Here is a 71,699-nt window from a genome sequence, read left to right as displayed (position 1 = left end):
GCGTACCCCGGGCGTGCGATCTGTGTTAGCGTGCGCACGTCCTCGGCATAGTTACGAAAGTCCTCGCCGGGTTGGTGGCAGCGTGCCTCTAAGGCTGCCTTTGCCTCCTTCTCATCACGCGCACCGAAGCGCAGGTCAAGTCGACGCATCAACTCTTCTAATTGGGTTTGCGTGCTTGTGGGTAGGGCCTCCACAAAGTCAGCTGCCTGCCCATCCAGATTCATAGTAAGTTGGCGTAACGCCTGCGCGTCCGTCCAGACAATAATATCTTTAGCCCCTATGATGTTGTGGGCAAACGCTTTCCATGAAAGGGTCCCCTGGCCGGTGAACACATACCTTATTTTCGCATGGAGTACCACGCATCTCTCCCGTGGGGATGTGGGGGTTCATACCACCTCTGACACCAATTTGTAGGGGCTAATGCCCCCTCCCCACTCTCCGCCAGCGGGTGGGGTGCGATGTCTGCCCCCTCCACCCCCGTCCCCGACCGGGTGACCGGCCCCCCGCACCAGCGCCCTCTCTGACATAGCGGCTGGCAGACACCGCCAATGGGTTAATTACGCGCGCGCCCTCCCCCCCACTCGTGTGTCCTAACCGCGCGGATTACGTAATATTGCTTGACTCGCTGCTCGCGGCTGTTTAGAGTTAATTAATTATTTTTCACTAAGCCGTTGTGTCAACAAGCCGACGGTGCTCGGAATCAATAAATTAATCTCCGCACGCTAAGCTCAAGGTGCGGCCAAGCGTCCCTCTATTTAATTATTTATTTGTATGTGCGCGCGCGTCGTGCATATACTAATTAAAGTCACCCACACACCGTTGTGTGCCAATCGCTGTCCCAACGCTCTTCACACACACATCCACCACGCGTTAAACATCAGTCTGTGCTAAAGTTTTATTCCCGGAGCGAATAGTGAACCCCTGTTTATGGCCCCCTCCAGCCAGCACCCTTTGGACAGCGCCTAACCTCCTATCACCTAGCCGTCGCAGAGTGCGTCTATCCTCCAAGCTCGAGCTGACTGTGAGCTGGGCTGAATTGGCCCCCTCCCCCCGTACTGACCCACCTTTCCAGCTGCACGATGGGGGTTGGGGAAGATGCCCGCCTCGGAGACTTTGCCTGGGCAATCGTTTTCAGCTGCACCCTGCAGGCATCCCACGCACGCTGAGGCCGGCTGGTGTTCTCCATCACTCCAGAAGAACTCTGATCCAATTTGCCCTCCTTACCCCCGTATGTTCCCAAAGTCCATTAATCCCCGGGTCACATAATGTCATCCTGTGCATCCAAGACACCTGTCACATTTAAGGCTGCCCTTTCAAAAGCCTCAAACTGGTCTCGCTGTCCCATCACAAAATCTCGACAGAGATGTCAATGTCACTTTTCTGTAGGTACATGCTTGTAGCATGGAACCGGTCAAGTGTGATGTCCCAGAAATATACCATGAACACCATCTCTAAGGTGTTCAATTTATCACATAGTCCAGTGGCCTCAATTCGAGTATCTCTTTTCTCATTATCATCATTGCACATACCACCGAAGGCTTCTCTAATGTGGGTGTAATTTCTCCACAGTGCCTTGGTTGACTCTACCCGAGCACTCCACCGAGTACTTTACAGCGATTTTAATGCCAGTCTGACATCTGTCTTCGGAAATACTTTCCCCCATCTGTGTGTGAATGAAGAGCAAAATGTGTACACGTTAAAAAAACTCGTCAGCCTCTGGGCTACTGCCGTCTAAGGTATTAACACCAACTAAGTTAAGTGAATGTGCTGCGCAAGGCACATTGTTGCAGGTATGCCTGTAGCCCATTGTATTTTCCTGACATGTTGCTTGCATTGTCATATGACTGACCTCAACAGTTTGATAGGTCCAACCCAAGGCCCTCCACCATCAAAGTCACACAGTCTGCTTAACTTTTACCAGTGTGGCTCTCAATTGGCTCAAAGCCCAGGAATCGCTCCACCACATCCCCGTTGCTGTTAACAAACCAGGATATGAACGTCAATTGGTCCACATGTGACAGGTCTGGGGTGGAGTCAACAATTATTGAAAAATATTTGGCATCCCGAATCTCATCTGCTATTGAGTTCTTCACATCTTGTCGATGACAAATAGGACACTCTTCCTCTTCCTTTTCTGACAAACTTTTTAATATGTTCAGCTAAGAATGGGTCAAATTGTGATATCAATTCTAGGATGCCAAGGAAATTACCATAATGGGTTGACCCAAACCGTTCATCATCACCCATAAACGCAAGTCCTCTTTCACCCAAGAACTTGATCATTGCTACAACTCTTTTCAAAATATCCCTCCAGTACTCTTTAGTTATATTCGGTAAAGTCACGTAGGTAAAAATAAAACAACAAAAAATCACGACGTTTCGGCCACAACACAAGCGCCCTTCATCAGGTGAAGGGATCAGGCTGTCTCGAGGACAGAGCTGGAGTGGAACATAGCCACGCTCAGACCACGACCTTTAAGCTGTGTGCGAGGAAACAAGGTGCCTTGACAAAGGAATTAGCATAAAAAATTAGCATTTGATTGCCCGACTTAGCATAGAAGTGGTGTACATGCAAGTGCACATGCCGGTTGGCGCGGGGGGGGGGGGGGGGGGAGTTTCCCTATTGATGGTGTGAAAAGGGAATTTAAGAGCTGCGAAAGTTTGGGATACCACTACTTGAAAAATATACTGTACCATTGAAAATTAGTTTAATGTTTGGTTCGATTTAGAACATCTTTCCAATGGTTGCTTAATTTGAAACCATCTTCTCGGTTGAAATTGTGTCTGTGCTTGTAGATCTGAATTGCCTCCTGAACAAATCTCTGATAAAAACCCGTGGGTTTGCAAAAAACCTTGGTATCGGAGAAAATCATATCGTGATCACCCACAGCGTTGTAACAATGATCAGCTACGGCAGAAGAATTCGTTTTACCGTGTTTCAAATCTGATTTGTGCTCGTGAATTTGGTCAGAGACATGTCGCTTTGTCTCTCCGATATAGCAATCACCGCAGGTACAACTCAATTTGTAAACCCCGGGGTACTGTAAGTCAGGAATGACATCCTTCACGGATGGGATCAGATCACAAATTTTGTGTACTGTATTGAACCGGACCTGGATCTTGTGTTTGTTTGGAATTTTGGAAATCCTTTTAGTAGCGCCTGCTATATATGGTAGTGTGATGGTTTTGACCGGAGTATCAAGTGGTTGTTTCTGTATGGAGAGAGAAACAGCTTGGCGGATGGTACGGTCAGAGTATCCATTCTTTTTGAGGGCCAGGTGTACATGTTTTAATTCATTGGTCAGGTGGTGTTGGTCCGAAATGCAATGAGCCCTATGGTATAAAGTTTTGATGAGAGAATTCTTCTGGGCTGGGTGGTGGTGGGAATCAGGCTTCAAGTAGGAATCCGTGTGGGTGGGTTTCCTGTAGACAAAATCCCCCAATGAGCCATCAGATCTCATCTCAAACAGAACATCCAAGAATGGTAGCTTGCCATCTTTCTCCACCTCTATGGTGAATTTGATGGCGGGATGTCTGGAATTGATGTGGTGTAGGAAAAGGTTCTGAGCTGGGAGGCCATGTGGCCAAATGACGAAAGTGTCATCCACATATTTCTTCCACAGGGAAGGTCTGACGGTGGAAGTCTGGATAGCGTCTGATTCAAATTTATCCATGAAAATATTGGCTATCACTGGTGACAAGGGGGGTCCCATGGGGGTACCCTCATTTTGTTTGTCGAAGGAGCCATTCCAAGTAAAGTAGGTATTGTTGAGGCAGTGCCTAACCAGTGCAGGTGTATCAGGGTCTAGTCCATGTTGGACCAAATTTTCAATTATTTCAATGGTATCAGGCACTGGGACCTTGGTGAACAAAGAGACCACATCGAAGCTGACAAGGATATCGTCAGGGGACAGTACAACGTATTTGACCATAGAGACCAATTGGGCGGAGTTAAGTACTGCTGAGGCGGTCTTGCCAGTGAAAGGCAGCAAAGTATCTGACAGAAAACGGGCCAGTCTATAGGTAGGGGAGTTGATCGTGGATACGATGGGTCGTAGTGGGGTGCCTTCTTTATGAATCTTGGGAAGACCATAGAATCTAGCGGGTCTTGCAGCAGAAGGTTTTAGGGAGGGACGTTTAGTTGGGTCGATTAGGGAGGTCGAACTGGTGATGATCTTGTTGGTTTTTATCGCTAGGATATTGGTAGGGTCATTTTAAATTTTTGAGTAACTTCCATCGTTGAGCAGATTCTGGATTTGTTGTTGTATGAATCTTTATCCATAATTACAGTAGCGTTGCCTTTATCGGCTGAGAGGATGACTATATCACTTCTGTTTTTTAAATTCGCGAGTTCAGAGCGTTCATTTTTGCTGATGTTACTAATGGGTTTCTTAGCATTCTTAAGAATAGTGGCTATTTCAGCTATCGCAACGTCTGCTTGGATGTGTCCCACGCCTTTGAGGGCTACATCGACCTGAGAGATGATATAATCTACTGGTATGTGTTTTGGGGTGACAGCAAAATTCAGTTCCCTAGCCAGTACTGTTTTCAGATTGTCCGAAATCGGGGTGCTACTCTGATTAATGACGATTTTGTTAACGTCTAGTTTTGTTATATGTGGAACTGGGTTCTTCTTTAATAGGTGGTTGAATTTAGAAATCAGGTTAGCTTTACATTTGACTGACAGTGAATCAGCAGAAGAAGCAGTCATGTTGTCTACGTGATTCCAATCAGAAGGTGACATTTTTTGTGTTAACATTAAATGAGCTTGTAGGAGAGTCCTGTCTAAAGTATCGAGTTCAAATCGGAGTAGCCTTATCCTCTCTGAGATTAAATATAGGCTGGCCTTAAACAGAATCTGTTTAGTGTTTACGTTCCCCATCAAGTTGCTGTATGAGATCTGCATCTATAGCATTGCCTTTTTTCCGCTGGTGCAAGGCAAGCATACATGATTTGTGTTCTGCACTCTTTTCGTATTCCCCAATTCTTTCAGAGTGCTTACAGTCACGAAACCCCTGACGAAAGCCACCGAGCTTGCTGGAGAACAGTTTGCATGCAAAACAGTACACACAACCTGTTGAGGGTGAGTACAGTAGCCACTGTCTAGACCACATCGAAGCTTATTCAAGAATATATTGAGTACATTTATTATATTGATGTAATTTAGAATTAGGTTTTTCACATCGGTTTACTGTATGACAGTTGAGTTGTTGCAGCCCCCTTTGGCGTCCATGTACGAGGTGCCTCTGTGGATGTGTAGGCTTTGACTTTAACATCTATTTCTGTGACCAGTCACAAACTAATCCCTTAGCTATTTCAATGCTAAATTACTAGTTTGCCTCTGTGGATGTGTAGGTTTTGACTTTAACATAGCCATTTCCATGATCAGTCACAAGCTAATCCCTCAGCTATTTGATATGCAAACCCCCTTTTGTCAAGGGCCTCACTTCTCCCAACCAGCTTAAAGTCGCTACGAATCTTAACAGCGTTCATTGCAGCTCTGTGGATGTGTAGGCCTTTACTTTAACATCTATTTCTGTGACCAGTCACAAGCTAATACCTTAGCTATTTCAATGCTAAATTACTAGTTGCCTCTGTGGATGTGTAGGTTTTGACTTTAACATAGCCATTTCCGTGACCAGTCACAAGCTAATCCCTCAGCTATTTGATATGTAAACCCCCTTTGTCAAGGTGCCTCACTTGTGGATGTGTAGGACTTTACTTTAACATCTATTTCTGTGACCAGTCACAAGCTAATTCCTCAGCTATTTCAATGCTAAATTACTAGTTGCCTCTGTAGATGTGTAGGTTTTGACTTTAACATAGCCATTTCTGTGACCAGTCACAAGCTAATCCTCAGCTATTTGATATGTAAACCCCTTTGTCAAGGTGCCTCACTTTAAAAGTCGCTACGAATCTTAACATCGATCATTGAAGCTCTATCATCCAGACAGGTCTGTACCTTTCACCTGAAGACGGCCGCTTGCGTTGTGGCCGAAACGTGGTGAGAATTTTATTGTGTTATTTTATTATTTTATTCTCATTCTACGTGACTTTACCGAAAGAACCAAAGAAGAAGATATAGTAATAGGTTTTTACCCTTTTATCTGGTACAAAAACTGACACCTTTATACAAGGGATCATGTTTGCTATAACCACAACAGAAGTAGTCAAAATTCAAACAAAAAAGACAACTCTGAGAATATGCACTGTCCTTGAATTTGATAGGTCCACACCCGAGACGGCTTTTCTTAGAGCCCAGTCTCCAATGGTGTTGGACCAGAAGACGCCAAAAGGCGTACAACTCAAAAACAGCGCACCATCACAGTATTGAGAGCTCGGGGTAAGCACTTACATGATGAGACCTCCTTTGCCAGTAACAAGATATGGTAATAGGTTTTTACCCTATTATCTGGCACAAAAACTTACACCTTTATACAAGGGATGTTTGCAATAACCACAACACAAGTAGTCAAAATGTAAGTGCTTACCCCGAGCTCTCAATACTCTGATGGTGCACTGTTTTTGAGTTGTACGCCTTTTGGCGTCTTCTGCTCCAATACCAGTGGAGACTGGGCTCTAAGAAAAGCCATCTCGGGTGTGGACCAATCAAATTCAAGGACAGTGCATATTATCAGAGTTGTCTTTTTTGTTTGCATTGAGGGGTCTGGGGGGACATAGTGATTAGCTCACGCTATAAAGCACCCAGGGGCCTAATGGTCAGCTTGCTCTGCGCACACTGAGGGCCCTGGTGTTCAACTTCCTTCGGAAGTCTTGGGCCACGCACCACGCGCGGCCTGAGGCTTGGAATCCCCTGGCAGTCTGAGGACCCGGGGCACTGTCCCCAATGGCCCGGTCCATAATCCAGCTTTGCTGACAGCCATGGGCAAAATAAGCATATATATTTGATACTATACTCTACTGTCACAAGCTTCTTTTGATTTGAGAGACTAAACATTATTTCTAGTAAAAAATGATTGATGAGTTAATTGATGTTTCTAATTAAAACAAAACAGTTGTATTCATGTGTGAGTTTAACACGTAGGTTTTGGTGACCAATATCATCCATAATAGAGGTTTTTGGGTTAGATCGCGTAAATATATAAATGTGTCGTTACAACCCACCACCACCCGACACAGCCAACTAGTAAGGGTTGTCACGTGAACATAACATGCTAATTCCTCACTTGTACAGTGCACCGCTGTGTTGGAGAGACAAACCACAACATTTACAAACTGAGTACGACGTTTCGCCAGTAATGATTCCTGTGTGACCTGACTTTTTTAAGGGATAATGCTGAACGGAATTTCCCCAGGCATCTTCAGCCATTCGAGACTCGCAGCTCAACCTATAAAGCCGCCATTGGATGGCAAGCGGCTGTGAAAAAAGATTACGCGTTAACATGCACACAGTCGTCTGTGATAATACTGTAAACATTATTAAAGCATAAATAAACAATGCAGATGTTGAAGTGGGTGAGGGAAGAACGATGATAGACTTGGCCAGATATTGATCTCAGGTGGCCCGATTGGCAGTGCAATACCACTGGGCCACCACTCCATCCGCAGGACACAAATGTGCATCCAATAAACGGGAATAGCAGTTGTGTAATCTTATTTTTTAATGTAAATACATCACCATGAAGGTTTTCAACTAATGTTGCAATGATGTTTAAGTTAACACCTAACATAACATCAAGTTGTTCACTTTGCTAGAGATATATGTACTCGATCGGAGTGAAAAATTATGTTGTGTTCAACTAAATGTGTTGAATATGTACACATGCCAAAGCTTTGTCTATAGTAAGTCAATACTCCAAGAACAAGTTATCGTCAAAGACGGTTTTCTGGGTAGCACATTTACAAAATGTAATAATTCATGCTGTAATCAAATCAAACACATTTTGATTAACACACTGCAGTCTTGTAATTTCAGGAGGTTAAGCTATCTTCACTCAAGGTTGTTTTGTCATGCACAGCCAAATGAAAACCCCTCCTACCAGTTCTGCTTTAAATTCCTATGCTGTGCATGGAAACAAATCTCAACCTAGAGAAATGGCTCTTAATCTGGGCTGCACGCACCCCCTGGGGTGCGAAATGCCCTTTCTGGGGGTGTGAGACATGCCAGATTGTTTTAGAAAGTAAATACTGTAATCGAAAAACAGGCACGTTAGTACAACTACTTTGTTTCATCAAACCTCAGTATTTATTAACATTACAATGTTTTTAACGATTGAGAAACAAAGGGGTGCAATTCTGCAGTAAATGTTAAGAACCACTGACCTACAGGGTGTAGTTCACGTGAGCGGCTGGCAGTGTTGAAGAAAACGCGAGAATGTTTGCTCTGTCGACTGCTGAGGAGTAGCGATGCTCAGGGGTGGAGTTCAGACTCCCGAGTCTCCACGGGAATGAAGTGACGGCGTCTCAGACCAACTCGAGATGTCTCAGAGACCGGGGCAGGATGGGACCTCAGCTGCCCTTCTTTTTTGATATCAGAATCATAATCTTTGTTTATCCTGGATAAATCCGATGAGCTAAAAAGCTTTCTTTCACAGATGTCGAGTAGGGGCCGGTCAGGAAGTTACAACAGCGAACAAAAGTATGGTAAAGGTCAGTAAGTGACTTATAAAATATCTAAGTTCTAATTACATAAGTACATCAATTCCCAAGTTTGGGCAAGACAGCAACACAGCAAAAATACTCCCTGACTTTACCAACACAACACGCAGTCCCTAAATAAAATTGCAAATTAAAATTATCGTTTGCGTTATGCTGTTGAGTGCTGATGGAATTTACAATATGCCACTTTTATAAACCTGTAACATGCTTTTTGTAAAAACAGATATCAACAGCACTCCATTCTACGTTCCCACATAGACACAAACATGTTTTAGTCTGGCTAAAGAAGCAAACTCTTGACTCGTTTTGTGCACTGCATAAGCTGATGTATTGAATACTTGTCTCATGCAAGGTTTATTCTCATCTTGGATAGACTTTGTAGCGCCTAAGTCCAAGGTGCCTTACAATAATTATATAATTTTACGTAAGATAGTGCTTAAATAAAGCATGGGGTTATTAAAAGTGGTGGTGTAGTGATGATGACAGTGAGGATGACAGGTGGGAGTGGTTAAGGAGTGGTAGGGGTAGAGGTATTGATAGGGGTAATGATAGGGGAAGGGGTAATTATAGGGGTTGGGGTAGCGATAGGGATAGTAATAGGTGTAGTGATAGTAGTGATAGGGGTCGTGATAGAGGTATGGGGTAATGATATGGGTAATGATTGCGGTAATGATAGGGGTAGTGATTTGGGTGGGGGTAGTGACAGGGTTATGATAGTGGTTGGGGTAGTGATAGAATAAGAGATGGTTGTTGTTTACGGGAGCAACAGAAGCTGCGAATTGTCATGATGAAGATGACTGTTTTATGTGCACTGGGAGTTAGTTCCTTTGAAGGAGAACAAGATGGGAGCAGGAGCGAGGGCGCAGGGTGAGGGAGGCACAGAGAGGGGGGTAGAGACTGGGAGCGTAGAGATGACACAGTAGTGTGAGATTAGAGAAGCAAGGTAAGGTGGGGAAAGACCATGGAGGGGTTTGTAGACTAGAGTGAGACATTTAAACAGACGGAGTAGATAATGAGCCAGACGAGGCAGAAAAGTAGAGCAGAAGTGTGGGAATTGTGGGGGATGTAAAAAATATGGGCTGAGGTATTTTGTATGTTGGAGACGAGTGAAGGCCAAGGCAGGAAGGTTGAGAAGGTTCTGTGTAGATCCTGCAAGGAAAATGCCTTTTCTGGGACTTGCTCGGAACTGCAGCCCAGAAACACTGCCTCACCCACAATATGTACACTGGGAAGCGCTATCCACATGTACCTGTGTGAATGGACTGCTGGATGAGGGCCACCCCATGTCACGCATTGCGTAGGGGTCATTTGACCATACTTCACCGGTGTGGTAAGTGCGCTTTGGTGACTGCAATATGCGTACAGTGTGTATGTTGGAGCAGAGAACAGGTCAACAATGGACTTTGCTGCACTGCCCTCAGCTGACATCGTAGAGCCCCGCAGCAGCCTCCAGCACGCGACTCATGCGGGGAGGTCGCCCATCCAAGCACCACCCAGGCTCAACCCTGCTAAGCCTCAGAGACCTGGGTGCGTTCCGGGTGATTTGCTTTGCCTGTGTATAGTCAGTTTATATATACTGTACTAGCTGTACTACCCGGCTTCGCCCGGGACTTGGATCCACCACGCGCGGTCGCCTTTGTCCCCCCCAGTGGCGATGTTCACACACCACAGCAGTTACTCGTTTGAGGCTGAGTCGACCTAGGGGAGGCCCAGGAGCGGTTTTAAATAATCGTCACTGGTAGTGGCCGCCGGGTTCGTAGTGCAGCGCGCTAACCACTACACTACAATGCGTTACGCTTCCACATGCGCGGGTCACGTGGCAGATTTGACGTCACAGCTCACTTGCCGTGCAAAAAAAATCTGCATCATTGAGCTCCCCCCCCCCAAAAAAAAACAAAGTGTATTTTTTTTATTTTTTGCATGGTGTACAGTCTGGAAAGTACCCACATGGCAAATTTCATGTTTTTTGTATGTCGGGAAGTACGCTAAACATTTTGAACAGGCACTTATATTCACAACTTTGCCTTATGTATATGGAGAGGAGATGTAGTTTTATCATTTGCAGACACTGTTAGGAGGCAACAACTTTTATTCACACAATTCTACACCATTACACAAGGGACTATATCACCTAACTCACTTCGGATGGGCTACATCCACCTATCCTCTCCGCACAGGGTAACTATATATCTGGTCAGAGTAGCCCTCATGCTGTTGACTTACGATGTCGAAGAGCGCGCACCCAGGTGACGAGCAGGATTCTTCCACCCACGGAACAGCCTCGAGGCTCCCTCGAGGCTTGCCTTAATATCCTGTCCCACTCTGCCCCCGCTCCCCATTCGGTCGCCCCTCCCCTCGGGGCCTTCCGGCCAATTCCAGTCCCCTCACACCTGTTCCCCCATCCTGTCACGTGCTTGACCCGAGCCGGGGTGACTTGTCCTCATGTGCCCCGATGCCTCACCCCGGCCCGTCACGTGCATGGTACTGTCCCCCGCTAGCTATCTCCATGACACACAGCGCCAAGCGCCGGAGTGATCCATATAACGTCACTACATATATATGTAAACCTATATAGATGATACATTTCAAAGTACTTCACACAGTCGACCTTATTTATTTATTAAAGGAGCGCCGGGGTGGTGTGATGTTATCTTCATCGTTTGGTATGCTGGAGGTCGGGGGTTCGATCCTGACTCTGATGCCTGTATATTTGGAGTTTGCATGTTCTCCCCTTTGATTTTTTCTCCGGGTCCTTAAGTTTTCCCTCCGAATTTAGAAACGTGTAGTGTAATAGTGCCGGCTGCTGGGCAGCAGCGGCAACTGTGGTGGACAGACAGTGCACACGCCAGTGAGTGTGTGCTCGGGTGTAATAGCATGGCGGAGGAACTGCGGCAAGGGTCACGGAGGACCTATCTGGAAGCCCGTGGAACCTGCTAGTGGGATCGAGAAGGGAGGCGTGGCCAGAGCGGAGTTAGGCCACGCTGGAGAGGATAAAAGGAACCGAGAGCGGGAGCTCGAGGTTGCTGGTTCTGGGATTGGATTTGTCTCGTCGTCGCTGCCGTTTTCGCTCGATATTGGGCTGCTAGAAGTAGTTGGCTGTCTCATTCAGCGCCGTCAGTGTTAGACGGCTAGTGTTGTGTATAGGCTAGGCTAAGCGACTTTAGGGAGCATGTGGACGGGACCATGATTGTTCTGAATATAATAAGTCCTCTCCTACAAACCTCATCTGCAAATCGCTGACACTACACATGCATTGAGATTATATAGATTTTGGTGCTATAAACATCCAAATGATGGGCCACTTTGTTGAGCTATCATTTGTGGCCTTATGAAAAATAAGTTAATACCTCAGTGGGTTTTACCTTGTAGGAAGGGGATGGTGTAGTTTATTTGTTTTCCTTTCTTGTACTTTGCACTCCTATCATGTTTTGTATTGTTCCTTGTTGTAACTTTCTTACCAGCCCCTACTGGACATCTTTGTAAACTACTTTTTACAGCTCATCAGATTCCTCCAGGATAAATATTCTGATTCTGATATATTTATGATTTCAACCACCATGATTTCCAGCCACAGCAGCTACAGCCTCAGCATCAGAAGCCCCTGCTCTATCCTTGTAGAGCCCCAAAGAGTTCCAGTACCCTCGGCTAATTAACAATCATCCATATTCTTAGTTATGTTCTTATGCATGAAGTGCCATTGATATTGTGATTATTTTTTTAAGGAGCGTGATGCAATTTGCATTGTGTACAGCTGTTCGTGTTGGAAAAAAACCCCACTCTACATGTGCCTGTAGATTCCTTTCCACTACGGCAGGGGTGGGGAACCTTTTTTCTGCCAAGGGCCATTTGGATATTTATAACATCATTCGCGGGCCATACAAAATTATCAACTTAAAAGCTATCCTGTTATATTTGGTCAAACATTTAATGAACTCACCCCTAATGTGATGGCTGGAACTGCTTCTCTTTGGTGAGGCGAGTGATGTTAGCTGGTATTTATGATGTTGCTACTCGCAACTGCTTTTCCAGGTTTGCTCCTAGATTTATTGAATTTCGAGTCCCGTCTGCGGTTGCCTTGGAAGGGCCAGACCAAATGATTTCGCGGGCCTTATACGGCCCGCGGGCCGGATGTTGCCCACTCCTGCACTACGGAATAACGGCCTCCACGGGAAGCATGTTCAGTGCTTGCATTCCACTGCCAATGCGATGCTTACGGAGTTTATTTTACTTTTTATGAACTTAATACCTCTAATCTTGATTTGAAGCTTTCGTGACTGCAGGAATCCATACTCTTTTGTTTTCGGTAAAGTCATGTTGGTATGAAATAAATTAATACCTTTAACCTTTGACTATTATTATAAATGTTCAATTGAAGATACCGACAGCCAGCTTCAGGCTGAAAATATGATGAGAAGTGGTTCACTTGACACAGACATGAAGCTCAGAGCCGACCATGGTAGAGCGTAGAGCACCTTATCACAATCTTTTGAACACATACAGTGCAACTGTTTTAAAATATATCAGACAAATCACGAGATATGCTTCCGGCCGTTCGAGGACAGCGAAAAATGTAGATATATGGCGTCAAAATTAATAAACTTTTTACATATTAAGACATTATCCATTCAGATGGCCTGACATTCCACGAAGTCTTTCTGAACTTTTGAGATGATCTTGAATCTGCACTCTTTTCTTAGTGAACTGAATTGTGCTTCTTTGCTGTGTTTTTTTGTCCTTGCTGTCTGATTGCATTCTAGAGATATTTAGTTATATTTATTAATGGTTCCATAAAATTCAAATAATTTCTGGGTTGGGCTGCATATTGAGCAATTTTCCTCTCAGTGTTTGCAAGGTGCTGCCGCAGGCCTCTTCAGGCGTGCGCCACTCAGCGCTCAACCCATAAAGCCGCCCTTCAAAAACAAGCGGCATTAACATGCAAACATTCGTCTGTGATAATGCTATAAAAATAACAAAAGCATAAAATATCACTGTTGGTTGGTGAAGTTGAGTCAGAGATGAATGACGATGTCAATCCGCTGCTGAATGATGGCCTCCTACCATGCCGCGTGGGTCGTGGAGGTAATTTGACCATATTTCACCACGATGGTGGTGAAGGCGGCATGCATCGACATCGGAACATATTACAGTACAACAGCAGCTGGTTCTGCACTGGTCTCTGCTGCCTACGACGTAGCCCAGCTTAGCGACAGCAGAGCCACTCATGCAGACCGGAGGCATTGCAGACGGCTTCACGAACACGTTCCATGCACTGCCATTGATCTGGCCCTCGCAAGCCTCGAGCGTTTTTGGAAAGTAAAAAAATGTTTAAAACAAGCTATTCAATGCACACACTTTTATTTGCACACAAAAGTGGAAAATACATTATTTTAACCCCGGAAGTAATCAAATTTGATGTGTTCAATAAAAGTGGGTGGATTGCATAGAGACAATAAAATATATGAAAAGGAATTCACATAGATGTAATGTTACCGTCTTAGTGACGATAAAATGTAGTGAAAAGGAATTCACATAGATGTAATGTTACCGTCTTAGTGACGATAAAATGTAGTGTCAAACTACATTGTTAAACTATAACTAACGGAGAACTACCTAAATAGTCCCAGTTGATTCAATAACCTAGTTTGCTTACGTCATAATGTGTTTATCATCTGCTCTATACCTGCTGTTTGTTTTTGTGTAAACTTAGCTCTACAATTAATGTGGCTCTCGAAATACGTTGGTCAAAAAACAAATATTTTTAAAGTTGCCGACCCCTGAACTAAAGAGTTAAAGTACAACTAAGAGAATTATGATTCCGCAGATAGGCTATCTCGGCCTCGCTCTGCGTTGCGTTGCAGAGCTAGCTGAGTAGATAACCTCGCGTTTCCAATAAACCCTCAGAGCCAGGGTGAACATCTGCCTCCGAACGTCATTTATTGAAATTGAATGGTAGGAGAGGTAAAACTGGTAAGAAAACAGCACAGATACAGCATCTGTTAATACCCAGAAAAACCAACACAATGAATAAACACCACAGCATCATAACGTTGTCCTATGAATGAGACATTTTGTTATTTCAAGTTTGAATCTACTTTCTCGATTACGGGTAAATCACAACAAGGCAAGCTGCAGGCTTTATTGTCCACTAGGCCCCATATACATCGTAACAATTTAACAGCATTATAAAGGTTCTAGCGTTATAACAGCATTATAAAGGTCCTTCTAATATTATAGCAACATTGCCAGTATCATAAGAACACAAACGAACTTACAGACAATGCTTCCCAAAGTCCCACAACGGTGGCTGCAGCTGTCTTCACGGAGCTGCGATGTGTGCCGCCATCTTGAATTATGTTTTTAATGGCCGACGCCTGCGTGGTTCAGCGGAAATCTAAAATCGCAACTTCCTGGTCACGTGACCACCCCCTATTTCAAAAACTAGAAATTCCTGTGTACACACGCCCCACATCTGCCGTGAGGCAAGACACTTGCCGTGAGGCAGAACACTCCCCGTCTGGTATCTAGGAGATACCACCATTTATTTCCTATCTCATAAACAAGTGTATAACAACTTCAACGGGTCAACTTATTTGTCCATATCTTTGCGAGAGAGAAGTAATACTGTCTCGACTATGGGCCTGAAGAAAGTTCTTGCGACACCTTGCTTCGCAATCATAACCTCGACTTTTCGAACTTTTCCATCGGCACTTGGAATCGACTTGAGGATGCGGCCCATTGGCCACTCATTCCGTTTGGCTTGGTTGTCCTTCAGTAGGACGAGGTCGCCTTCTTGGATGTCTGGTCTGTTAGACTGCCACTTGTTGCGCACTTGGAGTGTCGCAAGGTACTCGTTTTTCCAGCGACGCCAGAACGTGTTCGCGAAGCTCTGCACTTGTCTCCATTGACGTCTGTAGAGGTCTGCAGTGCTGGCCTCCTCGGTAGGTGCTGTGAGCACGTCTGTCTTCTGGGTAAGAAGTGTAGCAGGAGTCAAGATGAATGGTGACTCCGGGTCAGTTGAGACGGGGATCAGGGGTCTTGAATTAATTATGGCTGAGACCTCGGCCATGAGAGTGGTCAAGACCTCGTGAGAGAGCCGTGTGGACCCGACATCACACAGCATGGAGTCGAGAATGCGTCGAGCAACCCCGATCATGCGTTCCCAGGCTCCACCCATATGCGAAGAGTGAGGAAGATTGAAGATCCATATGCAGCCTTGGTCACTAAGGTATTTCCTGACAGAATCATCTTCGACATTCTCTGTACTGATCTTAAGCTCTTTACATGCTCCAGTGAAATTGGTTCCACAATCAGAACGGAGTTGCTTGGCTGGCCCTCTGATGGCGAAGAATCTCCGGAGTGCATTTATAAAGCTCGAAGAGTCCATGGACTCGATGACTTCGATATGCACTGCTCGTGTACTCATGCAGGTGAACAGCACTGCCCAACGTTTGCTGTTCGCGAGCCCTCCTCTGGTGCGGCGGGAGATGACTGTCCATGGTCCGAACACGTCGATCCCTACAGAGGTGAAGGGAGGTTCTACACTGAGTCGATCGACTGGGAGGTCTGCCATTTTCTGTTCTTCCTGTTTTCCACGTAGCTTGCGACACCTGATACACTTGTGGATTATGCTGGCGACGCACCTCTTTGCTCCAACGATCCACAGCCCTGCAGATCGGATTGCTCCTTCTGTGAAGTGCCGACCTTGGTGCTTGACCTTCTCGTGATAGTGGCGCACAAGTAAAATTGCAATGTGGCTCTGACTTGGGATTATGAGGGGGTTCCGTTCGTTCTCATCTAATTTTGCATTCCCTAGCCGACCACCGATCCTGAGCAAGCCGTATTCGTCCATCCTAGGGTTTAGCTTCCTGAGGGTGCTGACCCTAGGAAGGTCTTCTCCCTTGTTGATGGATCTGACCTCACTTGCATAAGCTGCCTGTTGCACACAGCGAAAGATTGATTTCCTTGCTCTGGAAAGCTCATCTTCAGTGCGTGGCACTGTGCAGTGATGCCATCCATTGCAGCTACCACTGGTTCCTCTCATCGGGTGATGGAAGCAGTCTGCGATATGCGTTAGACGTACTATCGCTCGCACGAGAGTCGTCCATTTCGAGAAATGTTCAAAATGGTGTGGACTCAGTGGACTTCTCGGTCGCACATCTGTTACGAAAGTTGTCACTTGAGGACGAATCTCCTTGTCGGACTCGGGCTCTATGAGTCCAAAGGTCTCTTTCGTAGTACATGGGCCACCATCACGTCGTAAGGGGAACGCTGGACCCGTCAGCCAGATGGTTTGCTTCAGCAGAGATGCAGGGACGGACCTAGTTGCGAGATCTGCTGGATTCTGGTCAGTTGGAACATAATTCCATTGCTCCGGCTGCGTCGATCTCCTGATGCGTTCCACTCTATTGCTGATGTAGGTGTAGAACCTTCTGGTTTGGTTGTTTATGTAGCCTAGTACGACCTTACTGTCCGTGTAGAACTTGACTGCGTCCAGTTTGACGTCCAATTCGTCTAAGATCAGTTCCGCCACTTCCGTAGCTAGAACGGCTCCACACAGCTCGAGCCTTGGGATGGTATGTTCCGGTTGTGGGGCCAATTTGGCTTTGCCCAATATGAACCCAACATGCTGGAACCCTTATGCGCTTGTGGTCTTTAGGTAAGCTACGGCTGCTACGGCCATCATAGAAGCATCTGCAAACACATGTAACTCCTTCCGTTGGGTTACGAAAAGGGATGTGGGCGTGTAGGAACGTGGAATCTGCAGCTGCTCAAGTGCCTGTAAGGAATTTCTCCAAGTTTCCCATTCTTGTCGCCGTTCCTCCGGCAACGGGCTATCCCAGTCTTGCGTATCAGCACAAAGGTCTCTGAGTGTCCAACGGCCTTGAATGGTGACCGGCGCTACAAATCCTAGTGGATCGTACAGGCTGTTTACCATCGACAAGATGCCACGTGGCGTGTAAGGTTTCTCGCCAAATGATACTCGGAATGTGAACCTATCTACTTTCAGGTCCCAACTCAGTCCGAGGCTGCGTTGGATTGGTGGTGTGTCAACGTTAAGGTCCAAGTCTTTCAAGTCTTTTGAACGATCGTCTGAAGGGAACGCTTTTATTACTTCTGCGCTGCTGGATGCTATCTTGTGAAGTCTCAGGTTAGCAGTTGCTAACATTCATTGCGTCCTTTGGAGCAGGTCGATGGCTTCTGAGGCCGTGGGCATTGATTTAAGTGCGTCGTCAACGTAGAAATCTCGCTCTACAAATCGCTTGGCGTCTTCCCCAAACTCCCCTTCTCCTGCCTGCGCGGTCCTCCTAAGTCCATAGGTGGCTACCGCTGGGGATGGGCTGTTGCCGAAGACATGCACCTTCATTCTGTATTCAACAATTCAATCATCGACATTGTTATTGCGGTACCACAGAAACCTGAGGTAATTTCTGTCATCTTCTCAGACAATGAAGCAGTGGAACATTTGTTGAATGTCGGCTGTTACAGCGATTGACTCCTTTCTGAAACGGGTGAGTAACCCTAGGAGAGTGTTGGTCAAGTCTGGTCCGGTGAGCATTACGTTGTTCAAGGAAATGCCCTTAAATTGAGCACTGGAATCGAACACCACTCTGATCTGATCCGGCTTCTTTGGCTGATACACGCCAAAGATTGGTAAGTACCAGCATTCCTGTCCTTCTTCTAGAGGAGGGGCCGCTTCAGCGAGACCACTGTCAAATATGTTTTTCATGAAGGACACAAAATTATTCTTCATCTCTGGTCTCTTGTCCAAGGTCCGGCGCAATGAGTTGAGCCGTGAGAGGGCTTGCTCTCTATTGTTGGGTAGCTGGCATCTGGGATTACGAAATGGCAGAGGGGCAACCCAACTGTTTGACTCATCTTGGAAGAACTCTCTGTCCATTATTTTCAAGAATTCTTTATCCTCTAGCGATGGAGCAGGTTTGTCGTCGTCCTTCATTGTCACGAACACCGTATGTCCAACATCATCTTTCAGCATAGAGGTTTCTTCGTCGGCCTGCATGGTACAGCCTTGACTTCTATGGGCCGAATTTCTCTTTCAGCGTGAAGTGGTTGGGGCACGGTTTGAAGAGCGACGTGCGTCCATTCGTGAGCACACTCGTTCTGAATGTGCTTATGTGGTCTGGTTTGTGTGTTCCATCGAGACAGACATCACCTACAATGACCCATGCTAGGTCGAGTCTCTTGGCGTAGGGAGCGTCGTGAGGTCCGTTGCGTTGATCACGAACCTTGTGGACTCTCAGCATGTCCCTGCCAAGCAGAAGTAAAATCTGTGCCGCGTGATCCAATGGCGGGATGAACTCTGCTATGGGTTTCAGGTGTGCATGGTGACGTGCGACTTCGGGCGTGGGAATCTCACTCCTGTCGTCCGGTATCTCATTGCACTCTGTCACCGTAGGAAGGGCTAGCTTCATGGTGCTATCCATGGTTTCCACCATGAGGCCGCTCGCTCTTCTTCACGCTGTCTCCATCAGTCCTGAGCATGTTCTGAGCGTGTATGGAAAGGAAGTCCCACCTACGCTTAGCTGATCAAAGAACTCTGACCTTGACAAAGACTTGTTGCTCTGGTCGTCCATTATGGCGTACATCCTTACTGCCCTTTCAGGATGTCCTTTGAGATACACTCGGACGAGGCATATCTTTGAGCAAGATTTTCCTTTGAAGCCTTCTCCACAGACTTCTGTGCATTTGGTTGTGATTGACGAAGTGAGTGCGGCGGTCTCGCCTTGCTCCCCGCCGTGCTCTGCTTCGGGATCGGAAGCCTTAGTGCCACTGGGTTTGTAGTAAAATGTGTGCAGAACAGTTGCGTGTTTGTCACTGCCACATTCCTCGCACTTGATATCTGCCTTTCAATTCCTTGCAAGGTGGTTTGTAGAAGCACAGCATTTGAAGCACACTCCAAATTCTTTCAGAATGTTCTTCTGCTCTTCCAATGGCTTCCTCCTGAACTCACGGCATTTCTGGAGGGAGTGAGGTTCATCATGCAATGGGCATTGCTTCTCTGGATCCTCTATCTTTTTCTTTGTGGTGATTGTCTAGACGGAGTTTGCGAATGTCGTAGGAGAGACCTCAGTCTTGTGTACAGAAATTGCCACTCTCGCTGATCCTCGTTTCGCCATTGCTATTTCCATTTTTGGGAGATCTGGACTGGAAATCCCCGTGGTGCCAAACATGAAACTCGGGTCATATCTGGTCTTAGCCAGGTTGCGGATAAACTTTGAGAAAAAAGAGAATGGAGGGAATGCAACCTGATGCTCTGACTTGTATCTTGAACCTGCTGTTCTCCATTTTTCCTGCACGTCGAATGGCAATTTCTCTACTATGGGGTTCACGCCATGGTAGGTATTCAAGAAAATGAGACCTGGTAAATAGGGGTCAGCCTGGGCTGATTCAAGCTCCATCAAAAGATCTCCAAGCTCTCGTAACCTTTTATTGTCCCTACCAGAGATTTTTGGAAAGTTCTGCAACTTCTTGAAGAGAGCCTTCTCAATAGTTTCTGGGCTACCGTAGCACTCCTCGAGCCTCTCACACACTGCATGCAGGCTTGAGGCGGGGTCGTCAATGTTTGCTGCCCGGATCTTCTTTGCGTACTCTGTAGATTCGTTTCCTAACCATTTCACCAACAGGTCGAGTTCTTCACTTGCAGAGATGTCTGCATTTCGGATTGCATTCCTGAAGGTAGATCTCCAGGCTCGATAGTTCTCAGAGTGGTCATCAAACTTAACGAGTCCTGTGTTGATTAGTTCGCGGTGAGCCAGGTACCTAGCAAAGTCCCCTAATCCTGCTGATCCAGGGTGTGTCCATACTGGCGCTTGTGAGGTGCCATTATTGGCTGCATTGCCTTGCATGCCGTTATTCGCGATGGTGTTGGATTGTGGGCCCAAAAGGTTTCGATCACGTTGGTTTGATCCCCTTATGTGACTGTCTTGAATGTGGGTCTGACGTGATGCATCCATTTCTGATCCCACATGTGCGATGCTGAGTCAACGACTAGCTGCCAGGGCAGGATATGCATTTCCACCATTCCCGTAGACAGCATTCATGTTCATTCGGTGTGGAGATGGCGATGCCTGAACGTCCACCATTTGTTCAGTATCGTTTGGTGGAGGAGCATTGATGCATTGTTCAGACCAGTCCAAAATATTTTTTTCTGGTGAGTTGATCACGGTCCTTGACAGGTATCTGAGCGCCAAACTCACTCCAATTCTCTTCCTTATCCAGATTGTCTGCTGCTTGGAGCATCTCTGCTTGGGCCCTTGCAGCAGCTGCTTCTTTTTTGAGCTGTAGGGTACTTAACTTAGCATCCAGCTCAATTTTCTTCCGTGTGGCAGTAGCCACTAATATACTCTCTTGCTCTCGTGCGGCAGCAGTTGCTAATATACTTTCTTGCTCTGTGTGCTCTGCTTTCCTCCGTGCGGCAGCAGTTGCTATGCTTGCTTCTTCTTGTATGCGGGCCTTTTCAATTAGCATGGCTTCCTCTTCAGCCATGTAGGCAATACGGGCATTTGCTGCTTCTGCTGCTGCGCGTGCCTGAGCTGCTGCCATACTAGTAGATGATGTCTTTGAGTGTGCTAAGCCTTTAGATCTTGTGGTGGACCTGGATGAGACAGAGTGCTGAGATCGGGTCTCTCTTAAGCCCTCCACACGGTCTATTGCATCTTGTATCACTGCCTGTACATTATCATCGAGCAGTTCGAGGAAGTTCTCTTGCGTGCGCACTCCCTCAAGGCCCTCATCTGTTTTCATCTTCATCAGGAGGGAGATGTATTTATTTGCCAGGAGCTTGTAGCTTGAGCTGCTCACCTTCACTCGCTGGATGGCCCGCTGAATTGAGGCCACTGTGTTTGAGGCATTTGCAGCTTCAGATATATCAGCTTCAACCCAGTCCCATGCCCTTTGTATCCTGGCATCAAGGTCTTGCTTCTCAGCATCATAGCTTTCCAAGGCCCGTTGTCAGCCTGACCTCTCTTTGGGGCCTTGAACTTCCTTGGTCCTCTTATAGCTGGATGGGAGGTCCTGGATTGCCTAAATCACCTTCTTCAGCATCTCTCCCTGCTGAACTGTGGCTTTCCATGCTGAGATGCTTGCAACACAATTTTTAATGTAGACTCGTTGCAGAGCTCCGTGCTTGCTGCAGGCTGACTGCTTGAGAGCTCTTTTGCTTGCTGCAGGATGACTGCTTGAGAGCTCCTTTCTTGCTGCAGGCTGACTGCTTGAGAGCTCTTTTGCTTGCTGCAGGATGACTGCTTCAAGAAGAATGTATTTTTACTATCTCGGCCTCGCTCTGCGTTGCGTAGCAGAGCTAGCTGAGTAGATAACCTCGCGTTTCCAATAAACCCTCAGAGCCAGGGTGAACATCTGCCTCCGAACGTCATTTATTGAAATTGAACGGTAGAGAGAGGTAAAACTGGTAAGAAAACTGCACAGATACAGCATCTGTTAATACCCAGAAAAACCAACACAATGAATAAACACCACAGCATCATAACGTTGTCCTATGAATGAGACATTTTGTTATTTCAAGTTTGAATCTACTTTCTCGATTACGGGTAAATCACAACAAGGCAAGCTGCAGGCTTTATTATCCACTAGTCCCCACATACATCGTAACAATTTAACAGCATTCTAAAGGTTCTAGCGTTATAACAGCATTATAAAGGTTCTAGCGTTATAACAGCATTATAAAGGTCCTTCTCATATTATAGCAACATTGCCAGTATCATAAGAACACAAACGAACTTACAGACAATGCTTCCCAAAGTCCCACAACGGTGGCTGCAGCTGTCTTCACGGAGCTGCGATGTGTGCCGCCATCTTGAATTATGTTTTTAATGGCCGACGCCCGCGTGGTTCAGCGGAAATCTAAAATCGCAACTTCCTGGTCACGTGACCACCCCCTATTTCAAAAACAGGAAATTCCTGTGTACACACGCCCCACATCTGCCGTGAGGCAAGACACTTGCCGTGAGGCAGAACATAGGCTCAACGTGTTCCATGATATAGCGCCTTGTGGGCGATATCAACAATTTTGTAACATCTAAAGTGCAACCTGTTCACACCCCAGCGTCAGTGCATGGCACACAACACGTAATAAACTGCCTGAATGTATAATTTCAACTGCCTGGAAACTTAGTAGACATTCAGATTGCCTAACATTTAAAGAATCATGTCTGGTTTTATTGAGACGGGTCCTTGTAATCCCAACCAACAACAGCTCTCTGTTTTTAATGAAAGTGATAATGAACAATAATGAATGACACCCCTCTGGCAATGCACTGGCAGGTGAAACCTTTGCCACCGAGCGACAGTCGTGGGGCTTTTTTGACCACACTTCAAAGGAGGGCCCAGGACCAATTCAGATGTCACTGGCCACCGATGTTAGCCAGAGCCATGAATCGAACTCAGGTGACTAGATTGAGAATGCAGTGCAGTTGTACATACATTTAAATACACGAAATTGAACATTGGGATTATCTTATTAAATCGCCATGAAAATTCTCAAATATTGAGATTTGTTTAAATGATTGGTCATAAAACAGAGGTATTTTTTTCTTTGCTAAACATGTGATCTAAAATTAACGTGATGTAATAATCAAATCTGAGTAAATACGCATCTGTGTTGTATATCTATGCTCCACCGCTTACTGTGCTGGCTGCCTTGACATCTAAGTACTGTACGCCATTAAGTGTTTAGACCGACACACATTTACAGCCATCCCTCACCAACTGTGGAGGTTAAGTTCCTGGAAAATGCCGTGGTAGGCAAATCCGCAGTTGGTAAAGTACAGGGCCTATGGGAAATAGGTGGTGAGAGGAACCACGGCCTCGATCAGACTCGTCATCATAGCTTAACTAAGTTGCCTGCTTATTACCTAAATGCCAAATACAATGCAATACAGTACATTACACAATAACATCGTAAAACATAAATAAGCATTGCATTAACTTTATATAACTGTTATATTAACAATGATGATGATGACGATGAGGTGATAGGGAAAGGGCTGGTTAAGAGGAGGGCCTCAGACCACCCTCCCCTTCTTCCTCTGAGCCACAGATGCAACGCTCTAACCTTCACCACTCACTTTACGCTTCGGGTTCATGATTAAAGGCAAAATTAATGTGGCTGTAATTCTAAGTGGCCTATGCTCTGTGAGAATTGCAGAACAGTACAACTAAACATAAAAAACAGCTGATAAGCGACTCAGGGCCACAGATGTCGCTGTGGCCCTGAGGAGACCCATGTGTTTAATTATTCAGAAAACGACAGTAGACAATGACGTCGCGCAATACAATGGTGTCATGTTGTGATGCAATAATAATACCCACATCATGTGACTTCGTTAACACCGTGTTCACCCGTGGATGCTCAAATTTCCAGGTGGCGGTTGGAAAATTGGTATACAACTAACATTGAAGCACTGTGGTCAGAGTGCACTCTGATTGTTTCAGAGTGCTTCATTGATGTACTTTTTGCTTTTATCTTGTTGGTGACCCAGGTCACTCCTGTCAATGAGACTCCTCTCTCCTAGTCTCTTGAGTTCTCGCCTCTTCAAACAAATTTAACTGCAAGTCAAACTCACGCAGACTTCGCTGCCTGCTTGAGTGTGGGGTGGATTCAATTGGTGACGCTGCTCTTCCTGGAATGGGGCGCGTCACCCTATTCTCGTTCGTGACTGCGCTGTGAGGTTTCACGTTTTTCTTCCTGCATGAATTGTACAACATTGTGCTCTTCACACACTGTCTGAGACACTTTCTGATACACTCACTGAGACACTCGCTGAAACAAACACTGAGAGACGAGGAGAGCCATGACCACCGCAGCTGTTGCTGCTTCTGCTGCGTCCGAGGAGCTCATCTGCTCCATCTGCCTGGGCGCGTTCCACTGCCCGTCCACGCTGAGCTGCGGCCACTCGTTCTGCCTGCGGTGCCTGGAGGACGCGTGGCAGGTGGCCGGGCGCTGCTTCTGTCCCCAGTGCCGAGCCGAGTTCGAGCAGAAGCCGCAGCTGAGCAGGAACGTGGCGCTCGCCAACCTTGTCGAGGAGCTCAGCGTGGGGGAGAAAGCGGCTCCACAGGTTTCCTGTGACAGCTGTCTGGTCGGTGAAGTCCCCGCTGTGAGGAGCTGCGTGACGTGCGAGATGTTCTTCTGTGAGTCCCATTGTCAGCGTCACCTGCAGAACGCGAGGTTCAAGGACCATGAGCTGGTGGAGCTGGGTGTCAGCGTGGACGCTCGCAAGTGCAAGAAGCACAAGGAAAGTCTCAAGTTCTACTGCACGCTGGACGAGAGCCTGGTCTGCACGAGCTGTGCCATCGTGGGGGAGCACACAGGACACAAGTTCAGCAGCGTGGAGGACGCGCACGAGGCACGGAAGGTGAGTGGAGACGCTCAGAAACCGGAGCACAGAGATGGGGTCGCATCATCACTGGCCTCTGCAACACACAGACACATTTACATATCATTTACAATATATATTAAATACATAATAGCCATAGTTATTAAGTGTAAAAAATAAAAGTGAGCCTCACCTTCCAATGTCAGTGCTTTGTACATAACGAGTATCAACTTTAGCTGTCCCGTTTATTCCCTGTGATCTGTTTCACCCGCCTTAACTCCAGAAGTAAAATTCGTGGGAAACACAACCTTTTATACAGGTGTAGTGCCGTGAATTCACTCGGACGACAACCGTCTTCTTCCACCGTCACTTTTATTCCATCGTTCCGTACACACAGTAATTCTCTTTGCGCTCCTCCAACTCCGACACTCCAATTCACCTCAGCACCGTCCGCGCATCCTCTTCCACACACAGTGGTTCTTCCTCCATCTCCTCACACACAGTGTCTCCGCTATCTCTTCACACACAGTGACTTCCTCTATCTCCGCACACACAGTGATCTATCTGTCTATTCACACACAGTGACTCTATCTATCTCTGCACACACAGTGACTTGCCTGTCTATTCATGCACAGTGACTCTATCTATCTCCGCACACACAGTGACTCTATCTGTAACTCTCCCTGTACCTATCTCCTCCGTAACTACCTCTCCGCTAACGCTAACTCTCCCTATCGCTATTTACTGTCCTTTGGGTTCGGCTCTCAATCTATTCTTCCCTAACATTGCCAGCTGTCCTCTTCGTATCTCTCCACCTCTCGCCAACAACAACTCCAACTTCCCGTTCAAATCACCTAGCGTTTTATCCCCTTTCCAATTAGCCTTGATTAATTGCCACGTGGCTCGCTGGCATTTTCCCGCCAGCTCGTACCTGTCCAATGGTCAGACTTCGAGACGCCGCCACTTAACGCTAACAGCCTCTCGACCAATCACAGCCCTCGTGCCACGACTCCTTTAATTACTTCGGGTTGTTTACGCCACCCGTGACTCGACCACCTGTTCGACCTCATGTGACCCACTCTCCTTGTATGTCTGTATGTACTGTATGTGGCCAATTCCTATGCGTATCGTTTACTCCACTACATATGGTATGATATTTTGACATCTAACCACTCTTGGTGGTGTGCAAACCACCCTTTTGTTCAAGATGAGTTCGAGCAGCCGTCTAAAAGAATTGTGCGGAATCTGGCAGCTGGCAGCATCGGTGGGAACTGCCATGAAGCCATAAGGTTATAATATCACACCTCGACTGTGTTTAGGACGCGATTATTCAGTGAGAGGGTTGAATCTAGAGTAACACCCGCAATGTCCTGGTGGTTAGACAGATTGATAAGAGCGCAAGTGATGAGAAGAGTAATAATGTGTTAGGCCGTGGTGAGATGCTACCAGTTACGCAGGTAGAGTTATTCTAATTTGGTGGCATTTAACAGAACCAGGTCTGCAAATATGAGGTGCAATTTAAGAGATTCCAAGATAAATAGTTGATATTGTTCAGGATAGCTGATAAAGCAAATATCTCTCTTGCAGAAATGTTAAAACCACGGTAAGCCATGTTTTACAATATATATATTTAATTAAACTGTACAAGTATACGTAAGTTTAATTTAACATCATTGACACATTTCCAGCCAGGTGTGTTTTAATAATACAATTTTCAACATTTAATTTTGCAATATATTCTTATATCAAATGTAACAAAGCCAGTCATATACTGCAGCTCTTGAAGCAACGTTGCATAATTTAAACCTTTGATTAAAACCACATTCTTTATCATTGCATTTTTAAGAATCAACACACATTTAAATGTAAAACATTGTTGAAATTTCAATCTTCATAGACTTGACTTTAAACTTGTTTCATTTCACTGGGAAAATAATTGTAGGGAAAAAAATGAATAACACTCTGGACCAGGCTTGATATCTGTGGAAAATAAATTTAACATATTCTTGGTTCTTTTTGTAAAGTCACGTAAATAGAAAATAAAAAAATAAAAATAAAATATAAGTAATAAGATACAATTAAAATAATTAAATAATACAATACATTTTAAATAACAAAAGCAAAAACCCCACGACGTTTCACATACATATGAAGAGTAAAAGCGCTGGCTGCTGACAAAAAGTGGTACCTGGAGTGTATGGCAGTACACACGTCAGCAGGCGACAGTATATATGGGGGGAAAGACAACTAAGAGAGAGTTTATGAATGGGTCCATCTGGAAGCCCCGGGGACCTGCTAGTTAATTCCAGAAGGAGGGTGTGGCCAGGGCAGAGCAAGGCCACGCCAGGAGCATAAGAGCTAGCCCTGAGTGAGAGCTCGGGGCTGTTGCTGGAAGTGGATCCCCTGCCCGTGCTGCTGTTTGCGACTGTAGTGACCGTGATTGTCACTGTGTGGTGCCGGGCTTACGAAGCCATGGCGGATAATGTGTTGGCATTATGTGTAGCCCACTTACTGGGCGTAGTACCAGCCCTAGCGGGACTTGGGTGAGCGCTGATCAGCGCGGAGTCACCGCGTACAGTGTGCGGCACGGGCTTCGGGTGAGGGAGCGAGAGGGAGTGTCAGCCAGCCAGGGTTACGTTGGGGCATGATATGCTGGTTGACCTGCTGACAAGTGACCGGATGATATTGGAGGGGGCCACCGGTGGTCGGGGGCCACTGGGCAGTCACGTGGTCTAAAATAGCTCTCGAGGAGCCTTCGGGAAAGAGCTCGAGAGATCGAGAAGGTGGGCAGGGCGAGATGCGGAGCCAGCCCCTGCCCAGGCTGATATAACGGGGGCCCCGTGAGGGGCTCGGGGTTCTTCGTGTTGCTGGTGATTAACATCTATGTCGGATAAAAGGATCCTCTAGCCACGCGGTATGGGACCCAGCTTGTGGTCCGGACTGGGATAGCTAACCGTATATAGTTCTGCCGTAGCGTGGCTAGATGACCATTCACCACCCAAGTGTAGGTTGCGTTATGTTGATTTATTGAATAAATAGTGTTGCTCGCAAGATAACGTCTGCGACTCAGTTGGACTCACTACACAACCATCGTCGCCGCCGTCTTCACAATCACAGGGCGCCGCTAGTTAGGCAGCCTGCCAACTGTTCTAGCTAGTGCCGCCGACAATAGATGGTCGTGTATATAATATCTGTATAATAGTGTGCACCCACGTAGGGTTTGTGTAGTCCCCATTGTGTTCGAGAATAAAGGAAGGTGCCTCCAAGTGTTTATGTCTCTGAACTGCATCACTACACATACATAGTGTCTCATCAGCAGAGTTAAGCTCACTTGAACCAAGGCTGATGTGTTGTAGAAAAATATCTTTTAACAAAAATATGCTTACAATATTTGTAGTTATATAATTATATAGTATCCTTATCTATGTAATTACTTACTTGGACTTAATAAGATGGAGTACTTTACAGTGTAATAGTTGTAAAGCTCTTGATGAAATTAATGCTTTGGTGTGTGTGTCGCTGACGGTAAAGCTGTAAATAAGACATTGTATCATTCTGTCTACTATATGTGTTAACAACAAATGTAATGTGTTTGTCTATCGAACAGTGGAGAGGCAATGGCTGCTGCTGATGATGATGACCCTGATGATGCGAGTACTGAGCACGTTTGTTCCTCTTCCCCACGCAGGAGGAACTCAGAATCGAGAAGACGAGGAGAGAGAAGAACAAGAAGATGGCAGCGTCACAGACTCAGTCGCTCAGGGACGACTATCGGCGCGTGCAGGTACAGAGAGAGACGGCAGCTTCACAACTCCCTCGTATCATTTGCCTGTGAATTGTATTCAAGTGTATTCCGTTTGTCACTTGGCACTAATAAGTGTAAAGGCAGAATACAATGGAGGGTGGGGTCCACCTGTAATTGGGAAAACCAGCCTATGAGGATTAGAGACACCTGCAACAAGGTTTCAATCACCATTAGTGCGGTGTCTTCCAATCAATAGGGACCCCCCACCACCCCACCCCCCACCACAAACCAACCCTCTGAAATCGCCTCAGTTTTGATATCCTTCACTCTCATTCGACTTCACCCACACTATACACGAGCGTGACTTGGTTGACCAAATATATAATAGTGGCGACAATATAGGTGAACCTGGAAGTAGACGAGAGTCAAAAAGCGTCACACCGTTATTATCATTGATGCGTATTATTTTCACCATGATCTCAATGTTAAGGCTCATGTCTCATTATACAAAGGATTAAGATATAGCTGTGTTGAGAAGCCATATGATGTCACTTTGCACTGTTAAATGATGAGTGATTCTATAGCGTGTCATTGTATCTCTGCATAGGAGTCTCTGCGTGGGGCCAAGGAGCGGATCAGCCAAGAGTTTGAGCGCCGGAGGGAGCAGCTGAGGGAGGAGGAGAGGGAGGCGCTGGAGCGCGTGGAAGAGGAGGGCCGCTCCACGCTGTCCCGCATCCAGGCGGACATCGCTCGCTACGAGAGCAGAGCACGTGGCCTGGAGCAGGAGATCAACCAACTGCTCGCCGCCCTCACCGTGCAGGACCCGCTTTCCTTCCTGCAGGTGACCACACCTCCATTCACTCACAGCCTTGATTTGTGCTTCATCTAAAGTCAGGCAAGTATCAACATGTCTTGAGTTTAATGAAAGACCTTTTCACTAAAATGTTTTTCAATGTAGGGAAAAACTGAAGTCTCCAGAGGAACACACGCTTTTACTTTAGCGTGACATTCACAATAACCTTCTATAATTATAGAGTGTAAATACTAGCACATAGCAGAAAAGGAGAGAGTGGTTTTAACATCTCTAGTTATCTGCCCATGTCTCGCTATTTGTTTCTCCATTCTATGTCTGTAGGTATTTGTGAAGTTGATGCTGATTAATTTGTACACTGAATTCAGCAGATAAATGTGTGGAGGTAGGTCGTTTGGTTTCGAAGTAAATTTTAACTTAAATTGTTTTTTTTTTTCAGGATCCTATCCATAAGCAGCTCAGGTGAGTACCAGTCCAGACTCAAACTTTATTACTGGTCAGCATTATATTGTACAAATCAGTGAATTATCGTGGTTTGTTACTAAACATCATCGTATGCAACTTATAGAATCGACTCTATGTGTCCCATGCTGTGTGTGTAGAAGCACATGGACGCTTATTAGACTGTCTCGTTCTGTGTGCAAGTGAGGCTGCGTTGGCTGGGTCATGTTGCCAACATGCTCAGCCACCGCATGCCTAGGCAGCTTCTGTTCGGCTGGATAGATGGGGCTAAATGGGGACAACACGGGCTCGAGAAGAGATTAACTCTTGGTACAGAAGGATGTGAAGTTTAGTGGACTTGCGAATGACTGGTACTAGCAGTGACACGATCAACCTCTGGAGGTTCGTGAATGACGCTGCTGGGGAGTCGAAGGCAGTCGCCCTCCAGCAACAGAGTGCTGGGCAGCTAAAACGCAGAGTTGGCACAGTGGGGAGCACAGTTGGTGCATCTACCAGTCATCTCAGTCATTCAACCCATGGTACCTGGGTTTGTGCTATGATCTCCTGCCAGTGGGCCTTCGATACGTCACGTGGTATAAAAGTGCACTTAGCATGGCACAAGCGCTGTGGTGACGTCACCATCACTTAGTGGTGAACGGTGCTTGTTGTTGTAGAGAGACATGGACCATCATTAGACTGTGTGTCTCGTGCTGTGAGTGCAGGAGGAGCTCTGCCTCTGAGAGGACTCAGGATGACCCAGCCCCCGTCTCCACCCGCCTGGATTTCGCAAAGGTCATATCAGTGGGAGGCGTCCAAACGAATCTCCTGGCTTTTTAGTGTAGGTCTCTCTGGTTCACTGATAGCTGTAGTCCCATTCACGACAAACACAAGATCACCACCACGAGGCAGGCTTGTGTCGTGTATCTGAGGAGAGGTGAGAGTGCACAGGCACTTGCCATCTTTGGAGGGGAGGCCTGTGAGGGTTGCTTCATTTCGACCATCTCTCTCCCCTCAAACAATTCTGGTCTGTCCATTCACCTGGCCCGGGTAACTTAGCCAACCATGCCCGAATAAAACCCCACACCCACGAACAAGGTAAAACTCACTCTTCAGAATCCTTAAATTACAAATACAAAATAAACACAAGCTAAAAACACCGAACATTTAATGTAAAAACTGCTCATTTGCTGTCAGAGTGAAAGACGTTTCTCCAGTCTCCAGCCTAGATGATTTGTTGAACTCGAACCACAGGTAAGCTGGCACTGAACTTCTGGCAGGGTGAGAGACGTCCCACTGCTGTATCTTGCCCACACAAAATATGTATCTAGGAATTTTCCTCTTCAAGCACACTTCTCTTCAATAAATATCTATAGAGTCTATAGTTTTTTTCTTCTGTCCTTTTATCCCTAAAAAAATTACTAAATTGTTTGATGTGCTCTGGACAAGTGCTGTAAATATTTCCCCACTCCCAACATCACCCGATTCTCATTCACATAGACCTCAAATTACAATCAATAAACTCAAAACCATACTGGAACCTGCGGAAGGGCAACTTGAATGCCTACATCAGATACATATAAACCATCATGAACCAGATCCTAACCCTCCCCAAAAACTACAACCGTTTCAACCAACTTCTGAAACTGGCAGCCACCAAGTTTGTAATCTGGGGCTTGAGAAAAACCTCCATCCCTTGCTGGACTTCAGAAACTGACTTGCTTTTAAAAGAATACAGGGAAAATAAAGGCCCTGAAGTGTCAAAAGACCTACTCGACGCCTTTTGATATAGCACGCCTTTTGATGAAGGACGCCTCACAAGATACCAAGAAACAGTGGAGAACATTGACTTCACGCATCAAGCTGAAGGGCTTCGGGACTCCTGAGGTCAGCTGACCAACAACCACACCAGCAGCCCAGAGAGTCACCGCTGATGCCATTACCTCACAACTCCTAGAAAAAAAATCGAAAACACAGCAGGGAAGACAAGCGGACAGTAAGAACAGCCCTGATGCAATCTCATAAGACTGCCCCAGAGCAGACAGACTTATGAACCCCTTACACAGAAGAGGAAGTGGACCGTGCCCTGATAGCAAACAAGTCAGATAAAGCTCCAGAAGCCAATGGGATTTATCCAGAATTCTTGAAAAACATCGGACCGCACAGAAGGAAGTGGTTAGCAAAGCTGTTTCTAACATACACAGCACAGGCACCACTGCAAACATCTGGTGCCAATTCAAGATAGTGGCCATCGTCAAGCCAGGGAAACCACCTGACAACCCATGTAGCTACCGCCCCATCGCTCTGCCCAACAACATATAAGGTCGTGGAATGCCTCTTGCTAAACATACTGAGCCCTACCCTTACCCTAGAAGCAGTGATGCCCCCTCAACAAGCATATTTCCACGCACGCCGCAACTACTCTGAGCAGGTCCTGACACTGACCTCTCACAATGAGACCAGATTCCAGGAAGGCCTAAAGACAGGAGCTGCCTTTGTGGACCTCTCCTGTGCCAATGACAGAGTGGAGCACAGGAATGCTGCTGAAAGTTTCCAAAACCATCCATTGCTTAAAAACCCTGCAACTAATCAACTGCATGATCGGCAACCAACAGCTCCATGTGTACCATGAAGATCAAATCAGCCGCCCATGCACAATAAAAAATGGGCCCCCACAGGGATCAGTTGTCGTACCAGCCCTCTTCAACATGTATGTGTGTTGACCTTTAGCACTGTACATAGCCAACCTCGCTAATCAGAGTTTGCTGGACAAACTAAACACAAATTCGTTCATATAAATATTCACCAGTTACCTCCCTCCCCTCAAAGTCATGGCTATATACCAAGGACATGGCCCTGGCTTGCCAGGTTAAGGAACTCCGGAGCATTTAGAAAATAATCACTGGTGATATATGTTCTCTGGAAGTCTACTTCAGAGAATGGAGGCTCTGACCAAACGCTGATAAGATTGTCGCTTCAGCCTTCCACCCGAACAACTTGAAGGCGTGGAAATAACTTACTGTCCAGTTCTGTGGCAACCCACTAATGATCGAACACCAAACATACTTTGACATCACTCTTGACTGTACATTGACCTACCGGCAGCATATCCATAATACCGGATCCAAGGTCAAGACAAGGGTCAACCTCGTGTAAAAATTGGCAGGCACCATCTGGGGCAGCAGAGCCAGCATTCCACACACTGCTTCACTCACCCTGGTATACCGAACAGCGGGGTAAAACTGCTCAACCTAGTTCAGGAGTTGTCACACAAACCTGATAGATGGCCACCTCCAGGCAGCCATGAGGACCATCTCTGAAGCACTGAGACCAACACCGCTTGAGTGGCTTCCTGTACTAGCCCAGTACAAGAAGCCACTCAGAACAGGAAGCCACTGCAGGTGTAGTGCAGTGCAACCAGGAGGAATACTATAAAGGCTGTTGCCATTTATTAAAATATTAAAACACTCTCACACTTGACATCCGACACTGACCCCAGTGTAGGTGCACTCTATCTCGGTCCTTCATCCGGACACTGAATACTATTGGACCTTATCCTTGGCTATCCCTTTGGCTCTCTCACTCGTCTGTCCGGAGTGGGAGTTCAGCCAACACTGCTCTGCGTTGAGGAAAGAGAAACTCACTCCGGCAGGTCCTTACCCTGGCTCCCCACGACGTCACGGGATCCCCCTTAAGAACCCCCCAGGTGGCTCCTTCCTCTGGCTCGGCCCCGCCCATGTTCCCGAAAGTGCTCTCTGAAAGCCCTTTACGTACCCCGTGACGTTACGTCATTCTTGACTGTCAACCCGCTCGCACCTCCTTCTGTTCGCTCCCTCATTGGTTACTCGCAATACTCCTCTACACAGGGAAAGCATTCTCCTAAAAGAACACCACTAGCTGTCGGCCAATGAAGCCCTCCCTCTAAAAAATGCAAACCCCGAACGTGTTTGAAATCCCGCAGCCCCTACTGGAGTACAGCCCTACTGCTCGATGCCATAACTCCTGGTTGACTGCAAACATCACCAATTGTAACCTAGTAACTGACCCAAGTAGTGAAGTCCCAGGGTTCAACCTACAACACACTTGGTCAACCCTCAACTGCTTGAAGACAGGCCAGGGGAGATTTGGCCACTTGCTCCACAAGTGGAACAGGAGGAGCAACCCACATTGCGATTGGCCACGCCAAATCAGACAATCGCCCACATACAGAACTCCTGCCCTGAGAGATCCATTACCGGTTACATCACAACCATTCACTCTGCCTCACCTGAAGTCTTTGAACGGATTGCTAACCACCATCAAACTATAACTGCTTCTTCAGCCATACGAAGAAGACGAAGTACACCCAGATGCTAATATACATGCTCCAATATAAGCACTTTTGTATACACATTAGGCGAGCGGTAGCACTGAGGTTGATGTACTGCAAAGCATGGAGTTGATTTTTAGCTAAGCAGGATTTTGCGCCTAGATGGATGACCACAATACATCAGAATAATCTTTATTATACTGAAGAATTCTGATGAGCTATCAAGCTTTCACAAATATCCAGTAAGAGCGGGTCAGAAATGTACAAAAATAAAATAATATGAAAACATGATAGGAGTGCAAAGCATAGGAAAGATAAGCAAATCACCAAGCTATTAGCTTATTTTTCCAAAGCGAACCCGCCACAAATGATAGCTTAACAAAGTGGCTTATGTGGAAATCGAATGCAGCCAAATAAAATAAATAATCTAAAGGCATATTTATAAATGTGGAGGAAAAACCCTGGAGAAAAAAAATCCACGCCCGCATGGGGAGATCATACAAACAACATATATGCAGGCATCAGAGTTGGGATTGAGCCCTCGACCTCTTCCTTACTTGGCAAGTGAGATAACATCACGCCACCATGGCATAGCAGATGCTATAGGCACAGGGCTATGGGATGGGAAGCAGAGGGCAGTGTAGCATAAACCATTATTGTTCTGTAAATCTACGCTTCTACGTTTATGATCCCCTGTCCCATGACAAAAGGGCTATGAACCTATATCATCATGCGAGGTTGTCGTGCATTTTATGTCGAGATGCTTATTAAAACCCATGCTATTATTAACATTCATTGATACCTGTGTTAGATAAGCTTGCGAGAGGGGAGAGTGCTACATCTGTAGTGTTTTTTTTTATTTCACGCGGACAACTTCTCCCCGCTTTCGACACTCTAACTCTGTTGTGATTTTCCTGCTTGCGCTGCTCGCCTGCTTGGCTCCGCTCGCTCCGCTCTCTCCGCTCTCAGCCTCTCCACTGCTTGCCTGCTCTCACTCTCCTAGCCTCTCTACTGCTAGCCTGCTCTCTCTCTCTCACTCTCTCAGCCTCTCCACTGCTTGCCTGCTCTCTCTCTCTCACTCTCCTAGCCTCTTTACTGCTAGGCTGCTCTCATTCTCCTAGCCTCTCTACTGCTAGCCTGCTCTCTCACACTCTCTCAGCCTCTCCACTGCTAGCCTGCTCTCTCTCACACTCTTTCAGCCTCTCCACTGCTAGCCTGCTCTCTCTCACTCTCATAGCCTCTCCACTGCTAGCCTGCTCTCTCTCACTCTCCTAGCCTCTCTACTGCTAGCCTGCCTACCATGCTCCGCTCGCTCCACTCTCTCCGCTGCTGGCCTACCACTACCCACTCTGATAGCTTCCCACCGTACACTCTGCTAGCCTCTCCACTGCTAGCCGATTACATAACACTCTGCTAGCTTCTCCCCTGCTAGCCTCTCACTATCTTATGCTAGCGTCTCTATTGCTAACCTACCGCTATATACTCTGCTAGCTTCTCCACTGCTTGCCTTCTCACACTGAGGTTTCCGCTAGCGTCTCCACTGCTAGCTTCTCAAGCTCACACTTAGGATTCCGCTAGCTTTTCTATTGCTAGGCTTTCTACCCTCGCCTCTCCAACCTCGCCCTTGCCTCCAGTGGGGTTTTCGTCATCACCACTGGAGAGGGAGAGGTGTGGCGAGTGGGGCCTTGGACTTCTCTTGTATTTCCTCTTGTCTTCACTCCGACCAACTCTAATCTCCCCCATTAACACAACTGACGTGCTTGTGTCTGGGGATGGAATTCCTTTCCAGCTCAAACCCCGTTTGCTTGCCCATTGCCACGTAAATAACCTATTGGTGTAACAGCTCTCTCGCTGGTTCAGCACTTCCACTGCTGGATTATGTTTCTGCCTGAGGACAACCGCTTGTGTTGTGATCGATACGTCGTGATATATGATGTTTTGTTTTATTTTATTTTATTATTTTTCTACCTACGTGACTTTACCAAAAGAACCAAAGAGTACGTTAATACACAACGCAAATATTCACATTGCCGCATGCTTCTCGCCGTCCACTCGTAGAGGACGTCTGTCATACGGATGCCTAGATGGCAAATCGTAAACATTCAAGTGGCAGTGCTAGGGGCTAGCATGGGTAGTGATAGTTTTGTTATATACATTATCAATTGATTGCTGTGTAATTGTCGATTATATTCCAGTGATCTGTAGGGACACTGTTACACATTTTTATGTCAGGACATTAGTGATTTAGAAATGTGACTAAGTTCACTTCTATTGTGATGTATTCTCTCTTTTAGCAGCAATTCACTCGCTTTATGTAGTATTTCATTAGCTTTAAGTGACATAATGTGATGAGTTACTTTAACTGTGTGTGGTATTATCTTTGAATCTCTGGATCGTTTGAGGAACGCCAGTGAAGACAACAGCTTCATCTTCTTAATTCGGAGTTTCTCCAGTTTTCTGGTTTGAAAAAAAAGTATCCTCCCCATATAGGTTACTCAGTTTAACACGTAGGCTTTAGCGACCAATATTATCCATAACAGGTTTTTGGGTTATATCGCGTAAATATGTGTCGTTGAAACCCGCCACCACCCGAGACAGCCAACTAGTAAGGGTTGTCACGTAAACAAAACATGCCAATTCGTCACTAGTACAGCACACCGTTGTGTTGGAGAGCCAAGCCACAACTTTTACAATCTGAGTACAACGTTTCGCCAGTAATTACAGATAGCTTCATCAGGCGACAGCCAGATTTATGGAGAAGTCCCAGTGTTTTGTTCGTTATATAGAGGCGTAGATGTGGTGACCACACTTGTGCGCTCTTGCGTGAAGTGGGAAGGGGGGGGATTAATGAGTTAACGTACATTATGCATGCGCATTATATGAACCGTTTTATCTTGTACTCCCTGTCCATTGTGTGTGTAGGGACGTAAATGGCGTCCCTGGGGTGTAACGGCCGATACGGTGTGACTGTTGTGAGGAGACGCGCTCCCTTACCTTCACGTACCGGTCGATGGGGACCCGAGGGGCCTGTCACGCTGGCTCGGGTTCCATCGGGAGAGTCAGGGGAAGTGACGTGGCAGGAGGCGGGGTGGGGCCACGCTCGGGGAGCGGAAGAGGAGGCAGGGCCTTCGGACCGTGTGTGTGGAGGACTGGCGGTGTGTGGTCACGCCGGGGGAAGCGGGAGCCGACGGTGTTAGGGGCTCAGGGTATGAGGAATCCTCTCTCTCTCTCGTTGGGGTCTAGTGTAGCCCTTGTTGGGGTTAGTGTAGCCTTGTTACTGGTTAGGGACTGGAATAAAGTGTGGTGCCTCCTATCTCAGTGTGTGCCTCGTCAGTCACGCATTACATGTGTATTAAAATAGCCGTACCAACGGTAATCCCTATTGAAGTATGGTGCCCTTCATAGGCATGCATTTAAACGATATATTATTTAATGATTCACTTCCCCGCAGCACTAAGGTGATAGCTAACCGAACAGTTGCATTTGCTTTTATTTCCTTCTATTTCGATAGATTAACTAATTAGTCTTGGCCAGTAGTGGGTAGTTTTGCACAGAACTTCAACATTATCAAAATCAATTGAGTGTCCTTGTTGGCACGTGTGTTCTGCTACTGCTGATAGTTGTATTTGGGAGTTTAATATTTCTCTGATCTTCTTTTAGTCTTGTGCTGATCATTCGTCCTGTTTGCCCAACATAACATTTGCCACACGTGCAGTTAATCCTGTACACACCTTATGTTGATAGCGTCGGTAATGCATTTTTTGTTCAGATATTAACTTCTGTATTTTATGTACCGTGCCAAATCTAACTCGGATATTTAGTTTTTCCAAACATCTGACTAGTTTATCAGTTACTCCTGCAAAGTATGGTATTTTGATCGTTTTAATTACTTGGGCAGTTTCAATGCTCGTGTTTGGCATAAAATTCACTTCTAGATTTGAAGCTTTCGTGACTGCAAGGATCCATACTCTTTGGTTCTATTCGGTAAAGTCACGTAGGTAAAAAATAAAACAACAAAAATTACGACGTTTCGGCCACAACACAAGTGGCCTTCATCAGGTGAAGGGACCAGACTGTCTCGAGGACAGAGCTGGAGTGAACACAGCCAAGCTCAGACCGCGACCTTTAAGCTGTGTGAGAGGAATTAAGGTGCCTTGACAAAGGAATTAGCATAAAAAATAGCATTTAATTGGCGGACTTAGCATGATGAACGCTGTAGAGGGGGTGAACATGTGCAGGTCGGCGAGGGGGGGAGGGGGAGTTTACATATTGATGGTGTGAAAAGGGAATTTTAAGAAGCTGCGAAAGTTTGGGGTACCACTACTTGAAAAAATATACTGTACCATTGAAAATTAGTTTAATGTTTGGTTCGATTTAGAACATCTTTCCAATGGTTGCTTAATTTGAAACCATCTTCTCGGTTGAAATTGTGTCTGTGTTTGTTAATCTGCATTGCCTCGTGAACAAATCTCTGATAAAAACCCGTGGGTTTGCAAAGAACCTTGGTTTCGGAGAAAATTATATCGTGATCACCCATAGCATTGTAACAGTGATCAGCCACGGCAGAAGAATTCGTTCTGCCGTGTTTGCCGTGTTTCAAATCTGATTTGTGCTCGCGTGTCTCTGACCGAATTCGCGAGCACAAATCAGATTTGAAACACGGCAGAACGAAACACAGGTTCTTTGCAAACCCACTGGTTTTTATCAGAGATTTGTTCACGAGGCAATTCAGATTTACAAACACAGACACAATTTCAACCGAGAAGATGGTTTCAAATTAAGCAACCATTGGAAAGATGTTCTAAATCGAACCAAACATTAAACTAATTTTCAATGGTACAGTATATTTTTTCAAGTAGTGGTACCCCAAACTTTCGCAGCTTCCTAAAATTTCCTTTTCACATCATCAATATGTAAACTCCTCCTCTCCCCCTCGCCGACCTGCACATGTTCACCTCCTCTACACCGTTCATCATGCTAAGTCAGCCAATTAAATGCGAATTTTTATGCTAATTCCTTTGTCAAGGCACCTTAATTCCTCTCACACAGCTTAAAGGTCGCGGTCTGAGCTTGGCGGTGTTCACTCCAGCTCTGTCCTCGAGACAGTCTGGTCCCTTCACCTGATGAAGGCCACTTGTGTTGTGGCCGAAACGTCGTGAATTTTGTTGTTTTATTTTTTACCTACGTGACTTTACCGAATAGAACCAAAGAGTATAAAATTCCCTGTTGATTTGTGCATCATTGTAACCGTTCATTTTCAGTGCTTTAACATGTTGAATTTCACTTCTGAGACTGTCACATCTGACACTTTCTTAGCGTCTTGATAAGAGGAGATTTCTGTGCGGGATGATAGTGTAACCCTGCATTCAAATAGGCATCAGTACGCGTTTTATTTCGGTAAACGCTGTGTTATTTTATCATTTCAACCCCATCCGAGCAGAATATCCAAAAATAGTAGAGTTTGTCAGCTTCCACTTCCATGGTGAACTGGATGGATGGGTTTTGGGAGTTAAAATGATTTAGAAATGTGTTAAGTGTATCTTGCCATGTGGCCAAACCACCAATGTGTCATCCACATATATAAACCAAGCAGAGGTTTTTATTGTGCTTGAAGCTATTGCGTTTGTTTCAAAATCTTCTATGTACACATTCGCTATCACAGAAGACAAATTAGAGCCCATTGCTGCCCCTTCTTTTTGTTTATAGAAGTCACCTTTCCACAAGAAACAGGTGTTCTTTGGACAGTGTTCAGCTAGTCTTGGGATATCTTTGTCTAAACCTTTGTTCGTTACCAGAATATAGAGTACTTTAATTGACTCATTGACCAGAACCCTCGTGAACAGAGAAGTCTCATCAACACTTACAAAAATATCATTAGGATTAAGCTTAATATATTTAATTATATTTACGAGATGTTCAGAGTTTTTAATGAACGAAGAGGTCCTACCGATGTAGGGCTGTATTTGTTTCGTTACCTATTGTGCCAATTTGTATGTACAAATGTGGCTGTTGCCTGATGAAGCTAGTTGCAATTACTGGTGAAACGTCGTACTCGGATTGTAAATGTTGTGGCTTGGCACTCCAACACACCGGTGTGCTATAACAGTGACAAATTGGCATGTTCCTTTAACGTGACAACCCTTACTAGTTGGCTGTGTCGGGTGGTGGCGGGTTTTAATGACGTATATATTTACGCGATCTAACCCAAAAAAACCCTCTTATGGATGATATTGGTCGCGAAAGCCTATGTGTTGAACATATATTGTTATACATATCAGATGTCTGCTTTCATTACATATCATGTTCTTATCACATTTTTCCTGATTTTTTTGAAAATGTTTATTTTTATACTTTTACCACTTGTGTTGCTATTATGCATGCGTTTTTGTGACTATTTTGCAAATATTATTCTCGATACCACAGATGGATGCTCACCAACTCTGAACCCAAACTCTGCCAATAAGGATTTCCAGATTTCTTCGGATCTCAAGACAGTAACACAGATCTGCATTTATGTGGGTCATCTCCCTCAACAACAGATATTTTCTCGGAAGTTACCAGCCCTGTGTACTGAAGGTTTCTTGTCAGGTCAGCACTACTGGGAGGTGGACGTGAGAGGCGCGGGGAAATGTCGGATTGGGGTCACGTATGGGACGTTCCCACAGAAACAGACTAGTTCTGAGTGCCTGCTGGGTGTGAATGAGTTCTCCTGGAGTCTAGCAAAACAGAACAATAGCTGCTCAGTGTGGCATGGTGGGGTAGAGACATCACTATCTGTGCCAGAGCCTCCGCGGAGAGTTGGGGTTCATCTAGACTGGGATATGGGGCTCCTGTCGTTTTACAGCGCCGACTCCATGACACTGTTACACTCGTTTTACCAAACCTTCACTCAGCCTTTATATCCTGGGTTGTGGGTGCTGAATCATAGTGACTCAGTGACGATTGTGGATCTGAGTCATGTATCCTGAGAAGACCAACTGTGGCCAAAACAACAAGCCATACAACACACTGGACACACTGTTTAGGTTATATAAATATATCTCATCCCTGATTACATAATTAAACATATCCTCATGTAACCTATTATTCGAAATTTTTTGTACAGGTGTAATGACAGGGTGCCATCTGCTGGCCAGGAGGGATAATCACGGGCATGGGTGCGTTATATAATAACCAACTATAAACGGCGCATAAGTGGGCTAAAGGTTAAAGGTTTGGTCAGTCTGGAAGCTCCGGGAACCGGCTCGAAGGTTTTAGAAGGGGGTGTAGCCGGGGCGTGGCCGGAGGCGGGGACTGGCCATGCCGAGGAGTATATAGGGGAGTCGTGGCTGGAGGTTCGGGGCTGTCGTGCGGTCCGGGTCCTGGCTGCTGTCTTTGCAGTCATCTCTTCTTCATCATCCGACCACATGGCCGATCCGCTGTACGGCTCCCATCGTCGTCATCGCAATATTAGTCAGTCAGCTATATAGTTAGACGCCCACGATGGTGCTGTGTGGATGGGTCAGCTATTCATAGCCCCGTATATATGTGTCACTCAGTGACTGTGCGTGTAAGTGTGAGATATAAATAAGGAGCCCTCTACATGGCGTGTCTTGGAAGTCACCTACTACACAGGTAACAGATCTTTGGGCACTGAGCTTAAGTCAAGGAAACACGTAAATACTCTACAGATAAGTTGCTTATGTCAACTACAAGAAACGTCTGACCTTTGTGATTGCCAACAAGGGTTTTGCCACCAAGTACTAAGTCATGTTTTGCAGAGGGGTCAAATACTTATTTCCCTAATTAAAATGCAAATCAATTAATAACATGTTTGACATGCGTTTTTCTGGATTTTGTTGTTATTCTGTCTCTCACTGTTAAAATAAACCTACCATTAAAATTATAGACATATCATTTCTTTGTCATTGGGCAAACGTACAAAATCAGCAGGGGATCAAATACTTTTTTCCCTCACTGTATTTTGTATTACGAGAAACGTTCGTTATGAAATGTCACTTAGAATTTGATAGAATATGATTGGTATTATAGCGTGTTTGAATGTGATAATTGTTTTATTGAGAAAACGGCAATTTCTGTCTTTATTAATCAAAAAGCACATTTTGATAAACTGTTAAACACTTGGTCAGTTTTTAACAATGTATTGTGCATCTTAGACGAATATTTCAATGCAATTTCGTGGATAATTTTTGTTTTAATATACATAACATATTTTACTTTCTCACAATTTGTGCAAATTGTTTAATATGACGTAAGTTAATTTGACGAAACTATTTTCATGTCGATCGCTTAACCCTACCTAACACTAGGGGGGCCGCTCAGGGTACTTGTCTAAACACTTGCTTCATTCTCACTCCTGATTAAGTAATCTGAGGTCTCTGAAATATGGCAAAACGTGGACCATGACGCATGCACACACGGTCCACTCTAAATTAGCGCCACGATGTCAAGATGCTTCCCTTGCCTGGTATGCAAGAGGTCATGGATTTGATCCCGACCCTGGTGCCTGTGTAGTGAATCACAATTCTTATGCATGTGTAGTGTGGGTAAATACGTGGCATGTACTGTAGTTCGAGGGCAACCGAGGGCAAACGCGTGCGCGTGCAAACGTTACGATGCACGTAAAAACCGCCACCTAATTGGACGAGAAGCTGGTGCAGACCAGGTCAGCCCGGGGTCGCCAACGAACCTTCGCCGTCATGTCCAAGTCGGCGGCGAAATGAAGAAACCCACCTGCTGCGTCGTCGGACAATGAGGCGGAGCAAGATGTCCCTCCGACAGCTCCGGTTGCTGGGGCTTCGAGTGGCCAATCCGACGACGTGCAGTCGGCACAGGAGACCGTGGCGAGTCCAACCCTGACGCCTCCTCCGGAGAGCTGGCTGAACATCACCGGTCATCTGGGGAGGCTGTTGTCGACCGCCGCTCACCTGTTCGAGTGGATGATGGCTGCGTCGACCACCAGTCTCCAGGGTGTGATTCCCGCCACTGTCGGGTCCGAGGCGTCGGGAGCGCCGGACCTGTCTGCCATATCGGAGGCTACAGCTGGGCTCAGCACGGCCGCCATTTCACGCAATTGGGCCACTCCCCAGCAGCAGCAACCGACTCCCAAGCTGGAAGATGCCGCCAGGCTTCGAGGACTGCCGCCGGTGTGCCAGTTCGTAGCTGTCGGTTTGAGGCTGCCTACATCTCGGTGGGATGGACGCCCTGCAAAGCGCTCCGAGCTCTTCCCACGGCCCTCGACGACGACTCACTTGCCGCTTTCTTCACCATCCCCGAGGCAGATAGAGCGACTCTTATGCACGCCTCCACCGAGATGGCCACTATTTATGACCCCCCGTCTATTGTGCAAAGAAGATTTCTGCCTGAAACGACGGGGCAAGAACGAGATGCTTGCTGGCGTTTCACAGTGCTCTCTTCGCTCAGGGCCACGCGGCTTTTCCGCGAATGGACAGACTCGTTCTGGACTCTCCCGCCTTGAAGCGCCTTCTCTTCTTGGCTCGGGAGTTGGGGGTTACCCTTGCAGTGACAAAGAACGACGACCTAACCTCCCTGCAGATGGCCCGCGGCATCCAAACACACCTCGATTTCAACGAACGACCGGCAGTGGCGGCCGGTACATCAGTGCTGGCCACGTACAAGCACGTGGGTGCATTCGGTTACATGTTGGCCACGCGGTGCCGATCAGTAGTACGCATTAGCTCATCACGTTGTGGGCGCCGCAGCGGGTTCTTCAACAATTGTGGGGCTGATTCAGGGGATCCAGGTCCGGTTGTTGATGGACATGGTTTATGAGGCCATGTTCCATACATTGCCTTCGTCATCCGATCATCTTGTCCCCGTGGAGAACGCATGTGTTGCGGCTAACGGGGGGAGCCTGTTTATACTTGGGCAAATGTCGGCCTCCGTTCAACTTGGGGATATCTTTTTGGTAGGTCAAATTTTGGGTTTCGTGAACGTTAACTGTGCCCTGTTTGTGGGGCACCGATTATCTGAGCAGAATGTGCTTGAAAATTCGAATGCGGTTTCCCAAATGCTCGTACCGCTGTGATTGCGCAAAGAGTTGCCTTCACCAGGGCTGGAGGAGGGGATCCTGCATACCCCTTCTAATGTCGTGTCGCAATCCCCTTCACTGGTGGGGGCTATGATGGTTATATCCACCATGCAGATGCCGTTTCTGCAAGTACTGAATGCGGAACACGCGCCAGTTGTGATTCAGGCGGGTACTGTCCTGGCACACTCTTCGGCGGCCCATTGTTTTGATGATGCGGAGCTGGCTCGTGTGGTTGCGGGGAACGTGAAGAAACCTGGTGAGCTGGATTCTGCATGGCTAGAATCTCTTTGCTCTGAGAACTCAGCACTTACGGTAGTCCAGTGAGCTCAGCTGCCGCCGGCTCTTGAACGATTTTCCGGATGTATTTAGTACTGGCAAATTTGATATTGGACGCACTTTTCTCCTCCATCACATCAATACGGGCAATGCACCCCCAATTCGGATTAATTCGCATAGACTCAGCCCTGCTGAGAAAGAACAGGTATGTATGCCTGGCTGTCAATGAGATGCTGGTAGCAGATATTATTGCCCGTCGGGAGCGCCCATAGCATGATGGGAACTTGAAATTTTGTGTTGATTTTCACAAGCTAAATAAGATTTTGGTGGCAGATGCTTATCCCCTTCCTCAGATGGATGACTCGCTCGATGCATTGTCGGCCACACAATTTTTTTGATGTTCGATTTGTCCGGATTTTGGCAATTTCCCCTCGACGATGAGTCGAAACCAAAAACTGATTTTCGTACACCCCAAGGCCTCTATCACATCAATTGCCTTCCGATGGGATGGAATTTGGCGCCGGCCACCTTCCACCGGTTAATGGAATTGGTTCTTGTAGGGTTGCAATGGGATTCTTTCCTTATATATTTGGATTACGTCATCGTCTTTAGCAAAACCTTTGACGAACATTTGCAGCGATTGCGCTCGGTTTTCGAGAGAGTATGTGCGGTCAATTTGACATTCAAACCACAAATGCCATTTGCTTCAAACATCGTTTAAGTATCTTCTTTGGTTCTTTCGGTAAAGTCACGTAGAATGAGAATAAAATAATAAATTGATAAAATAAAATAACAATAATATTCTCACGACGTTTCAGCCACAACACAAGCGGCCTTCATCAGGTGAAGGGACGAGACTGTCTGGTAGGACAGCGCTTCTGTGTTAATCAACTTTAATATCGAAAAAAATACATTCTAATATGCGAACTCTTATGCTAGGAATGTCAACACAGTACTCCTGGAGATGTCCTCCTCATTGATCCCTACATTTAGCCCTCAATGGTTGCGTTTGTTAAACTGGGTAACATAACATTCGTCTAATTCCTCAGAGTAAAGCGAGCATACACGGCGTTAGGAAAAAGTCCTTAAAAATGAATGTGACAATATTCATACGAACAGTAATAACGAAACATGTGCCTAAGGAAAAGTAGACCTCAATTAATTAATTGGTAAGTTTGCACAATTAACGCAATGTCTTGGAACAATGGTGTGCGGCAGCTGTGCCTGCTTGTCTAACAAATGCTTATCAATTGGCTAAGGCTTCAATAAATTTGCGGGCAAGATTCTGTGATCAAAATAAATATTTTTACAAAATAGTGTCCCTGTGAGTTTGTAGATTCGTAACATAAATGCATATAAATGTTTCGTTTCATCAATGAATTCATTGGTACAGTTATGCAATTAACAAAAATGACTAAAATACTTCTAAAAGACCGTATCCACGTAACTCAATGGGCAGGAATGCTTTTCATGATCAGCTAAGATTTAACGCACCACCTTAGGATGGCCCTGTTCGAAACACAAGGAGAACTTTGGAGTAATCTAATCAGTCCCAATATGTGTGTTGTGTGTGTGTGTATGTTGTCTTCTTGCTCAACTCTTTGCGTTAAGCAGACGCCGAGGTAGGGCGTTCCTTATACCGAAAATGCCTGGTTCCCTGCTGGGCGATGAGTCGTGTGTGTGTGTGTGGGCGTCATACAAACGGCGCTCTCTCTCTCTTGGCGGCAGCTGCAGGCCTCTCTGCTGCTGGATGACCGCTGGTCGGCACGACGCTCGTCCCTGATGGCGCCCGATTGCGCTCACAGCTCGTCCGCTGGTCGTCAGTGCCGATACCCTTCCTCAGCCGCGCTGGTCACGCACTTTCTCCGTGCTTTCTTCTCCACTGCCGGATGATTGCCGAGCTGGAACAACGCTCGTCCTTGACGTCGCCCAATTGCACTCGCAGCTCGTCCGCTGGTCGCCAGTGCTGACACCCTTCCTAGGTTGCGATGGTCACGCTCTCTCCCTTGCACGGTTGATCCTTGTAGACGCGACCTTTGCAGGAGTGTGCTCGGCTTCCGAGTCCACACACTCGTGGGAAGTCGTTAGCCGCTCCTGGCCCTTTGCGATGCTCGCTTGGTCGATACTTGGCGCTTTCCACCCTTTCTACAGGTTGATTGCTTGTCGTTGCTCGTCACTCTTTCTCTCCCTTTCTCTCTTACTGCAGCTGCTGGTGGGAGCTGGCACTCAATGTAGAATAAAACGTTTAGCGATACTTCGTCTGTCAGCACCGAACTCACACTCGGTGACACACCGCTAATCTGCAAGCCTCGCCATCCTTGGTCGATTGCGGGGCCCACCCTCGGAGCTTGCCGCAGCAAGATTGAATTGTGTGTGCGGTATTCTTACTTTTATCTGAAATTCTCCCACCTTGGCTCGCCTTCTCACAAAGGACTGCAATTCCTTTGATTTCGCTCTCGGCCTGTGGGAGCAACTGTTTGTCCGATGTACGTGTGTGTGTCTGTTATGTTTTATTTAAGTAATCTATTAAGTCACATCAAGGTCTGGTTACTGTCTCCTTCCTCAAGCCATCTCGCCATCTGTGGAAACCGATGCTTTCAATTGCCCCTAAGTCTTTTTCTAGCATTTCAACTTTCTGCAATAATTAATTTGGAAGGAGGGATGGGGTTCCTTTTGTCCGGTTGCATTCCCCCCCTCTTCCCTCACGGTTGGAGGTGTTACATTTTCTTGTCTCTCACAAAGAGGGGCGCCGTCTCTTGAAGTATGACCTCCTGTTACCATGTTTCCGTTCACTCTTACGGGTTGTAAATTGACAGAAAAAGAAATATTATTTTCCACCCCTTATCTTAATCTCGTATCCCTTTTTGCGGTTTTGACTCTTTAAGCGACTCAAGGTATATTTTTAAGATCCGTGGCTCCCTATGTTTGTGTTTACAGTACTTCAGTCGTGGTTTGGAATTTCTTCTTGGTGTTTGATATCTCAAGGGGAGGCGCCCTCCCTGCATGTGTCATTTTTTTGCTACCACGTGCTTCTGGAAGACAAAGGCGGTTGGGAGGCTCTGATTCTATGGAATACATATTATCTTGGTCGTGTGTGATTTATCTGTTTCACATTGTATTTATTCTGGATGACCCTCGGTCTAATACTTCATAATTATTATTTGGTTTATGTTTGACCAAGATTTGTGATCTACCATGGTTGTTACCACAGGTATTCGAAGGGTTAATTAACTTGTTCTCTGTCTGTGTCGCCAGGGATCCGTGCTGCTTATTCTCGAGCTATATTTTGATATCCTGAGGTTGGAGATATAACTAAGTTTGACTTTCATGACTGCCGGAAATCATTCTTTGGTTCTTTTGGTAAAGTCGCATTGATAGAAGAAAAGTAATTTTAAAAGGTGAATAATATTAAAATAATATACGAGAAATAATAACCCAATAATGTAGATTGTAGCCTGGTTCTTAATCTGAGTGCAGTCTATAATGTCGACTTATTCTTATAGCCAAGCTTCGAACTTTTACCGTTGTACTAAGAGAAACCAAAACAAAACAGTTGTCTGTTCAATCGCCCCTCCTGTTCTCGCCATCCAGGAAGATCCGTGGCCCTTGCTGTTTGTAAGTGCTTTGTGGCGGCCTTTGAAGCCCGGTAGAGGCAGGAGGCAAAAGGGGGGGGGGAACCCCTTTTTGCGCCCCCGTGCTACACCCCGATCAATTATTACAACAAAAAATAGGCAGAATCATTCTTAATATATATTTTTGGAAAAAGCCCTATATATACATTTGCATCGTGCGTTTTTGGATGCCCTTCTGTGTCCATCTGGAACACGCTTCCTTCTGATATGAGGAAGTCACTGGCGCTATGCACTTTTACATCCAGATTGAAATCCCACTTCTTTCAAACTACTTTTTGTATTTAGTTTGTTGCCCTTCCACCGTACCTTCGATAAGCGCAGTGGTTATGTATGGTGCAAATGAACTTCAATGTACAAATTGTTAGATTTGTGAATTGTTTTAATGTGGAATCAATGATACAAGTGTTATAATGCCGTTGTATACACACAGAGGCCCATATACTCACACACAGACCATACATTCACACAGAGACACAAACTCACACAGAGAATCGCAGACTCAATGCATCTGTAATAATCGTTTTTATATTCCAACCACATGTTGTATACGGGCCCCTTTTTCCATCTTTAATATCAATAATATTTGCCGATATATATTTTTTAACCGAAATAATGAATGAAAAACACAAACCCAGTCCCACAGCAAACAGCATGTGGAGGTCATGAAAGGGCCATTGAATTGAAATTAAATAAATAATAACTCCCAGGGCGCAGGAAAGGTTAACGACTGTCTACAGAATCTCCAGATATCCACGGTAGGACAGTGACAAAGTATGTTTTCTCTCTCTCAAGAGTCAGCCAGAGAGAAAGAGAGACCCCGGCCGCCTTTGTCTTCCCGCAGCACGAGAAAGGAATTTGACCCCTAGCGAGGAGTTGCTTGTGGTTGCAGGGAGGGGGCCATCTGTGACCCACGGGTGAAGGGATGCCTTGGGGAGGGTACGGTGGAATGGGGGGGACCAGGATGGTTTAATGGAATGACACACACACGAACGCACACGCACACACACACAGGCTACGCCCTCCATGGTGCAGAGCGGAGATGTTTTTTTGAATATAACGGATCAACCATCATTTCAAAAGTTCAGTTCAAACAAGGCACAGCGAGTTGAACAGGTCGTCAGCTCAGGAGCTGCAGAGCAGGGGGCACGAGCGGCTGGCTCCAACGAGCCCTGCGATCAACTGAGAATGGCGAGCCTCGCCAAGTAACAATGTATCAACGTGAGTGAGATTCAGAGCTGAAAGGCAAAGTATCGCTTAAAGACCTTTATTTCTACATAGAGTGCCGGCTCTACATCAAGTCCAGCTGCAGCGCGACCGACGCACCAAGCAAGAGCTTCTGCAACCAGCGGCCAAGCGTTTGCCGACTTGAGTCATCCAGTAGTGGAGAGAACCTGCTGTCAGCGAACCAGCGAAGAGTGCGTGCGACTTGAGTCATCCAGCAGTGGAGAGAACCTGCTATCAGCGAACCAGAGAGAGCGTGTTCGAATGCCTCCACAGAGAGAGCCCGTGAGTGGCGCAGCTATTACAGCAGTGGAGAAAACCTTCTGTCAGAGAACCAGCGAAGAGCACGTTCGAGCTCTCCACAGAGAGAGAGAGAGCGTGCAGCGCAGTCTTCCAGCAGCGCAGAGAGCCTAACCAGCCGCCCGTGAACAAAGCTGCAACAGTGAGCGCCATCTACCGACGAAATACCGCGACTACAGCACCGTGTCAACCCGTCAATCTGCAGCAGCACTGAGAGCGTTCGAGCAGCACCAGGAGAGGGCCGTGCCGGCGAGCTCATCCCCCAGCGGCGTGAGAAACGCCGAGCGAGTTCAACCAACCATCGGTCGTATATCCTCCCCCCACCACACGACAAACCTGGCGTCTGCTTGATGCAAAGAATTAATTAAGTGGCAAAGAAGACACACAACACGCATATCGGGATAAATTAGGTTGTTCCAAAAAGTTATCTTTGGGTTTCAAGAAGAGTTGCCATTTCAAGGTGATGCATTAAATATCAACTGATCCGTGATAAGAATTGACTTGAAGGTCTATGAATGAATGCGGTACTGTGTGGGCAATTTTCAAGTATACGAATTTGCATATTATAAAGTTAAGATTTTTGTTACAATAGCGTATGCATGTTTTTTTTTTGCTTCTCTCTATCTCACCAACTGGGCTCGCGTTACGCGGGGGAAGGAATCAATGTGCTGTTATCAAAGTGAAACAATGCAGTCGTGATGATACTGTGTTGATACTGTGTTGGAATTCCAAGCCGAGAGTTGCATCTTTTAGAGTTAAGGTTTACTAAAAAAAAATTTAATGCAGAAGTTGTTGTGTGCTCTTTCCTGAAAATTATGCGTAAGAACTGTATTCTGCGTTGAGGTATGAATCTGGAGACTTGGCATAAACACACTAATCCATACTCAATAAATGTTAAAGCGAGAATAATTGTATCATACTGATCGATAATACGAAGTTAACAGCGAAGCCGAGTTTAATATGACATGCTCACAGCACCTGCATAACTTCATATGATGAATTGCATTATCCCGATTGATAGCCGACCCTTGTCAACGAGGCGGGGCCTAATTGTCATAACGGCTCGCATTAGCATAATCACACACACTAGCATAAAGTAATACGATTATATCTCAAATTAGCATAATTTATGCGCATAATTACATCAAATAACACAATTTCGGATAATTATGCAAATTTCAAATTTAATTTAATTTGTATTATTTTCATCAAAATTTTCATAACCTACATATACAACACACTAGATGCTGTTGCATTCACCACCAGGAATAAAGACAGTTAATTGATTTTCTAGAGTACAGAATCATTGTACCCCTATCCATTACACTGCTACTATATAAACACATTCCATTTAACGATTGCTCAACATTGCACCCCGACACTATAAACACAATCCACAAGCAGGGTGAATACATTGATGTTGGCTTCACGCCCACAGTGGTAGTTATTTTATCACCCCTAAAAGGTTGTGAGGAATTACACGCACCAACGTTCTAATCGAAGCAATGCACTCCAAACCACTGTGCCCACCAACTAGTTACAGATGTAGCACTGCGTGCAACAGTGATTATGGTGTGATTGTCGTGTGTTGTATCAGATCTCTACGGTGTTCACATTCATCTTTCTCAGGATTCACGACTCAGATCCACAATCGTCACTGAGTCACCAACTTTACCCCACACGTACAGCCCAGGATACAGGGGTTGAGTGAAGGTTTGGTAAAATGAGTGTAACAGCACCATGGAGTCGATGCTGTAAAACGACAAGAGTCCCGCGTCCCAATCCAAATGAACCCCGACTCTCTGCGGAGGCTCTGGCACTGACAGTAAGGTCTCTACCCCGCCATGCCACACTGATAAGCTGTTGTTATATTTCTGTAGACTCCAGGAGACATCACTCCCTCCCAGGAGGTACTCAGGACCACTTCCTCTCTGTGGGATTGTCCCGTATGCGACTGCAATCCGACACAACCACGCACTGCTCCCCACGTCCACCTCCCAGTAGTGCTGACCCGACGAGAAGCTCTCGGAGCACAGAGCTTGTCGATAAACTTCAAACCTTTGTGGGTGATGGGGGCGACCCTGGGAGACACCGCTCCATGTCACCGTCCTGAGATCAGAGGAAATCTGGAGTTCGTTGTGGGCTGAGTTTGTGTCTAGAGTTGGTGAGCATCCATCTGTGGTAATGACAGTGACGACACTTGCATGCAGTCACAACAATGTGTGTACAATAGCAACACAAGCATTACAAGTACCGTGTTCAAATGCACATTGTGTCCTGTATAATGATTTATATTATAGTAATAATGCAATAATTGAAATAGGGAATAAATGCGCAAAGATCATAAAATTTATGGCAATATGCATACTGGTATGTGCACTCAAATACTAATGCATACTAGTATATGTGGAGAGGATTAGTAAGGAGACATGACGTCATACGCGCGGTGAGGTGCGAGGACGTCATGTCACCTGGGGGTACTTGAGGGGGGCCCCGTGACGAAAGGGGGTCGTTGTGGGAGCCCGGGATAGAGAGGGGTTGAAGAGATAGCCAGTACTAAGGTTGGGAGAAGTCTGCACGAGCCAGCTAGGGTTAGGTGGGGTGCTGCTCTCCTCGGTCGGGCAGTGTTCGTTAAGCCCCCATCCCGACTCGAGTGAGAGAGCCAGAGATAGCTGGGCTAGCGGCAGAGAGAGCCAGAGATAGCTGAGCTAGCAGCAGAGAGAGCCAGAGATAGCTGAGCTAGCAGCAGAGAGAGCCAGAGATAGCTGGGCTAGCAGCAGATAGATCCAGAGGTCCCCGTGAAGGACCCAGTGTAGGGGCATCTACCTCTGGTGCAGTTATTGCTCCCTTCTGTTAATAAACCGGCGCAAGTCCTTACCTGGAAACCTGCCTCCGAGTCGTCGTTCACCACACAACATATGTATACGAATAAACTCTGCCTCGTGGGTCCCTAATCCACTGGATATCTGAGCCTGTCCCAAGCCTGGATTAAAAGGAGGGTCAGGCAAAAGGGTGCTGATACTTCAGCCATGAAGAAAAAGATTAAAGTAATCCAATGCATACGACGACCACATAAGAAGGATACCGGCTCAGACGTCACCCGGGTCAACAAGGTCCGCATCCTTGTTCACATCGGCAATAAAGGGTAATCAGGAATGGCTGGAAAAGTAATTTAGCCAAAGTGAATCCTACGCTGGAGAATACAAGACCAGAGATGTCTACAAACTAATGAAGAGCACAGATAGGAAATGGCAACCAAGGCAAACAGCGATAAAAGCCAAGGACGGTAACATCCTGATGAACAAACAAGATACAAAAAATAGATGGAATGAGTATTGCAGTGATCTGAATATGGATACAGAACAAGATAATAAAGAGCTTCTGGATGAACTAGAAGGGATATCCCCACCACTAAGGAATGACGAAAATTATAACATCTTGTACAAAGAAGTAGAAAAGGCAATACAACATTAAGAAAAGCAAAAGTCCAGGAGTGGAAGGCATAAGAGGAGAAACCATAAAAGCTGGAGGTAAGGAACTTATGAAAGACATCCATGATCTGTACAAGAAAATATGGAGAGAAGGCAAAATACTGGAGCAATGTACAAAATCCATATTTGTGGCGATACCCAGGAAATGAGATCTCACCAATTGTAGAAATTGCAGAACCATTGCACTAATGTGCCACATGGGGAAGATACTAATGATGCTCCTATTTACTTGATTAAAGGCACACACTGAGGACAATTTGGTGGATGAATATGCAGAGTTTAGGAAAGATAGGAACACAGTAAGCAAATCTTGATGTTACGGCTCATGCCAGCGAAAGCAAAGATAAAAAATAGGCTGGTTTATAATTGTTTCATCGATTTCCTGAAAGCATTCGATTCGACTAAGCAATATATAACATGGGCAAAATTAACATCAAATGGAGTAAGGAAAATGCTTACAGATTATGCAGAATATAGTTGAAAGGTCAAAGACAGTAATAAAGTTTGGACTTAACATAGGAGAATTGTTCCTAATAACAATAGGTATGAGACAGGGAGAGCCACTATCACCAAACGACTTCATTACATACTTGGAAGGAGTGATCGATGCCACTCAGGACAACAGCACAGGAATATATGTGCAAGGAGAAAGAATAAATAACCTGAGATTCGCGGACGCCATATATTTGATGGTAGAAAGCTGCGTAGCACTGCAGGATAGGGTTCATACACTGAATAGGTCAGAAAAGGATTCAGGACTGAGGATTAATGTGGAAAAGACAAAGACGAAGGTGTTCGGAGGGGACGATGTTGAGAAAGAATTGATAATAGAAAACAATTTAGATTGTGAATGTAAAGGAATCGGTATACTTGGGAAGTGTGCTGACATGGGACGACTGCACAAAAGACATAAGATCGAGGATCTCAAAGGCAAAATAAGTAATGGCAGAATTCTATAATACCTGGAGAAGCAAGAAAATCAGCTACAAAACCAAACTGAACATTTTCAGAACATGCGTGTCTAGTCCAACTTTCTACACCTGCGAGATTTGGAAACTCTAAAAATATTGACAGATATAAGATATTGGCACTTCAAATGTATTGCTACAGAAGGATACTTCATCAAAGCTCGACTCAGAGAGTGACCAATGTAGAAGAAAAAGGTTGGACATACAAGAATACCTGATGCAAACAGTGATGAGAAGGAAACTGGCACTATTTGGACACATATGTAGGATGGACAACAGGAAAATTCAAAGTGTGTTCTGAAAAATGATAGAAACAGGGGAAGAGCTACGAGAGAATGGCTTGACGACGGTGTTATAAAATATACGAAATGGGCAGTGGACACCTACTGAATATCTGCCCATGGAGCATTATGATGATGATGCACACATATATTACCGAATACTAGTATGTGTACACAAATACTAATGCCGACTAGTGCAATAGGTTACTTGTGTGGGGGTCATGTTCATCTAAATTCTAATTAAGCATCCACTTTCCTCAAGCAACTTCGTACCCACTACAAAACGCGTGGTCATCAGTGTCTAAATGAGCATGACAGGACTCGAACGTGCTCCATTCATGGCTTGCAAATTCGCCCTTTTGCTCTCAAGAAACATTTTCACATTGTTGTTTGCAACTCTTGATGAATGAGACCCTTCGTGTTATTGACTGAGACCCTTCGTGTTATTGACTATTTTTTGTACAGCACCTTTGTACCTGTTTCATGAACTGAATCTATGCAGGTCCCCCTTGCAAAAGGGACACGATGCATTAATGTACTCAAGCCTGGGAAAAATAAAGGATACCCTGCACACGAGTAGGATTTGTTGGCAATCCAGTGTCTGTAATGGAGTCTAACGAAGGTCAATGTGGTAGAGGTACATACCGAGAAAAGGCAGAAGTTTCGATTGGACGCCTCCCACTGAGATGGCTTTTGCGAGGTTCAGACAGCTGGAGATGGGGGCTGGGTCATCCTGAGACCCCTGAGAGACTGAGCTCCTGTACTCACAGCACGGGACACACAGAGTCTGAAGGTTTATTTCTCTACAAAGACAGATATCCCCAGTATAGCCTTAACCGACTGTTGGGGTAAGTGCTATTAGAGAGCACCTATGAAAGCTGCTACGGCACACAAGAGATGGGTGGCCATCACCACACCCGGCCGCCTTTGTCTCCGTGGTGGCGATGTTTACACTATACAGGTGCTAATTGGAGGCTGAGTCGACCTAGGGGAGACCCAGAACGGGTTCAGATAACAGAATTGTCACTAGTGTTGGCCGCGAGCGGGAATCCAACTCAGGTCGCACAGCACGGGACACATAGAGTTCAATGGGGGTCCATGTCTCTCCACTCAACAAGAGACAGAGTGTAATGAGGGTCCGTGTCTCTACACACACAGCACGAAACACACAAAGTCTAATTAGGAGTCGTGTCCTACACACGCAACACGAGGCACACAGAGGGTCCGTATCTCTGATGAGGTTCCTTAAGGAGTCAGGGTCGTTCTTTACCTCCTTCAGACAGCTCGCTCTTGCTCCACAGCACTGAAACTGCGATTATTGAACATGGAGTCTTGGCTGCTTAAGAAGTCTCACTAAAAGTCCTCAATAACTGTCCGTTTCTGACCAAACAATTGGATTAATAATAATTGTGGAGTCATTCACTCGTGGCCATGGTTAATATTTTCAGTCTGGATTTGATTCGGTAAATGGTAATGACACAATGTATTTATGGTATGAATTTGATCTGGATGATTGACAGTTAATTAAGATATTAACTAATTACCTTTGCTTCAAAAGGTAACAAATATAATATAGAGGGCATCCCCGATATACGTCGGGGCTAGGGACTGAAAAGTTTCGACTTATAACGAAACGATGTATCACGATAATTTTTTCCCCAGAGGAATACATGCAAATGGGGGAAGGGAGGGTAAGGACCTATGCGATGCAGAGCAGAGCAATTTCTCTCATTAAAAAAAACAATGGAATATGGTAGGGAAAGGATCATAACTTAGGGAAACGTCTTCTTTGGTTCTTTCGGTAAAGTCACGTAGAATTTATTATTTTATTCTCATTCTACGTGACTTTACCGAAAGAACCAAAGAAGATGAATCCTTGCAGTCACGAAAGCTTTAAATCGAAATTTAGGGAAACGTGTTTCGTAACTAGCAACTAAAATTCCTACATTACATGAGACAAATCCAGGTACTGTGCATGTACTGTACATGTACTATACCGTACAACAGAATGTACACATTTCTAACCAATTCTGAGTTCAAGAACCTTTAAACATCATTTACACTTATCAAACATTTAATTGAAAACCATTTAACGAGCATTGCGAAGCAGCCCTGTACACTTTAAAGCATTTTCCTTTTTTTAGTAGAAAACGTATGTGAAATGTTCAAGCAATGACTCAAACAAAAAAAACAAATAGTGAAAAAGAGCACAGAATCTTAAACAGCATTTAAAAAACAAAGATTTACCTTAAACTATAATTTTAAAGATCTTACTTTGAGGAGTGGATGAATTGTGCGACGATATTTTGCGAAAGTCCACGCCGATTACAATGAGCACTCGCAGCGCACGCGAGAGTACACGATGGGACTGAGAATAAGGTGGAGTAGAGTTCAGCTGAGCCGAGTCAAAAATAAAAATAAACATAATCGTCGTCACTGGTTGTTGGCCATGAGCAGGAATTGAACTCGGATCGCCGGGCTCTTAGAGTGGCGTGCTAACTGCTATGCACCCATACACAATGTTTTCGACTCGGCTCAGCTGAACTGAATCAAAAACGACGTATGTGCGGGGACATTTTCCGTTGTATTCCTCAAGTCGGTGACGTGAGTGTGAAACGACATATCGGGACGACCTGTACAAGCTACATGCAATGACATTTTTTCGGAAGCACATCACGACCATTCACTGATTTGTCCACCAGGCGGCAGACAGAGCTCGAGTTTGAGTCTGGGTTGGTACTGACCTGAAATTCTCATGCACGGAATTCTGAAAAACACAAACCCACATTTTACATTAACATTGACATCCTAAACAGATGCCCCATCACGAAATTATCAAATACCTGCAAATGGAGAATGGCGAAAAACATAGTTTGTTTTACTGGACACGGACGGACCTCTACAAATGATAAAACGACTCGTTACAGGTCTAGCACCTAAGTTAATGGTTAGATAACGTTTACCAACTGACATATTGGAGTTTTGACAATGGTGAAGTTGTATTGAACAAGTCCAAATCTGATTGTCACATGGAAGCAAACTTACGTCTATTTCTGGACACCACATATTCCACCCAGATCGAAAAACTTTGAAATTAAATTGCCTACAATGTTAACGTCTCGCAGAGTGGTGACCCTCTTCTGATTGTAGATTAACCCTCTGATAAACCAAGGCCGTGAGTGAATGGAGGTGGTGCCACCTGTAGGAAGGAAAGCGGGTCCTGCTCGCTGAGGGCGGCGAGCAGCTGGTTGATCTCCTGTTCCAGGTCCCGTGTTCTGCTTTCGTAGCGAGCGATGTCCGCCTGGATGCGGGATAGCACAGAGCGGCCCTCCTCGTCCACGCGCTCCAGCGCCTCCCTCTCCTCCTCCCTCAGCTGCTCCCTCCTGCGCTTAAATTCTCTGTTGATCCGCTCTTTGGTTCCATTCAGTGACTCCTATGCAGAGATACCATGATGCGCTTTGAAACAGTACACAACACAGTGCGATGTGACTTCATAAAGAACATCGATGCAGCCATGTCTCCTAACTTCATACAGAGAGGCAGGTGACAGTTTTTTTCGAACGTGGGGAAATTCAATGCATGAAAGGAGATTCAAATAAATTATTCATGGGCAGTCTTAAGCCAATGTCTCTCTGTGTCCATAATAGAGGGTTTTCTTTGGGTTAGAACGTATAAATGTAAATATTTCGTTAAACCCGCCATCACCCGACCAGTGAAACGTCATACTCAAATTGTACAATTGTTGGGTGTACTCTCTAACATACCGATGTGCTGAACTAGTAACTACCGTATTTTCCCGCATATAGCCCGCATACGCATATTACCCGCAGATGCATATACCCCGCAAAAATAGCATTTTGTTTTTAAAAAAATTCAGATAACCCGCACCTCCATATACCCCGCATGCATTCATATCTTTAACGTCGTTACCGCAGCTTAATTCTATCATATTAATATGAAGTTCACATTTGTAATATATTCCACTATTAATTGTTAACATTAAAATCATAACGTGCACAAAGAAAACAAACTAACCGGAAACGAGTGAACTTAAAACAGTAAATAAGTAACAAAAGTAAATATCCAATAAATAAGTAACACATAACTGGTAGGTAAGTACAGTTTTAGCACTGGTAGATTGTGCACTGCGCAGATAATAGCGGCACTACGGTGACGCCGTTGCCTCGCCCCCAACCCACCCACCCACCTCTCTCTCCCCTCAGCTGCCACATCCCCCAACCCCCCACCTCTCCCTCCCCCCAGCTGCCCCACCCCCCAACCCCCACCTCTCTCTCCCCCAGCTGCCCCATCCCCCAACCCCCACCTCTCTCCCCCCAGCTGCCCCATCCCCCAACCCCCACCTCTCTCTCCCCCAGCTGCCCCACCCCCCAACCCCCACCTCTCCCTCCCCCCAGCTGCCCCACCCCCCAACCCCCACCTCTCTCTCCCCCAGCTGCCCCACCCCCCAACCCCCACCTCTCTCCCCCCAGCTGCCCCATCCCCCAACCCCCACCTCTCTCTCCCCCCAGCTGCCCCACCCCCCAACCCCCACCTCTCCCTCCCCCAAGCTGCCCCAACCCCCACCTCTCTCCCCCCAGCTGCCCCATCCCCCAACCCCCACCTCTCTCTCCCCCCAGCTGCCCCACCCCCCAACCCCCCACCTCTTTCTCCCCCCAGCTGCCCCACCCCCCAACCCCCACCTCTCTCTCCCCCCAGCTGCCCCATCCCCCAACCCCCACCTCTCTCTCCCCCCAGCTGCCCCTCCCCCCCAAACCCCACCTCTCCCTCCTCCCAGCTGCCCCACCCCCCAACCCCCACCTCTCTCTCCCCCCAGCTGCCCCACCCCCCAACCCCCACCTCTCCCTCCCCCAGCTGCCCCTTCCCCCAACCCCCACCTCTCTCTCCCCCCAGCTGCCCCTCCCCCCCCAACGCCCACCTCTCCCTCCCCCCAGCTGCCCCACCCCCCAACCCCCACCTCTCTCTCCCCCAGCTGCCTCATCCCCCAACCCCCACCTCTCTCTCCCCCAGCTGCCCCACCCCCCACCCCCACCTCTCTCTCCGCCAGCTGCCCCACCCCCCAACCCCCACCTCTCTCCCCCCAGCTGCCCCACCCCCCACCCCCCACCTCTCTCTCCCCCAGCTGCCCCACCCCCCAACCCCCACCTCTCTCCCCCCAGCTGCCCCTCCCCCCAACCCCCACCTCTCTCTCCCCCAGCTGCCCCACCCCCCCAACCCCCACCTGTCTCCCCAACTGCCCCACCCCCCAACCCCCACCTCTCCCTCCCCCAGCTGCCCCTCCCCCCAACCCCCACCTCTCCCTCCCCCCAGCTGCCCCACCCCCCCAACCCCCACCTCTCTCCCCAGCTGCCCCACCCCCCAAACCCCCACCTCTCTCTCCCCCAGCTGCCCCACCCCCCAACCCCCACCTCTCTCTCCCCCCAGCTGCCCCTCCCCCCCAACCCCCACCTCTCCCTCCCCCGAGCTCTCCCGTTGCCGGTAAACAGTGCGCGCACTTCAAACTGTCGTTTAATTGTACAAAACGTGATAACGTGCAATTTTAGTGTGAGTGGTTTATTCAGCAGTGCTTTAGTCAATGGTAAGTGTTGCGTCGTGGATAGTCCTACCACAAAAAAATGTAAACGAGTCACACGTGTAAAATATTTTTGGGATAGCCCGCACCTCCAAATACCCCGCAGGGTCTTGTTTTGTTTGTAAAAGTGGTATACCCCGCGGGTTATACGCGGGAAAATACGGTAATTGGCATGTTTTGTTTACGTGATAAACCTTACTAATTGGTGGCAAAAGCCTACTACATGTTACACTCTCTCTGTGTATCTGTATTGTTTGTGTCTCTGTATCTGCATGCGTCTGTGTATCTCTCTGTATCTACATGTGTCATTGTGTTTCTGTACCTACACAAGTCTGTGTCTCTATTCCTGCATGAGTCTGTGTGTGTGTCTCTCTCTGTGCCTGCACGTGTCTATTTGTACCTGTAGGTGTCTGTATCTCTCTGTATACCTGCAGGTGTCTGTGCCTCTGTAGCTACAATACCTGCCTCTCTGTACCTGCACGTCTGTGTCTCTGTACATGCAGGTGTCTGTATATCTCTCAGTACCTGCACGTGTATGTGTGTATTTCTATACCTGCACACGCTTGAAGGCGCCCTTGAGCTGCTGTGTCCGTGATTCTGCTGTAGTCTTCTTCTCCTCTCTCATCGTCTTCTCGAGTCTAAACACCTCCTTTACATGGGGGAGATAAACACCCAATATTTGGTATTACCATCATTATCATCATCTGGCACATGTCTTTAAACCAAAGCCTTGTAGGCAGGTTTTCTGGATCGCCCAGAGATAATCATCGCTCTTTTGAAACGTCCAACCTCCCAGGCTGCGAGGGGATCTTTAGGAGGCATCACAACAGTCGTGTCTCAAGTAGGTGGCTGGATCACAGCGTGGTTTATTGAGGTGGTGCCAACTCACATGCTCGTGTTTTCTCCAGTTTTTTCCCAACAATGTAATCTCGGGTAACCAATAACCATAACCCCCGAGATATCTACAGCACACACTTTGTATGAAAGTGCAGCAAACACCAAAACTCAAATCCTAAATCTTAAAGGAAACCAACCTAAGTTCAAGAGTGGTATCAGGAGTACAGACAGCTCTGATGCTGGCAGGGCTGCTGCTTGGGTGTGTTCGGACAAGTTGGACAGGACTCAAGGTTGGGAGAGCCATGTGATGATGTTCATATTACAGTGCTCTAACCACTACACCACCGCTCTCCAATGCAGGAACAACCACACCCTCATACACAGGTTAAACATTTATATATAAAAGTAAAAAAATGTGTGTGGGTTTGTGTGTGGTCACGCGCTTGGATATCCAACGGTGGGGTTTACGTAAAAAAATAGCCAGGTATCATGCCGTAAGACCTATTTCTTTTTCACATCCGTCAACTTTAAATAAGTGTAATTACCGATTTAGTGCGATTTTTGCACGCTTCCCCTTTATTTATTTATTAATTTATGACGCCTGCACGACCATACCAACTCACGCGCTATTTGGTGGGTCGGACGGCCCATTCCAAGTCGCACGCCTTTGGTGGGAGTGAGGGGGACATTTTCTTTCGCGTTAAAAATGCTATAAAAATACACTAAACGCTGTCCTTAATTCTTCACTGTGTGATGTCCCTCCCACCCCGATGCGTGCAGTTATTACTACTATACAGTCGCAAGATGCTACCACTATAGAGCGGCCAGGGAGATCGTGGCTGGGGGAGGGGGGGTAGCAGCCCAACCCCAGCCTGCCAAGGTTCCACCTCGGCCAGCTGGACAATCTAGGCGAGGCCGGATGCTCTGTATGGGACTCGGCCACACCACGCCACCCTGTCAGGTGAGTACTTTGTGCTATACAGTCGATAAATACTGCTATTGAGTCAGTATGTACTATTGTAGTGATAGCAGGTACCACCACAGTCAGTATGCACTGCTGTAATATAGCAAGTACCACCACAGTCAGTACGCACTGCTGTTAGATTTTTAAGAGTAGTTTTGAAATATTTTTAAGACCCGGGCAACGCTGGGTACTTCCCGCTAGTATTCTATAAATGGAGTGTATGTGGTACGAGTATTTCTAAGAATATCGATAGGAATAAATATATTCAGAATAACATTGTGAGCAACAGGAAACCCAATAACATCAAAATTAACACTATAATCGGATAACAATATGAGGAATATTACCAGCAACAACAACACCAACTACAAACATATTGATAATAATGGTGATGATTATTGACGTGAATATCCTTTTTTGGGATGTTTGACTTCAGTTTCTGTAATATTAAACCCAAGTGCTCAGATTGCACACTGCAATCTGTACCCATGTGATTGCCTCTGGCAGGGCTTGGCATTGGCAGGAGTAAGCGCTCTATACATGAAACTGCCGACGCCAAGTCCCACCCAGTCTGCTGGCTATGTGGTCTTAGTCCCGCACTGTTGCTCCATTTCACCTGTCAATAGCCTGACTGGCTAACACTCTGGTGGTTAGCCAAGCTTCACCGTGGCAACGTTCAACCACAAGCCAATGTTCTGTCAAAGAATGGAACACACAGCGTCTATATTAGCGGCAAGTTGTAATTTTCGATGTAAATCTAAATCTGCTCTTCCGACAATCAAATCCTGTCTGACGGCCTTGTTTCTCACATTGAAATGGTCTTCCATTTGCCTCCTTTAAGTCCATGGTCAAAGCACTTTAGAAGTATCTCAATTTACTCCGAATTTCTCTCCACCTATCATTGATAATCACATGTACAAATCGTATTATGTGAATTGCATTTTACATCGATGCTAGCCATGCCACGAAGTGCTTTGCCTTATAAATAAAGCAGGGAATACCCTGTTATTACATCCATTCAAATCAACATTCTCATCTTCCGTGTCTCTGCTCTCTATTGTGTGCCAGTTTTACAATCCGTATTGCCCACATTGAATTGATTGAACGTCACAATACTGGCAAAATATGAGTTCCCTCATAATAAAATATGAGTTACCTCAAAATATGCAAATCTAAATAATATAGACTTTCGCACTTAATACACACGAGAATGCTGTCGTCACACTGTAGGATATTGGGTTACAGCAGCGATTTATACCTCACCTGTTTTGACCATTGAGCATTTTCCACTGTAATGACCTCATGCCCTGTATGTTCCCCAGCCATGGTGCAAAATGTGCAGACCAGGCTCTCATCCTGTTGACAGTAAAGAATGAGCTCCTGTCTGTGCTGCCGGCACCGTCGCTCCCCCAGGTTCGCGATGGGATCCACCAGGCGGTGTTCTCTTAGCCTGGGATTGTCCAAGTGTGGCCTCAAGTGCGTGGCACAGTAAGACATCTCACATCTCAGGCAGGTCTTCACTGCAGGAGTCTGACCGTTTCTGCAGTGGTCACACACGACGCCCGTGGTCATCACATCTTCAGCTCTGAGCTGCTCTGCCAGGTTGGCGAGGGCCACGTTCCGCCTCAGCTGGGGTCGGACAGGGAAGGCCGCTCGGCACTGCGGGCAGCGGAAGCTGCTCGCCGTCTCCCAGGCGGCCTCCAGACACTGGATGCAGAACGAGTGTCCGCAGCTCAGTGTGGAGGGGCAGACGAACGTGTCCAGGCAGATGGAGCAGCTCAGCTCACTATCCACACTCTCACTGGGAGTCGCACTTGCCATGAGCTATGTGCTTCACTTGTATCACTCGCTGTGTGGCTCAGATAGACGCTGGATCAGGAACTCTTATAGCGAGAGTAAAGAAGGAAGTAAAAAACCTAAAATGCTTTCAATGGTATTGGCATCACGAGACACACCCTGGAATGTGTGTGTGTAAGTGTGTGTGTGTAAGTGTGTGTGTGTAAGGTGTGTGTGTAAGAGGTGTGTGTGTAAGAAGTGTGTGTGTAAGAGGTGTGTGTGTGTGTGTAAGTGTGTGTGTAAGGGGGGTGTGTATGTAAGTGTGTGTGTGTAAGTGTGTGTGTGTAAGGTGTGTGTGTGTACGAGATGTGTGTGTGTAAAGTGTGTGTGTTTAAGAGGTGTGTGTGTGTAAGTGTGTTTGTAAGTGTGTGTGTGTAAGGTGTGTGTGTAAGAGGTGTGTGTGTGTGTAAGTGGTGTGTGTGTAAGGTGTGTGTGTAAGAGGTGTGTGTGTGTGTGTGTGTAAGTGGTGTGTGTGTAAGGTGTGTGTGTAAGGTGTATGTGTGTAAGAGGTGTGTGTGTAAGAGGTGTGTGTGTAGGGTGTGTGTGTGCCTGTGCCCTAAATAAACAACTACGTCAAGTTGTACACGGATACTGTACACACTTCTCTAGATTCAGCTTAAAATAAACATTTATCGAAGGAATGTATTCCTTAAAAAAACACTGATCTAAATAATAGAGCTTTTTTGTTAATACAAATCAGAGACTCAACCGCGATGGCTCTGTTGTGAGATCAGTATTGAGAGTTAATCCCATTCTTCCACAGCTTAGAGCATAGGCGTCTTTGCAATTACCACTGGACTATGAACCCGGCAGAGACCCGAGTTTGATTCCCGCTCACGGTTGCCACCAACACCACCATGATTGGTTGCGATTATCTGAACCGGTCCTGGGCCTTCTCCCCTAGGTCGACTAAGCCTCAAAGGAGTACCTACTGTAGTGTGTAGTAAACATCGCGACGGAGGAGAAAAAGGCGGCCGGGAATTGTGCTGGTCACCCACCCCTTCGTGTGCCCTGGCGGCCTTCATGGCCGCTGCTGCTCACTAATAGCACTTGCCCCAACAGTCTACTAATATTATGCGGGGGCTTTTTGTGAAATCTGTTTTCATATACGGTGGACCCTTGAATTTCGCAGTTTTATTGTTCGCGGTTTCGATCTATCGCGGGTAATATCTTAGTGTACTAATTTAGCTATCTCGGAGGTTAGCTCTTTGGCCTTTCGCGGCTTTACTCTACATGTAAGTATTGACTGATATCGTGGTGAAGGGCGGGCAAGGGATGCAAGGCAGTCAGTGGCAAATCAACCTTTGCTGTGCAAGAATCTGGCAGGCAAAGACCCCCAGTAACACACTGTTGGGGCAAGTGCTGTTAGCGAGGACCTCTGCAGGCCTGCACGGCACACGAGGGGGGTGGCGATGTATATACAATTCACCAGGAACTAATTTGATGGTGAATTAACCTAGCGGAGGCCCTTGACCAGTTCAGATAATCGTAACTATTGTTGGCCACGAATCGAACTCGGGTCACTGGGTTCCTAGCGCGACGCGCTAATGACTATACCGCCACTCCCCATTTCAGGAACAACCACACACTCGTACACAGTTTCAACATATTTCCAGTAATTAAGGGTATGTGATACTGTACTCGTAATGCAAAGAATATTTCTACAAATATTTTTGCAGAAAAACATTGGCAGTTGCAGGAAACACAATCATGTTCATATTAAAACTATAATCATATAACAGTAATATTACCAGCAACAACAAGCATGTCCATAATCATGATGATTGACAAAATACCCTTGAAAAGCCTCAACATACTGTTGCCGGCATGGCACATGAGGGGGTGGGTGGCAATGTTTACACATCGCACCAGGTATTCATGTAAGGCTGAGACGACCTAGGAGAGACCCATGACCAGTTCAGATAATCATCACTGGTGTTGGTGGCCATGACCGGGAATCGAACTTGACTCACCAGGTTGGCAGAGCAGCGCGATAACCGCTGCACAACTCCTCTCCACTCGCGGACAAGCACACACTCTCACTTTGGATCATCATTATTGGTAAATAAAGCATTTTCAGTAGTTATACTACTATTTATCGTCTAGGAATATTTTTTGTATTGGGTTTTTACATGTTCAATTTAATTTTTTGTTTTTATTTTATTTGGCATACAGTACACCACTTATTTAAATTGTGATGTGTCTATTTTTGGTTGCCGTTGACCTAACGCCATTAAACAGGTGAGGCTTAATGATTGGATATCACGATTTTGGCTTTTGCGGAACTTTCCAAAAACATAACTCCCGCGATATTCAAGGGGCTGCTGTACTGTATGTGTAGTATCGACCGGCAGGGAGGCAGGATTGTTGAGGAGGCACCTTCTTTATTAACACTCTTAGGTTCACAGATTCGCCCTCGTTCCTTCCGAGTCGTATAGCCTATCCTAGACACAACCCTGACCGCGTTACACTGACGGCGTCGACCGAGACAGCCAACAACTATCCAGCCCGCCAATTATCGAATGAAGGCAGCAGCAACGAATGCAGCAAAGATGACAGTGACGACGAGACGAGTCCACTTTCCAGAACCGGCAGCCCGGAGCTCTCGCTATCCGCTGCTTTTATCCTACTCGGCGCTGCCTGGATCCACCCTGGCCATGCCTCGCTTCTCGAACCCACTAGCGGGTTCCAGAGGATTTCAGATGAGGTCTTCCATGACCCTTGCCCCAGTTACTTTGCCCTGCCGGCACACACACCGTGTATATGCTCAATGGCGTGTGCGCTAACTGTCCACCGCAGTTGCTGCTGCTGGACAACAGTCGGCGCTATGCCACTACAAATGTATAGCCTCTGTGTGTGTCTCTGTGGGTAGTAATGTCTATACTTCTTTGTGTATCTAGTCTGTGTGAGTCGCTCTGTTTAGTACAGTACTGGATATGGTTATGTGTCTAGTCTGTGTGTACAGCCTCTATGTGTGTCTCTAATCTCTCTGTGTGTAGTTCTGTACATGCTTCTGTGTGACTCTAGTCTGTACATGTGCAGTGCTGTACATGATTTTCTGTGTATCTAGTATGTGTGAAAAGCCTCTGTGTGTGTCTCTAATCTGTGTTTCTATACTCTTTGGTTCTTTCGGTAAAGTCAGGTAGGTATGAAAAAAAAAATCACGATGTTTCGGGTGCAACACAAGCGTCCGTCATCAGGTGGGAAAGCATGGTCTGCTGCTGAGGCAGACTGTTTTCAAAGGTTTGAAATGGGTGTAGCCCAAGGGTCATAAAGAAGTGGCCGGGGCTAGTGATGTTAATGTGAGAAATTAGCATGTAATTGTAAGATAGGAGAGTGGCCTCCTCGACGAGGGAGTGCAACCCAATAGGTGCAATCTAAAGGACATTTGAGCATGAGAGTGCAATCCAAAGGCAAGAGAGTGCAATGCAAAGGACATGTGAGCATGAAAGATCCAAGAGAGAGGCATAGAGAGAGAGAGACAGAGAGTCCGAAATAACAGCTGACATAGGCAGGTAGGATGGAAACATCACAGTCAGTTAAGACTTTACCTGTTTAATAACGTATTTCCAATGATTGCTCAGTTTGTACCCATCCTCTCGGTTGAAGTTATGTCTGTGATTATATATCTGAATGGCTTCATGAAGAAATCTCTGAAGGTAGCCGGTAGGTTTGCAGAGTACCTCCATCTTCGAAAAATACATTTTGTGTGAGCCCATAGCGTTAAAACAATGATCGGCAACGGCAGATGTATTGGTCCTACCGTGTTTCAGATCTGCCTTGTGTTCACGAATGCGGTCCGAAACATGTCGTTTCATTTCCCCAATGTAACTGCTGCTGCAACCACAACTCAGTTTGTGGACACCAGGGTATTGCATGTCAGCAATCACATCCTCTACAGATGAGATTAAATCACATAGTTTGTGTACTGGGTTGAAACGAACCTGGATCTTGTGTTTGTTTAAGATTTTTGAAATATTTTTGGTAACCCCTGCTATGTACGGTAAAGTGATGGTTTTGGTTGGATCCTCAGAAGGTTGTCTCCGCATGGCTGGAGAGACAGCTTTGCGGATTGTACAGTCCGAGTATCCGTTAATCCTGAGGGCTTGGTGTATGTGATCCAACTCACTGGCTAGGTGGTGCTGGTCGGAGATGCAATGGGCCCTATGGTGTAGTGTTTTGATGAGGGAATTCTTCTGGGCTGGATGGTGGTGGGAGTCAGGCTTTAGATAGGCATTCGTGTGGGTGGCTTTCCTGTAGACCGAATGTCCCAACGAGCCATCAGGTCTCTTCTCGACCAAAACATCCGGGAATGGTAGCTTGCCATCCTTTTCCACTTCCATGGTGAATTTGATAGACAGGTATGTGGAATTGATGTGATTGAGAAATTGGTTCAGTGCTGCCAGGCCATGTGGCCAGATGACGAACGTGTCACCCACGTATCTCTTCCACAAGGAAGGACGTAGGGTGGATTTCTGGATGGCATCTGTCTCAAATGTATCCATGAAAACATTCGCTACCACTGGCGATAAGGGAGAACCCATAGGGGTACCCTAATTGTGTTTGTAAAATGTATTATTCCAGGTGAAGTATGTGTAGGTAAGGCAGTGCCTTACCAAAGTTGGTACATCTAGATTCAGACCTTGTTGGACAAAGTCTTAAATGATTGCAATGGTGTCAGATATAGGTACATTGGTGAACAGAGAGACTACATCGAAACTGGCAAGCAAATCATCTGGAGACAGTGAGATGTCCTTGATTAGAGAAACCAAGTGAGCTGAGTTAAGTACAGCTGAGGTGGACTTGCCCATGAAAGGAAGCAGGATCTCAGAAATAAATCGGGCCAGTTTTTAGGTGGGTGAGTTAATGGTTGAGACGATAGGACGGAGCGGGGTACCTACTTTGTGGATTTTTGAAAGGCCATAAAATCTGGGTGGTCTCGTAGCCGAAGGTTTTAGGGAGCTCTGCTTGGACTGATCGATTAGAGAGGTCGATTTAGTGATGTTATTGTTGATTTTGTAGCTAGGCATTTGGTGGGATCTCTGTTGATTTTGGTATATCTCCCATCATTAAGAAGGTCCTGAATTTTGTTGTTGTAAGTGGTTTAATCCATGATGACAGTGGCATTGCCCTTCTCGGCTGAGAGGATGACAATGCCATCTCTGTTTTTTTTTTATTTAGAGAGTTCAAAACGCTCGTCCTTGCTGATGTTGCTAATGGGTTTCTTAGCGTTTTTGATAGCAGCTATTTCAGATCTAGCAACGTCTGCCGGGATGTGTCCCAAGCCTTTGAGGGCTACGTCGACCTGGGCAATTATATCATCCACTGGGATGTGTTTAGGGGTGACTGCTAAATTCAACCCTTTGGCTAGTACCGATTTTAGGCTGTCGGAAATTGGGATGTTACTATGATTGCTGACAATCTTGTTAACTTCTAACTTTTTAACGTGTGGCTCTGGCTTATTTTTTGACAGGAGGTTGAATTTAGCGATCAAGTTAACTTGACATTTGGTTGACATTGAAGTAGCAGAAGAAACTGAGATGTTATCTACATGGTCCCAATCAGAAGTGGACATTTTATCTGTTAATTTTAAGTGTGATTGTATGAAAGTCTTGTCTAAATTATCAAGTTCAAATCGGAGCAATCTTATTCTCTCTGAGATTAGCGATAGGCTAGCTTTGAAAAAGACCGTTTAGCGTTAGGAGAAGTGACAGCAGCAGATGTGAGTGGAAATGCGACCGGTATTACCTTGTTATCGCGTCATCTCTTGAGAGAGGTTAGCGACTCGGTCAGGTGAGCCTTCTTGTCTCACAGTCTGTTTAAAGCTCTAACAGATGTGTGGAAACCCTCCCCGTAGAGGCGGTCCAGTCTTAATTTGAAGCTTTCATGACTGCAGGAATCCATACTCTTTGGTTCTTTCGATAAAGTATCTGTATGTAGTACTGTACATGCTTCTGTATGTCTCTAATATTGCGCCTTCCATGAAGTACATACAAAACTAAGAAAAGTAAACGATTTTTTTATTTTAACAGAAGGCCCACTGAGCTATATAGTGCTTTTTCAGAAGCGACCTGCCCACAAATGATAGCTCAACGAGGTGTCTTATCATGTGGAAATATATAGCAGCCAAATACTCGAAATGCATGTTTCTAAATGTGGAGGGAAAAACCGGACCCTGAGGAAAATGCATGTGACCACGGGGAGGACATGAAAACTCAAAATACACAGACGTCAGGGTCGGGATCAGGATCGAACCCACGACCTCCATACCAGACGAGGGAGATAACATCTCACCACCACAGGGCCACATCTTAAGGTACTAAAACAAACAGGTATTTGAGATATTTACCGAGGAAGTGATAAGTGTATGTATACGATGTTCAAAACAATCGTATATATAGTGTATAACAAAGTAAATTGACATACAAAAAAACTACTTGAGACGACTATTTTTCGCCCACAAAATGTGAGTTTATTCAAACACAATCTGAATATAAACTCTTTAATTTAGTCTTCAATGTATTATTCGTAGGTGTACACTTGATATGTATAGGTAAGTTGTTGAATGAGTTGGTGCACCAGATAAAGCATGCCGTGAACTTTATACCTGAGTTGGACTCTGAACCTGACCTAAATTGCACTAAACACGTTGCCTGGATGTATCTGATTTGCTTACTAACTGGCATGTGCGGCCACCGTGTGTAAAGTCGTCATAAAACCTCCCTCGAAAAGTTTAGCAAAGCGAGCTAAGGCGATCCTATCTTACCCATGGCTCATCGAACATATCCACTGCACAGAAAGAATGGCACGTTTGAAAATGTTATTGACACGTGACATATGGCTAATGAAATGAATAAATATTTTACCAATCGTGTTGTTTTCATTCTACCTTTGACATATGGCTAATGAAATGAAGAAATATTTTACCAATCGTGTTGTTTTCATTCTACCTTTTTATGGTATACTAGTGGGAAGTTGCCCAGGGGGAAATATATTTAAAAACTTAAAAACATAACATATACATACACAAATACTAAGCTATTGTGAAAGCCCAGCGTGTGGTTTGTCTGTCCATTTGTCCGTCAACAAAATTACAAGTTAAAAAAGTTATAGAAAGTGCGGGGTAAATAGTTGATCTAAAAGTTTCCTGAAAATTGTCGATCCCCCTGCCACCCTCAAAATATTTTTTTACCCCCGCATAGGCATATCATCATAAACACCCTACATACAATACAGTGAGTAGTATCTAGTGACTCTACAGTAGTATTTTTTTACATAAAAGACCCATTGGCATTGTACCGTTTAGCCATGTTACTTCGGGGGAAAACGTTTAACGTGCTACATGTAAAGTTTGCACACAATAACCCTATTAAATTTTGATTTAAGGCTTTCGTGACTGCAGTAATTCATATTCTTAGTTCTTTCGGTAAAGTCACGTGACTTTACCGAAAGAACTAAGAATATGAATAACCCTATTCTTTATAATTCATATAAATATATATTTTTAAGCAATTTAATGAGAAATTAAAAGAAAACTTTGATCATTACCTGATTAATTGAAATAAAACCCGACGCGCAGTGGAAAAAAACACGCTCGAGCGCCAAGAATCGAATCTTTAAATCGAGCAAAGGAAATCGATAGTTGTAGATTTCTTTAGAATCGGCCTATTCCCGTTTAATCGATACCACAAACGCTCATCAGATATAGATTCTCGCCAGTCCTGTATGCGGGTAGACGCCACACACTTCATGGTCACCCCCCCCCCCCCCCCCCAAAAAATATATATACAAGTCTATTTTTATACTTTTACATTGTGTACAGTATGGGAGCTACCCACATGCATGTTGGGAAGTATGCTAAACATTTCGAACAGACACACTAGCGGGAAGTACCCGGCGTTGCCCGGGTCTTAAAAATATTGCAAAACTACTCTTAAAGATCTAACAGCAGTGCGTACTGACTGTGGTGGTACCTGCTACG

The 71,699-nt window shown here is 46.0% G+C and overlaps 2 protein-coding genes across 8 annotated transcripts; one reads left to right on the top strand and one right to left on the bottom strand.

The window, feature by feature from the left end:
* Nucleotides 1-23,661: 23,661 nt before the first annotated feature.
* On the top strand, nt 23,662-48,625 carry LOC116957994 (E3 ubiquitin-protein ligase TRIM8-like). Of its 3 annotated transcripts, none has more exons than XM_076058193.1 (6): nt 23,662-25,007; nt 28,657-28,752; nt 29,321-29,554; nt 29,964-29,986; nt 30,688-30,757; nt 40,695-48,625. In XM_076058193.1, exons 1-6 carry the CDS (start codon nt 24,447-24,449, stop codon nt 40,713-40,715), a joined length of 1,005 nt encoding a protein of 334 aa, XP_075914308.1. In that variant the 5' UTR covers nt 23,662-24,446; the 3' UTR covers nt 40,716-48,625. The 3 variants fall into 3 exon arrangements, with proteins under 3 accessions (XP_075914308.1, XP_075914307.1, XP_032836349.2); XM_076058192.1 differs by having other exon boundaries at nt 30,688-30,803; XM_032980458.2 differs by lacking the exon at nt 40,695-48,625 and having other exon boundaries at nt 30,688-31,346.
* Nucleotides 48,626-49,478: 853 nt separating this feature from the next.
* Nucleotides 49,479-65,244, bottom strand: LOC116957991 (E3 ubiquitin/ISG15 ligase TRIM25-like). 5 transcript variants are annotated; one of them, XM_076058190.1, is made up of 8 exons: nt 63,146-65,216; nt 60,635-60,730; nt 57,691-57,924; nt 57,236-57,258; nt 55,137-55,249; nt 52,630-52,734; nt 51,810-51,927; nt 49,479-49,685 (listed from the first exon to the last, which is right to left on the bottom strand). In XM_076058190.1, exons 1-8 carry the CDS (start codon nt 63,701-63,703, stop codon nt 49,628-49,630), a joined length of 1,305 nt encoding a protein of 434 aa, XP_075914305.1. In that variant the 5' UTR covers nt 63,704-65,216; the 3' UTR covers nt 49,479-49,627. The 5 variants fall into 5 exon arrangements, with proteins under 5 accessions (XP_075914305.1, XP_075914304.1, XP_075914303.1 ...); XM_076058189.1 differs by lacking the exon at nt 49,479-49,685 and having other exon boundaries at nt 50,689-51,927; nt 57,691-57,792; nt 63,146-65,244; XM_076058188.1 differs by lacking the exon at nt 49,479-49,685 and having other exon boundaries at nt 50,689-51,927; nt 63,146-65,196.
* Nucleotides 65,245-71,699: the final 6,455 nt, after the last annotated feature.

The sequence above is a fragment of the Petromyzon marinus genome (assembly GCF_048934315.1).
Source record: "Petromyzon marinus isolate PM22_M1 ecotype Great Lakes invasive population chromosome 68 unlocalized genomic scaffold, UKy_Petmar_22M1.pri1.0 chr68_unloc.1, whole genome shotgun sequence".
NCBI lineage: Eukaryota > Metazoa > Chordata > Hyperoartia > Petromyzontiformes > Petromyzontidae > Petromyzon > Petromyzon marinus.
Note: the sequence above shows the minus strand (reverse complement) of the source record. Positions and strands in the feature narration are given on the sequence as shown.

What these genes read in the sequence shown, in the direction of transcription:
- LOC116957994 (XM_076058192.1), top strand. Translation starts at nt 24,447, where the DNA reads ATGACCACCGCAGCTGTTGCTGCTTCTGCTGCGTCCGAGGAGCTCATC. An exon ending in ACGACTATCGGCGCGTGCAG is followed by an intron (nt 28,753 to 29,320) that starts GTACAGAGAGAG and finishes ATCTCTGCATAG; the next exon opens with GAGTCTCTGCGTGGGGCCAA. An exon ending in CCTATCCATAAGCAGCTCAG is followed by an intron (nt 29,987 to 30,687) that starts GTGAGTACCAGT and finishes CTGTGAGTGCAG; the next exon opens with GAGGAGCTCTGCCTCTGAGA.
- LOC116957991 (XM_076058188.1), bottom strand. Translation starts at nt 63,703, where the DNA reads ATGGCAAGTGCGACTCCCAGTGAGAGTGTGGATAGTGAGCTGAGCTGC. An exon ending in GCGCCTTCAAGCGTGTGCAG is followed by an intron (nt 57,925 to 60,634) that starts GTATAGAAATAC and finishes ATCTCTGCATAG; the next exon opens with GAGTCACTGAATGGAACCAA. An exon ending in TCCGTGCATGAGAATTTCAG is followed by an intron (nt 55,250 to 57,235) that starts GTCAGTACCAAC and finishes CTGTGAGTACAG; the next exon opens with GAGCTCAGTCTCTCAGGGGT.